At 57.6% G+C, this 67,803-nt stretch overlaps 5 protein-coding genes across 7 annotated transcripts in view; 1 reads left to right on the forward strand and 4 right to left on the reverse strand.

Annotated features, from left to right (window-relative positions):
- Positions 1–7,013, reverse strand: part of NKAIN1 (sodium/potassium transporting ATPase interacting 1) — a 30,195-nt gene extending 23,182 nt beyond the window's left edge. The window contains exon 1 of the mRNA XM_088178282.1: positions 6,870–7,013. Within this exon, the coding sequence (XP_088034408.1) occupies positions 6,870–6,923 (54 nt within the window). The 5' untranslated portion in view covers positions 6,924–7,013. The remainder of the gene's footprint in view (positions 1–6,869) is intronic.
- A 6,574-nt stretch (positions 7,014–13,587) lies between these two features.
- On the reverse strand, positions 13,588–25,694 carry SNRNP40 (small nuclear ribonucleoprotein U5 subunit 40). The gene is made up of 10 exons (XM_014887590.2): positions 25,473–25,694; positions 24,629–24,758; positions 24,027–24,120; positions 22,992–23,157; positions 22,323–22,445; positions 20,778–20,898; positions 19,898–19,980; positions 19,465–19,526; positions 16,094–16,197; positions 13,588–14,000 (listed from the first exon to the last, which is right to left on the reverse strand). Exons 1-10 carry the CDS (start codon positions 25,692–25,694, stop codon positions 13,951–13,953), a joined length of 1,155 nt encoding a protein of 384 aa, XP_014743076.1. The 3' UTR covers positions 13,588–13,950.
- A 224-nt stretch (positions 25,695–25,918) lies between these two features.
- Positions 25,919–38,491, forward strand: ZCCHC17 (zinc finger CCHC-type containing 17). 3 transcript variants are annotated; one of them, XM_014887595.2, is made up of 8 exons: positions 25,919–26,089; positions 26,208–26,316; positions 27,147–27,204; positions 28,458–28,558; positions 28,638–28,729; positions 29,052–29,152; positions 31,008–31,159; positions 37,768–38,491. In XM_014887595.2, exons 2-8 carry the CDS (start codon positions 26,242–26,244, stop codon positions 37,930–37,932), a joined length of 744 nt encoding a protein of 247 aa, XP_014743081.2. In that variant the 5' UTR covers positions 25,919–26,089; positions 26,208–26,241; the 3' UTR covers positions 37,933–38,491. The 3 variants fall into 3 exon arrangements, with proteins under 3 accessions (XP_014743081.2, XP_088034600.1, XP_088034599.1); XM_088178474.1 differs by lacking the exon at positions 37,768–38,491 and adding an exon at positions 34,000–34,135 and having other exon boundaries at positions 25,941–26,089; XM_088178473.1 differs by having other exon boundaries at positions 25,982–26,126.
- Positions 38,492–39,878: 1,387 nt separating this feature from the next.
- FABP3 (fatty acid binding protein 3) lies at positions 39,879–43,495 on the reverse strand. Its single transcript, XM_014887596.2, has 4 exons — positions 43,304–43,495; positions 42,446–42,618; positions 40,286–40,387; positions 39,879–40,172 (listed from the first exon to the last, which is right to left on the reverse strand). Exons 1-4 carry the CDS (start codon positions 43,374–43,376, stop codon positions 40,119–40,121), a joined length of 402 nt encoding a protein of 133 aa, XP_014743082.1. The 5' UTR covers positions 43,377–43,495; the 3' UTR covers positions 39,879–40,118.
- Positions 43,496–47,199: 3,704 nt separating this feature from the next.
- LOC106859990 (cAMP-dependent protein kinase inhibitor beta-like) lies at positions 47,200–58,523 on the reverse strand. The gene is made up of 5 exons (XM_088178367.1): positions 58,401–58,523; positions 50,032–50,175; positions 48,624–48,727; positions 48,224–48,375; positions 47,200–47,683 (listed from the first exon to the last, which is right to left on the reverse strand). Exons 4-5 carry the CDS (start codon positions 48,366–48,368, stop codon positions 47,601–47,603), a joined length of 228 nt encoding a protein of 75 aa, XP_088034493.1. The 5' UTR covers positions 48,369–48,375; positions 48,624–48,727; positions 50,032–50,175; positions 58,401–58,523; the 3' UTR covers positions 47,200–47,600.
- Between the last annotated feature and the right edge of the window lie 9,280 nt (positions 58,524–67,803).

The following is a 67,803-nucleotide window of genomic DNA, read 5'->3' on the forward strand; positions in this document are numbered from 1 at the left end:
GGGTCATTTCCCTCCCCCCAAATCTCCTTCTGCCACAGATGAGACCCAAAGGAAGGGGAAATTTCCCCCCAAGCACATGGGAGCTGTTATTAATCTTATTAAAAACCTCTTGGGGTTTAATGTCCTGTCTAAACACAGCCTGAGCTGCTCTCTGCCCACTTTGCCTTCCCAGTTTTCCAGCCCGGTACGCCCGTATTTTGGAAATTCAAATAAATAACTGCTTTCAAATGGGGGCAAGGAAAAAATCAGTGCCGAGGGGGCCATTCTGAGCTGTTCCCAGCATCCCTCAGGATTTGGGAAGAATGTTTTCTCCCCACTCAACCCCCAGCGCTTTCCAGCCAAACTGTCCCCAGGGGACATCCCAGGGAATTCCAGGAGCACGGGGGATGGGGACACAGCCTGGAGCGCCGGGGTGAGGGCTGGGAGGGTTCCCAGCCGCCGGCCCTCGGCTCATCCAGGCGCCGCAGTGATGGGTTCACATCCCACAGCAGCAGCTGGAGGGGCTTGAAAACACCCAGGGCGTGAGGGATTTGTGGGTTTTCCACTCCCGCCCCTTTCCCTAAGGATTGGGATATCCCCGGGCGATGGCTGCAGCATCCCGAGGGTCCCCGGCCGGCGGGGGAGGCGCTGCCAGCGGGATCGCGTTCCAGCGGTGATGGGCAGTGGGACACGAAGCCTTTCCCAGCCCTGGGGATGGGCACGAGGCTGGGAGGGTGTCCTGGCACTCCCCCAGCATCCTCCCAAACTCCCGACCCACCCCCGTGCCAACGCTGTGGGGCCGGGGCTGGGAGCTCCGAGTCGGGTCCGTATCCCAGACAGGGATGTGGGTTTCCCTTTGGGAATTCAATTCCTCCACTGTGAATTTTGAACTGGTTGAGCCCCAAACCCTCCCTGCTCAATTATTCAGCCCCTCCAGGCCTTCCCTGGGGTTTCTCTCTGGAGGAACTGAGCACCAAGAGGGAAAAAGCGGTGGGAGCCATCAGTGCCTCGGGCAGGGAGAGCATTCCCCGGGCTCGGAGCTGTGAATAAATAACACCATGAGGAATTCACGAGATGCTCGTGGATCCTCCAGCAGCGAATTCCCTGGCCAAACCCAACCTTTTGCTGGAATAATAACCCAGGGTGCTCAGCATCCCTCGACTGCTGCCACTGTGACCTGTGTGGGGATGTCCCTGTTGTCCTCAGCTTCCAAACATTGCCCCAAGCCTGGGGCAGGCGCTGGCCAAAGGCAGCAGGGGAAGGCCAGCACACCCAGAGTTAATCACCTGCAGGGCTGAAAAAACACTTTTCTCCCCAAAACCCACTCACTTTGCCTCCTTTCTCCTGCATTAAGGGCTGTTGGTACGGGGAATCTCTTCCACCTCCCCATCTTCAAGGGGGGATGGTTTGAAATGAAGAAAGGAGGTTTAGATGGGATCTTGGGAAGGAATTGTTCCCTGGCAGGGTGGGCAGGGGCTGCCATGGAATTGCCAGAGCAGCTGTGGCTGCCCCTGGATCCCTGGCAGTGCCCAAGGCCAGGCTGGACATTGGGGCTGGGAGCACCTGGGACAGTGGGAGGTGTCCCTGGGGTGGCACTGGATGGGATTTAAGGCCCCTTCCCATCCAAACCATTCCAGGGTTCTGTGATCTTCCCTCAGAGCAGCCACAGACCCCGAGCCTCTCCAGAGGCTGTTTTGCCACATCTCCCATCTTCAGGTTCCTCCTCCCAGCCTCCTCCCGATGGCTTGGTGATGGATTTTGGGATGGGACACGGGCTGGCTGGGATGGGATGGGCTGGGATGCACTTCCGTGCCAGGCTCTGCTCACCACCATCCCCTCATCCCACCCCTTTTCTCCAGCGATGATTTTATTCCTTCTCTTCTTCCTGCCTAGTCCTGAAATGAGCATCATTGATTTTTTATAGCGCTAATTTTTTTTCCCTAACAGAATTCACCTGGGATTAAATCAAATTCCTTATCAGCATCCAGACATTGCTGGGGCAGCTCAGCCCCTTCCCAGCCAGACCTGTGAGCTCAAGAAGAAACAAGAGCCAGGTTTGGCTGGGCAAGGCTCATTTTCCCAGCTCTCCATGAGCCCACCTGCTTTAGGCTTTTCTGCTCACATCAACCTTTCCCTCCCGGGTTCTGACGGCTCTGCTGTCGGGCCAGGCTGGTTTCAGCCTCATCCTCTTTATTTTCTCTACAACCCAGCCCTCTGAGACATTTATTTTCCAGTCCCCCTCGCTCCCAGCTCTGTTTAGAACCGCCATGAATGATTTAGGGAGTTCTTCAGGCAGCCTCGTTAATCCTCTTGGGTGCACATTAGCTGGTCCTGCAAATTTAGACGTACGGCACTTTAATCGCGGTTTTAATTGCGAGCTGTGAGGCCTTGCCTTCCCAAACTCACGTCAATAAACCTTTCCAGCCCTGCCTGGAGTGTGGCTGTGCTGGAGGATGCTCACCTCACCCACACGGAGCTCTGGGCTGGCTGATGCCTCTCCACGGCCACCGAGACCCTCGGACCCTCCGGGGCGATCACCGGGGAGGTGACGGGGTGGGGTGGGGTTTTTCAGGCTTTTGGGTTTTTCATGCTTTTAAAACACATTCCCACCTTGGGGCCGGCTCTGGATCCTCATCCCTGGAGGATCCTCATCCCTCCATGGCGGCACTGTGACCCCACAGAACCGCAGGGATCAGCACACCCATCACGCCCGGCCCACGGGGAGGGGATGTGGGGCAGCGAGGGGGCTCAGGGAAGTGAGGGGCTCCCCTCGCCATCCCCGCGCTCCTGCCAGCCCCCCATTTCCATGGCAACCATGCAAATGGGAAAGCTTTCCATAATCATTAGGGAGCGGAGCGGAGCAGTACAAACAGTGGCGGCAGTAGATTACAAGCCCATTATGAACAGTCGCACCTTCTGAGCGCTGGTAATTACACCTAATTGTGCATTTAATTGTGTAATTGAAAACCTCCATCCCGGGCTCAGCCCGGGCTCCTTTCCCCCTTTCCGGGGCGGGGGGGATGCGGTCGGGGGCGGCCCCGCGGTCCCCGGGCCATCCCCGGAGCCGGGCGAGGACAAAAGATGCCGGCAGATGTCGGAGGAGGGTGGTTCCCACCGCTGCTCCCGGTGGTGGCCAAATCCAGGGAAATCAGAGCACGAAGGGGGGACGGGAAGGCCACGGAGCCCGCAGGGGTGCACACGGGTCCCGCAGTCACACGGGGATGTCACACGGGGCTGGGGATGAAGGATCATCCTCTCCTTCCAGCTCTTCATCCATCCATCTCCTTCTCCAGACTCGGAGCCGGGGGTCACATTCCAGAGGCTCCCGGTGCCCTGCTCGAACCCCACGGCTCGGGGAGAGGATGGGATGGACCCGCGGCCCCTCTGCTGCGCCCCAAGCCCGCAGGGACGGGCATGGCAGTGCCGGCTTGGCATGGCACGGCATGGCACAGCATGGCACTGCATGGCACGGCATGGCACGGCATGGCACGGCATGGCACGGCATGGCATGGCCCCGCACCGCACCCCGCCAGCCTGGCAGGCTCCGGCAGGCGGGAGGTGCCAACCCAGCTCTGCTTTTCCAGCCAATTAAAGGAGAAGGAGAGAAACAAAGAAGGAAAGGAGACCCCGGTTGGAAGCGGCTCCCGGCTCTAGCAGGCGGAGGTGGGAGCGTGGAATGTCCCTGTCCCCACCCAGCTGCGGGGCTGAGCGGCCACAGGGAGGGGCCATGGGATGGCCGGTTTGGGATGGAGAAGGAGGCAGCTCCAGGAAAAGCATCCTGCACCAGCCTGAGCACGGCAGCGGGCACAGAGCGAGGCGGCCAAGGGACATGCGACAGCAGCTGGACAGATCCGGCCTGACAGGTGCCAGCAGGGCATGTCCTATGTCTCGATATCCCGATGTCCCAATATCCCTATATCCTGATATCCCGATGTCCTGATGTCATTATATCCCGATGTCCCGATACCCCGACCACTGTCACCAAGGCTGACGCAGCCCCGGGCAGCAGCACAGCTGTCCCAACACCACCAGGCTGCAGAGTTAACAAACGTTGTGTGGCTCCCACACGCCCGTGCCCGAGCAGGGCAGTGTCACCTCGGGTCCCTGCCCCATCCAACCCCCTCAGCCGCTCCAATTTCCCATAAAGAAAAGGTGAATCCCACAACAACGGGTCACAGGCACAAGTTTGTGTCTCCCAGGGGGTGGGAAAACCAGCAAAACCCTGGAGTTTTGCTTTTATCCCACCTCATCATCATGAATATCTGCTGGTGGCCCCTCCCCAGGGCAGGGCTGGTGGGTGTTTGGCAAGCGGATTCTTCCAGGGAAAAACCATTAATGGAGGCAAAATCTGGCGTGTGCTGCTTGTCCCCAAAGCAGGAGTCACCCAGCACTCACAGCATGGCCTCGCCCGGGGGAAGGGGCTTGGAGGCGTTTGAATGCTCCAAAGCAGCTCCCTGTGGTGTCATGGCCCAAAACCAGTTTCCCAAACCTGTTCAGGTGTGGGTTGGAGGGAGCAGGGCCCTGCAGGGCCCCTCTGCATCAGGGACCTTGTGCCCAGTGGGTGCCAGCTGCACCTGGGGGCCTGGAGCCTCCACAGCACCCCTGGGACCAGGGGGACAAGGGAGCAGCTCATGGATATTGGGAAACCAACTGGGATGTGAAAGGTGTCCAGGGGTGACAGTGGCACACAGGGAGCCATGGTAAAGTGTCCATGGGGTGACAGTGGCACATAGGGAGCCACACGAATGTGCCCATGAGGTGACAATGGCACACAGGAAGCCACGGGAAGGTGCCTGGGCTGGACAGGGAGGACCAACCAGAGATGGTGGCATCACCTCAGGGAGGGCTGGATGTCACCACGCTGCTGTCCAAGGGACACCGAGGCCCAGGCTGGCCGGGGGGGCTCAGCAAAGCCTGGGCAGCCCTGCCCATGGCACGAGCTGGTCCTGCAGCCACGGGGCACAGCCTGCCAGGCAGCCCCACACACACCAGTGCAACCCCAGCTGCCAACTGGGCACACTGGGAGCACAGCTGTCCCCACCCACAGAACAGAGCAGCCAGGACAGGTGTCAGGGCCACCTGGGTGGGGGGACATGAGCCCCCTGGTGCCATCCCCATGTCAGAGGTGAAGCAGAGGAGGGGAGCAGGGATGGGGTCGGGAATCATCCCCGTTCCCTGAGGCTCCATCCCAAACCTCAGCTCTGCCTGGTCCAGGTGCCTTGGTCACTTCAGGGGATGCCTGGGTGGCACTGCCACCTCCAGCCTCCTGGGGCTGGCTCAGCAGAGGGCCATGGGTGGGCACCCAGACCCCTCACCCCGGGATGAGGAGCTGAGGGTCAGGGTCATCTCCCCATGACTGGCAGGGTGGAAGCTGCTGCCTCCAAAACCAGGCAGGAGCTTTGGAGAGCATCCCAAAGGATGAGCTGCTCCAGGGTGAGCCTGGAGTGGAAAGGTCTCTGGTAAGGGACTGGAGCCTTTGGGGATGCCAACAGCACCAGGACACACGGGGTGAGGGTGGAAGGGACAGCCTGACCCCGACCAGCAGCAGAGCTCCTCCGGGTGTGAGCAGGAGCTGCTCTCCCAGCCCAGGAGATCGCACCAATTCAGCCTTGCCCTGAAATGAACAGATTAAAATCCCTCTGGTCTGGGATATCTCGGAGAATAATCACCAACAAACCTGGGAGCTGAGTGGTAAAAAAAGAATGTAAAAAAGCCAACAAACTCCTGCACACCTGGAAAAGCCCCGCTGGATTTTTCCTGAATCAGGTGAGCAAAACACCAAGCGAGACTTCACAGAGCAAAGCGAGGGGACAGCTGGGGACACGGAAGCCATTCCCGCTGGGAATGGGGGAACTCCACCCTGGGGATCATCCCACTGCTGCCCAGGGCTCAGCAATGGCTTCAAAGCTTCCCCATCCCCCCCAGCACCTCCCATCCAAAAGTGGGGACCCCTCCCCACCCGCTGCCTGCTGAAGGATGAAGAATGAACAAGAGCTGGGAAGAAAGTGCCTGTCAGCAGGATGCCACCCTCATCTCCAGAGGGCTCTGGAGCCCGTTTCCATCGGCGCCTCCATCCATCCATCACCCCGCGTCCCCGGGGACACCACGAGCTGACCCCACAGATTTCAGCAGTCCCTCCCTGCTCTCCTCGCCGTGACGAGCCCGGCACGGCCGCGGGGGCAAGTTGGAGGCTGCTGATTCTCCATTAACGCACCACCCTGCCGGGATAATTAATCGCAACCTCGCCAGCGCTGGTTTGAGCAGAAACCCCCCGGATCCCCCCCGCGCTCCCTTCGCCGGCTCCTCTGGCAGAGCCTGATGAAGATTGATTCGCGGGCGGCGGCAAGCGCGGCACCGAATTGTCACGAAACCCGACAACCGTGTTAAAATGAACCCTCTCCTTTCTCCCGGCTGCCACATCCCGGTGTCCCCCCACCGCCGGCAGCTGGGTCCCGCTCAGGAGCAGGAGAGTTTCCAAAGTGCTGGCAGCGGCTCCAAGTTTCCCTCTCGCCCCGACTCAGGGGATCAGCACCCCGAGACGCATCCGTGGAGTCACAGAATGGGAAACCGCGGGCGGGAGTGAACTCGGAGGGAAGAGATTGCAGTTGGGAACAAAGCTCACACCTGCTGGAGACGCAACCTCGGGCACTGGCAGCGCAGGGAAGGGGTCCCCATCCATCTCCCCGGCCAGCGCTGCCTTGAGGCAGGCGATGAGGGTGGCACTGCCTTATCTTTTAGATCAGCATTTTTCCTTTTCTGCGGGTGTTTTTTGGGAGATGGTGAGGCATCCCCGAGCTGGTCCCAACACAAGGTCACCGCCGAGGCGGCGTGGGGAGCGGTGACAGGCAGCATGTCGCACAAAGCACCCCCGGCATGCCGATGAGCCTTACCAGCTGCAGGCAGCAGAATCCCACCAGCGTGCATCGCCCGTTGCATCTCCCCATGGCTCCCCAGCCGGATCCTCGGGGCTCCCTCACCGTGGCCTCGCTCCGCCGCCGCGCTCCAGCTCCTCACCAGCCGCCCCTTGGCCACCCGGGGAGCGTCACGGGGGGCTCCAGCACCATGTCCCGCTCTGCAGCCTCCGGCCAGCCCCGCCGGCTCAGCACAGCGGCGAGCTGGGCTCGGCACGGGGCATCGCCCCCCCTTCTCCCTCCGCCCCCCGCCCCGCTACAGCCCGCTCGGGCGGCGCGGGGGCCGCGGGGCCGCGCAGCCCTGGCCGCCCATGCCCGGCCCGGCCCGGCGCGGAGCCGCCCGCTCCGCTATTGTCTCCCGCACAGCCGCGCTCCGCGCCCCGGGCGGGCGGGCGGGGGGCGCGGGCGGGGCCGGGCGGCGCGGCCGGAACAAGGCGGGACGCGGCAGCCGGCGGGGCGAGGCGGGCGGCGCGGCCGGGCGGGGCGGGGGGGAGGCCGGGCACGCAGCGCCGCGCCGAGCCCTTGGCGGCCTCCGGGGGTGCGGGCAGCGCGGCCCCTCCGCAGCACCGCGGCTGCCGCCTGACCTTATCCTTATCCTTAATCATCAGCGTTTGTCTTTTCAATCGCAGATTTTTATTATGATTCTTTTTTTTTTTTTTCCTCTCCGGAGCCAGGTGCGGCTGGGTGAGACCCTGGGGAAGGGCTGCGAGATGCTCCCCCCCGTATCCCCCCCCGCATCCCCCGGCCCTGCGGCCCTTGGGCGGCGCCTGGACCCGCAGCACAGGGACCCCGCCACCTCCCCTGGGGTGGCCATGCCAGCGCAGCAGCTGGGCTTGCGGGGAGGACAGATGGCCGAGCCCGGCGGGAGCGCCCCTCGTCCCCCCGCAGAGCCCCGCTCCGCAGAGCCCCGCTCGGCACACGCGGCTGGGGCCACGGGCGAGCGCTGGCCGGGGGGGGCCGGGTGCTCGGGCAGGGAGGTGAGTGCAGACAGGGCTGACACGGCCCCTCACCGCCACCCACCCTCTCGCCTTTGTTCTGTTTTCACAGCGCACCTTCCGGGACATCGCAGAGCGCGAGGAATCACCGGGATGCCGCTTTCCCAGCGCTTTAGAAACCTCTGGCTGAAATGCCGCCTGGCAGGAGCACTTGGAAACAGTTTGCTGCTTTTAATTTCCGTGATTTCTTAATCCTCAGCGCCGCTGTTCAGAAGGAAGTATCTCCTAAACCGGCCCCACACAGCCTTAGGTGTCAGAGCATCCACACGGCATCCGAGGGATGAGGCTGCGTTTGTGTGTGTGGTCCAAGCCCATCCAAGCTTGCCAGGGCTCGTCCCTGTGCGCTGCCGGGACCAGCCTGCAGCACCTTCCACACCTGGAGCTTCTCCTTCATCCTCCACGATGGGGATTTCTCTCCCCCTGGGGCTGTTCCGTGCTCCCAGGAGCATTTGGGGAGGCTCGTGCGTGGCTGAAGGACGGGGCTTTGCAGGAAACGCTTGGCTTTTGTGCATTCAGAGCCACTCAGTGAAAGATGCCGCGGGTTCCTCAAGGGATGCTCTGAACTGCGCTCCTGGGAGCAGGAGCAGACTGAGGCGTGGTGTTTGCAGCCACCTCTGTTTATTCCACCCTGGTTGAGTGACCTCCAGCAGCCCTGAGTATTCCCACACCTCGCTCTGCAGGCTGCCGAGGATCCCGGCTGTGGAGCTGGGACACCCCCACCATGGCTGTCCATCCCTCCCAGCTCTCCTGGCTCCAGGATCCCCAGGTTTCACCTGGGAGAGGTCCCATCAGCTTCACCCCATTGTGTCCCAGGCTCGTGAGGGTTTATCCAGGTACACACACAATTCCAGGATCCAGCTTTTGGGCTCCTCTGGGATTTAAGCACAGCAGAAACCTGGAGCAGAGGGATTGGGATCACCACACAGGTCAAAAATGATGAGGACCAAACCAGCCCACAGCATCTCCCTGGCCATGGCCTGGCAAATCTGCCCAGCTCAGCCCTCCTGCAGCCCCCCAAACACGAGGGGAAGGGAAAATGCTCTGCTGGAAAATCATAAATCCCCATCCAATGGCGCCGAGATCCCGCCTGGCTCCCGACCAGGTGGAGTTTTGCAAAGAATCAATTTTAGATTAAAAAAGGTCAATAAAGCCTGTCATGGAGCTTCCGTGCAAGGAGAGGAGACAACTTCATCCGAGAGAGGGTGAGAAATGAGCCCAGGGCTTTGTCCTTTGCTCTGCTCGGGACCTGCCACTCCACACCCCCCACCCTGGGGTTTATGTGCAATAAAAAGCTCCAATGACCAAAATTACAAAGAAAATATCGTGAGGAAATAAAAAAAAGGATCATGTAACTAATTGGGAGGATGGGAAATGGGAGGGAGCCATCAGGATCCAAACTTTGATCCCAACCAAGCCCTGTTGTGCCTCAGCTTCCCCAACATCCCTGGCGGGGTCAGAGCCTCATCCCAAATCTCCTGTGGGATGGAGAAGGGAGAGGAACACCCCCCATCAAGGCTGAGAGTCCACTTCTCTGCCACCCCACATCCCATGGAGAGGTGACAGGGATGTCCCCTGTCCCCCATGGCCACCTGGCTCTGGCAGGATCTGACCTGGATCCGACCCAGCCGAGCTCTGCATCCCCAGGGCAGGAGGAACCAGATGGGATCTCTTCCCCAGGTACACAAAATCCTCTCCTTCCACTAAACCCAGGCGTTTTAAGTCAAAAACCATCTGTATCTTTATGCCAGAGAGAGCTCTCCCTGCCAGGGGTATAAACAGAACACAGATAAATCAGGTTTTTTTCACTGAACTGATATTTTTACACCAAAAAGTCAGTTTTCTGTCTATTTGGGCAGAGCTGGAGCAGCCTGGGGACAGGGACAAGGCCAAGGATGCTCTGGCTTTGGGTCCAGGGATGGTCCAGCCCTGGGGTAAAGGATAGCTCAGCTTGGGGTCAGGAGTGCTCCAGCCCTGGGGGTCAGTGATGCTCCAGCCCTGACTTTAGGGATGTTCCAGACCCAGGGTCAGGTTAGGAGTGCTCCAGTCCTGGGGTCAAGGATGCTCCAGGCCTGGATCCAGGGGTGTCCCAGACCCAGGATCAGGAATGCTCCATCCCTGAGGTCAGAGGCCCTGGAATAAGGGATGCTCCATCCCCAGGATCATAGAGACCCTGGCTGTTGGGTCAAGGATGCTCCATCTCTGGGATCAGGGACAGTCTGGCACTGGGGTCAAGGATATTCCATCCCTGGGGTGAAGGCTGCTCCAGCCCTGACTCCAGGAATGTCCCAGACCCAGGATCAGGGCTGCCCCATCCCTGGCTTTAGGTCCAGCCCAGCCTGGGATAGTGGAATGTGTCTCTTCCCACAGCAGGGGTGGAATGGTTATGTCCCTACAACCAAACCACTCTGGGATTCTGTGACTTTCCCAGCCGCCTCCAGGAGGAAACACACATTTATTTAACCAACCTTTTCCCAATTTGAACATAATTAGCCCCCAGCTGCCAGTCACCATCAGCTCCATGGATCCCAGGTAATGGATCGAGCTCAGGCAGCTGTTGGAGAATCGATGGAGGAATTAAAATGAGTTCCCACCATTCCTTCTCTGTTGTCATCTTATCTCCGTGCTGGGGAGAAGGGCTGCACATCACAGGATCCATCATCATTTCGCCTTTGTAGCTCGCAAAATTCATAATTAACAAAAAATTTCTATTCACTTGCTCATGTAATTTAATTAGCTTTCCATTAAATGGAGACTAAACAGCATCTATTCCCCAACAGAGCAAATAATTGTTTTCCATTCTTTCAGAAATCATCACCCGCTCCTTGGAACTCTCTGAATTCATTAGGGAGCCTCGGAGCAGCAGGGGAAAAGGTGTGAAAGGAAGGGAAAAGCTGCAGGAAGGACAGGCAGGGATGAGAGGGGGAGGCAGGGCTGGAGCTGCCTTTGGCTGAGCTGGGATGTCCCGGGATGTCCCCACTGATCCCAGGATGGGGGTCCTGGATCCATCCCAGGAGCTCTGGGCGCTGCCTCCGCCTCCATCCGGGATCTCTTGCACGTGCTGGCACTGCCAAAGGGTCAAGGACCAGGATGGGGACAGGGATGGGGACACCCCCAGGGCCAGGTCAGGGTCACCTCCAGCCCCCCAGTGCCACTGGAGGCTGGGGATCAGCCCCCCCCAGCACAGCTCTGTGGAACTGGGGCTGTTTATCCAGATCCCAGGAAAGATTTAATTTCCAGTGGAAATCTCTCAAGCAAATACCTCCCTTGGAGGAATAAACCTGTTTGAGGAAACAATTTTCTCTGCTCTCAGATGAAGCCTTGAACGCTTTGCTGCTGCCATGGCCCAGGGCTGGCATGGATCCGGTGTGGGAGGGGAGCCAGGAGAGCCCTGGGGGCAGCTGGGACCAGTGGAACAGAGGGGACTGGCCCCAAATCGCCCTGGATGCTGCTGAGAACCAGTGGAAATGGAAAATTGGCCCCAAATCTCCTCAGATGCAGTGGGGAGCTACTGGCAACAGAGGGGAACTGGCCCCAAATCCCCTGGGTGCACCTGGGAGTGGAAACAGGGGGGTTTGGCTCCAAATTCCCCTGGGTGCAACTGGGAGTGGGAACAGAGGGCACTGTCCCCAAATTCCCTCAGATGCAGCTGGAAGCCAGTGGGAACAGGGAGGACTGGCCCCAAATCCCCTCAGATGCAACTGGGAACCAGCAGGAACAGAGGGGCTGGCCCCAAATTCCCCCTGGGTGCTGCTGGGAACCAGCAGGAACAGAGAGGGACTGGCCCCAAACCCCTCTGGGTTGTCTGCTGCCCAGCACAGGGCACTGTCCTGTCCACAAGGGGTGGTGGCAGTGCTGGCCCTGGCACCTCTGGGGTGGTCGGTGCCAGCCCTCCATGCTGGGTTCCAGCTTCTCCCAGAGCAGCTTCCCTCTCTCCCAGGGGCTGGGACCTGGACACACAGTCCAAGGGCTGGGCACTGCCCCAACTGCAATGAGCAGTGAAACCTCGAGCTGCCTCACCTGTGGTGCCTCCCTCCTCACTGCCCATCAGGAACAAAGGTTTATTTGATCCTGAAATTCCTTGGCACTGAGGAATGGGCACAGGGATGCTGGGCTGGGTGCTCACTGCTGTGGGGAGTTTGCCAGGGGCAGCTGGGCATGGACAGGGAGTGCCCACAGAGCTTCCCAGCCCTGGCTCTGTCCATCCAGGTCTGGTTCTGTCCATCTAGGGCCCAGCTCTGTCCATCCAGGTCTGGTTCTGTCCATCCAGGTCTGGTTCTGTCCATCTAGGGCCCAGCTCTGTCCATCCAGGTCTGGTTCTGTCCATCCAGACCCAGCTCTGTCCATCCAGGGCCCAGCTCTGTCCATCCAGCCCTGGCTCTGTCCATCCAGGTCCGGCTCTGTCCATTCCTCTGCTCCCTCAGCCCAGGGATTTATCCTTAATCCGGATCATTTCCCCGATCTGGGTCATGGCTCCATGTCCATCGTGCCCAGGCCATGGAGGGCTGTGCAGGGCACAGGGGGTGGCACCCAGGTACCCCAGGGTGGGATGTGGATCCATCCCACTGCAGTCCCCACTGCCCCATCCTGGGAGTTGCCCCTGCATGGCACCCCCAGGTTTCAGGAGCCCCAGGAGTGCCCAGAACTCAGGGCAGGGGAAGAATGATGCCCCTCCCTCACTTCCCTGCTGGTTCCTGGGGTGGGAATTAGGAAAAAAAACCTTTTTTGGTTCTTTTTAAGAAGCAGGACTCGGTAAAGCTCAGGATTGTTGTCACAGATCAGCCCCAAGGGTCTCTCTCCCCTCTGACACTTGGTATAGATCCAAATAAACCCATAAACCCTTGGGATTATAACAGGATCTAATTAAGCCCCGAGTCTGTGTGGCAGCCCCTCCCCAGCCAGGGGCAGGGGCTCATCCCTGGGCACCAGGCTCCCACTCTGGCATGCCCAGGATCCCCCCCTGGCACTCCCAGCCCCTCTGCCCGTGCCTTTCAGGCTTATTTAATACTCTGCAGTTAAAAATAAACCTCCCGTGCCTCCAGCCCTGCCTGCTCCTCTCCAGGGAGGGGTTTGTCTGCTCAGAGCTGCTCATCCATCACACCCAGAGATGGATCTGCCCAGCACCTCCTCAGGGCTCCTGTCACTCACCCACTGAGGGCAGGGACAATGGGACACCCCAGGGGACCAGGGACAAGTCCAGGGACAATCCCAGGGCTGCAGCAGCCATTCCCAAGGGATGCTGCCTGCCATTGCCACTGGGAGCCAGGGGAGTGACGGGAGGGGGAGAAGGGCAGGTGACAGAACCCAGGATTTGGGAGAGGGACTGGGGACAAGGCATGGAGGGACAGCACACAGGGAATGGCTTCCAGTGCCAGAGGGCAGGGCTGGATGGGATCTGGGGAAGGAATTGTTCCCTGGCAGGGTGGGCAGGGGCTGCCATGGAATTGCCAGAGCAGCTGTGGCTGCCCCTGGATCCCTGGCAGTGCCCAAGGCCAGGCTGGACATTGGGGCTGGGAGCACCTGGGACATGGGAGGTGTCCCTGCCATGGCAGGAGTGGCACTGGATGGGATTTAAAGTCCCTTTCCACCCAAATAATTCCATGAGTTCTACCTTGATGATCTCCCTGGTTATCTACAGGTGAGGACCTGGATTTAATACTGGAGAACAGAAAAGTAACCAGAGCAATAAACCCCAGGCACTGAGCTGTGTAAAAAGCCATTTATTGCAGTTTTAACTGTATCAAAAAACCCCAAAAGAAACAGGACAGGGAATATACAGGCCACGTGTGGAACTAAAACAAAAGTTCTCAATATCAAGGGATCTGGAAAAGGCTTTCATTGTCAGTGGCACAGCCAAAACAAAATTCCTTTCAATTCCAAGTCTTCCTGCCTCCCCAAAGAAAGGGGAGGTAGAAGAAGCTGCACAGTGAGATGTGGAGAGGGGACAGCCTGCACCAGGGTGGGCTGTCACACAGAGCTGCTGTCACCTTCTCCACTGGGAATGAATCCATCCAGCTCCTGCAAATCCAGGATCCTGAGGGCACAGATCCCACAGCTCCTTATGGGCCTCACTGGATCTCCCCCATGTACAGCCTTTTGTCACTGGATGCAGAGAGAACTGAGGGGGAAAGAAAAAAAAGGAATAATAAAATTAAAACAGAATATAAAAACGAAAATAGAATATAAAAATTAAAATAGAACATAAAAACTAAAATGGAATATAACAATTATCCCAGTGGTTTGAGACCTCCCTGAGGACACAGCACTGAACTCCTTTTTGCTGGAAGCCAAATTTCGGTTTGGCTATGGAATAGTGCTGTGACACTGATGCCAGGCTGTGCCATCCCCTGTCCCTGAGCTGCTGGGAACGGCTGAGCTGGGATGAGGAGGGAAAGATGGACAAACACCTCCGGAAGGCTCCCGAGGTGGGATTTCCATCCCGGGGATTGTTGAGGCTCTGCCAGCACCACTAGAGGGCACATCCGGCCAGGAAAGTGTCCCCAGGACAGCATTCCCTGGGAACAGGGAAAACCCAACCGGCTCCAGCTGCCCCTGAGCCACCCTGAGCCACAGCCACGGGAGCTTTGAGGCTGGGGAACATCCCCGAGATCACCAAACCCCACTGCCAGGGGAACATCCCCGAGATCACCAAACCCCACTGCCAGCCTGGCACCACCCCCAGGGTCACCCACAGCTCCTCTGAACACCTCCAGGGATGGGGAGCCCTTTCCACGGAGAAATGCTCCCAAAATCCAACCTAAACCTTCCTCTCCTCCTGTCCCTGTTCCCTGGAGCACAGCCCGACCCCCCCGGCTGTCCCCTCCTGTCAGGGAGTTGTGCAGAGCCACAAGGGCCCCCCTGAGCCTCCTTTTCTCCAGGCTGAGCCCCTTCCCAGCTCCCTCAGCCCCTCCTGGGGCTCCAGACCCTTCCCCTCTTCAGGAAATTCAAAGCACAAGAGGCACAAGAATGACCCAGAAGACACCAACAGGTTTAATCCCTGTCCAGGAGAGCTCTGGGGGTTTCTGCACCAATTCCCAGCTGGGTGTTTGTCACCCTGCACCAATTCCCAGCTGGTGTTTGTCACCCTGTCACAGCCTGGCTCCCCATGCAGGTGAGAATCCTGCAGTGATTTATGGGATTTACACTCCCAGGAGTCCCCAGCCATCAGCTGCACAACTCCATAGGTTTTTATCAATAGTTCTTTAATTTGTATTTGAAGCCCAGTGATTGGTGAGCCAAGAGGAGCTCAGCACAGGATCCCACACCCAGACAGGAGCTGGCTCTGCCCCTCCAGCACAGCCCCAGGCTCAGGCAGAGCTGTGGAACAAATCCAGAGCTCCTGGCCCCTGCCTTGGCTTTCGGATTGACTGCTGGTAATTTTTGGCTGCTGACCTGGCCAAGGTGAGCGTTTCCATGGAAACACAGCACCCTGCAGTCCTGCCCAGCCCCTGCTGGACCAGGAAATGGAGCCTGGTCCCAGCTCCTGCAGGGGGGTTCAAATGGCTCTGAAAAGCCACCACGAGCTTTGCATCATCCAGCTCTGATGTGTGAGACACCTCCAGGGCCTAAACCCACTGCACCAAGAGCTTCCTTTGGCTGGGATTTCGGGAAGGAATTGTTCCCTGACAGGGTGGGCAGGGGCTGCCATGGAATTGCCAGAGCAGCTGTGGCTGCCCCTGGATCCCTGGCAGTGCCCAAGGCCAGGCTGGACATTGGGGCTGGGAGCACCTGGGACAGTGGGAGGTGTCACTGCCATGGCAGGGGTGGCACTGGATGGGATTTAAGGTCCTTTCCAACCCAGACCATTCTGGGATTGTGATTTTGTGATGCTCTGATTTGCTTCCTATAGCTTTTAGGGAGGTTAGGACCTCCCAGGTGATCCATGTCCTCATGCAATCACCTAACATGGTTATATCCCTGCCATCCCAGCCATTCCAAACCCTTTCCTCATGGCCCCTGGGAAGGCTGGACAAGCCTTGGGCAGTGGCAGCCACCCAGGAACCACCCTGCTGCCCTCTGGGTGTCCCCACCCCAGTCCCAGTGTCCCTGTGCTCAGCCCAGGGTGCCCCCACCCAACTGGAGATGAGCCAACAAGGCTCTGCCACCCCTAAATCTGCTGATAATTGGACTCTGAGCCACTCTGCCAATTCTGGGGCTGCTTCCCAGAGGATCAGCAGCTCAGTGAGCCCTGGGGAGCTGGGGAGCACTTACTGATGGGTTCCTCAGGGTGGAAAGCCAGTTCATTGACAGAGCCAGCATGGCCAGGCAGTTTGTACAGGATCCTCCTGGAGGTGGTGTCCCACACGTACACAAACCTGCAACAGAGTCTTGGTCAGGGCAGGCATGGCACAAAGAAAACATCTGTGCCCCTGGTGGCTCTCCAGCTGGCTGGAATAATCTTTGTGTGGATAAACAGGAACTTGCCAGGTGAAAAATGCTGCTCTGACTGGCCCAGGAGAGCAGGGAGGAGTCAACAGGTCCAGTGGCAAAACCCTCCCTGCCAGCACTGCACATCACCCCTCAGGGCACAGAGATGGATTTGAAAGCTGGGAGGCCAAAGAAATCCTTGATAGTGCAGAGACTGGGAGAAAATCAGCACTGGGAATGGGGAGGAGGGGTCTCACCCTCACAAGCACCCCCCAAACACTCTGCACGTCCAGGGCTGGCAGTGAGGAGCCCAGAGCCCCCCAGCTCTGCAATCCCTCACAGCCAGCAGCTCTAAAGATGAGATTTCCTCCTGCTGGGCCACATGATCCACTTGCCAGCATTTGTTAGGGAGTGATGGGATCACACTGAGCCCTTTGATCACTCCCTGTCAGGCCTCACCCACTGCTGGGTCCTGCCTGAGCTGAGAATCCCCCAGGATCCTTCCCTGGGGGCACCAGGCACAGCTCAGCTTTCACACTTCTCTTAGAAATTATCTCAGAGTCAGGGAAACCGAGCCCAAAATCCCCGTGGCTGCTGTGGGAAGCTCTGCTGGGAAGCAGAGCCATGCCCTGACCCTGGTCATGGAGATTTGGATCCATCAGAACAGGATCAACATCCCCCAGGCCAGGGCAGGTGGCTGCACCTCACCTGCACAGGTATCCCACAGCCCTCCCTCCCTGCCCAGCACGAGGGAAGGGAATTTGGCACAAGGCTCACAGCTCTGCAAAACCAAACCAAAAATCAGGGGCTGGGGAGAGCTGATGCTCACCCTGATGTCTGGAAAGGCTGACCTGGAACACACTAAACAAATAAAATAGGAATTTATTGAAAGGATTCACCTTGGGCAGTGCAAGAACCTGGCTGGGGCTACATCCAAATCAAATCCAAGATGGATCCTGGTCACGAGTTTTACATTTTTATAAATTTTGGTTCGTCTACATCTTGGGGTCAACTGTCCAACCACAGCCCCAGGCTATGAAGTCTCAGTCCCCTGGCTTGTCCCTTGCCCCTTTTTGGATAATTGCTGTCCTTGATTCTCCAGCTAGAAAGGAATTGTTTTGTCCAACCACCCTGTGAAGAGAACTCACCAACCTAACATGAAGTTTCAGAGTTACACACCAAGCAGCAGAGAGTCTGGAAAATACAAAAGCTCAAACCCAAGGCATCAACCCTGCCCTGCCATCCCCTCCCTAGGGAGGTGGTTGAGAGTTCAGAGGAATTCCTGGGGCAGGAGAGGGGTTTGGTGGGAAGGGCAGCTCTGCTGTCACACCCCAGGCATCACTGGGCTCCCAGAGGCTGAGGGATGGGGACAGCCCAGGAACACGAGGACAATGGAACATTTTCCAGGAACACAGGGAAATGGATCCCTGCTCCAAGGGAAGGTCACTGTGCACCCCATGGCTCTCCTGCAGGGACTCAAACCCACTTGGCATGGGCAGCCCCTCCCTCAGCACCAAGGCTGGACCCTTCCAGGCTTATTTTGGGTTCCTCAGTTTCCCCCTTCCCTTCCATGTCAAGGCTTTGCAGACCAGACAAATAAGATTTGCTCATACAATCAGCCTGGATTTTCACTGAAATACTGCTTTTCACCCCCCAAAAAAGCCCTGAATGATTTATAACCCCTGCTGGCTGCCCAGAGAGGGCACGGGGTACCAGCACCACATACTCCTCCTCCTCCTTAGGAGCTTTGCAGGCCAGTGCTATTCTGTGATTTATTTTCTTGAGGGAAACCCTCAGGCCTGCAAAGTAAACCTTGAATCAGGAATATTTCAAGCTCAACTCTTATCTAGCAGACAGGAATTGTATCTGTTCCTTTCTCAAAGCTCTCTGCTGTTGTGGTTTTGAATTTGGTGTTGCAAAGGAGGCAAAGTGGCTGATTTTACTACAACACTTCTGAAAGGCTCAACAGCAAAAATAAAGTTTCAGGTAATTGTCCCTCCAACACAGACCCAGTACAGAAGGAGAGAGGAATCACTGAGGGAATGTTTTGTACTCAAAACAAGATGTTTGTTTAATCTTGCTTTGCTTTTCCTGCAGATACACCTAAAAAAAAAAAAAACCTCCCAAAAAAGAAGAATAAATGAGAAGCTCTGTGATAGCAGGAAGATTGGAGTGGCCTGGTGTGACCTGCCCCAGGAGCTGTCAGAGCCCTGAGCTCCACCAGCACCTGTAGAATGACAACACTGCCCCAAACTCCAGGCACAGCTGCCCAGAGCAGGGATCCAGGCAGGAACTGCTCACCCAGGCCAGGAACTGCTCTCTCCCATCAGGAACTGCTCACCCAGGCCAGGAACTGCTCACCCAGGCCAGGAACTGCTCTCACCCAGGCCAGGAACTGCTCTCACCCAGGCCAGGAACTCCCCCCATGTGCCCCCTCAGTGCCCAGCAGGGCTGGGGGCAGAGTCACAGCCCCAGCTCGTGCTGGGACAGCTGCCCCACTAAATCTGGCCAGGGAGGGCTCAAGTTCTGCCTGTCTGCTATCAGAACCTCATTAATCTGGTGATTGCTGCTGCTCCATGCCCTGGCTCCTGACCTGCAGGAATTCCTGTCTCCCTGGCACGGGATTTGGGCCTGGATTTGCTCCAGGGGACAGGGGTGTCCTTCACAGGGACCTTCAGACCCTGCTCTGCTTCTTCTTTCTGCCCTTTGCACTCCTCAGCTCACTTTACAAAATCTTTCATTTACAAGTCTCAGATGTGCCAATCGGTTTTTATTTCTCCTTAATTAAAGGAGAAGTCATGAATGATCTCTGGAATCCCAGCATGCAGGGATTTAACTGGGATTTGTGCTCCTCATCCTCCAACCCCACACACAGACCCTGCTCTCAAAGACCTTCCCAAGCTTCTGCCAGCACACCCAGGGGTCCAACCCAGTGGCAAAGATGTCCCTGTCACCTGCTGGGGAATCCTGTGGTGGGACAGGGCAGAGCCTCAGCCAGGTTTTGACAATAAAAACCAGATTTTACAACAGTCAGATGCTCCTGCACAGACACCAAAACAACAGAAACACATCCCTGTGGAAATCAGGAAAACTCCCTGAGGGCTGTTTGTGATTTCACACCTTTGCACAAAACCCTGAGCCTTGAGATTCTGATGCAGGAATGCTGCAAATCCATCATGGGTTGACGTGGACAGAGGAATGCAGTGACAACTCACCTGTCAGCAGAGCCTCCTGCAATTTTACTGCCATCTGGGGACCAGGAGCACCTCAGAAGGTTCTACAACAAAAGAACATGCACAGATCTATTTAGTTTCCCCCTCTCCTTGAGTTAAAAGCACCACATTAATGATCTCCCTTGGAAGATGAGATGGTAATTACAGATTTTATTTTTTTGCTGGAAACAGCCAGTGCCTTGTTATCTTACACAAAGTAAATGGTAAGTGTAGAAAATACTTAATTTACAGCTAATTACAGCTGAACTGAGCAAAGAAATCTTGTTCCTGAGGCTTTAATTGGAATCCTACTTGGAGTATTCATCTTTCTTTGAGTTCTTATTAAAGCCTTTCTGGCCTAAACTTGAAATGAAAAAAACAGTTTAGAGAAAAGTTAATAGCAGGGGGAATTGAACAAGCAATGGAGCAAACTCACCTTTTCAAAATTATGGACATTTCCCTGGAAAATCTTGACACATCTCTCCTTGGGGGCAAAAGGCCTCACGTCCCAGATCCGAACTGCAACAAAACCAAAATCAAAATCAGCAAGTGAGGGGGAAGGGAAAGGGCAGCCCTGGCAAAGCCCCTGTGCCCAGGACAGGCTCCCTGATCCCTCATTTCCCAAAGGGAACCAGCAGCTTTCCCTGCAGGAGGCAGGACAACAGCAGCAATGTGGAATTACAAAAAAAATCCCAACCTCCCATCCCATAATTGAGCCACGACCCTCCTTACAGGAGGCTTTTCTTCATCCTGCCACATCCCATGGGCACGGTCCTGATGGGCTCAGCCTCACTGAGGGACAGTGGGACAGGCAGGGTGGCAGCTGGGCTGTGACTCCTGCTGAGGGGACACAGCCAAGGCACCCTGACACGAGCCAGACCCAGGATAACCTGTGCCATGGCTCCTGTCCCCAGTGTCCTACAGGATAACCTGTGCCATGGCTCCTGTCCCCAATGTCCTACAGGATAACCTGTGCCATGGCTCCTGTCCCCAGTGTCCTACAGGATAACCTGTGCCATGGCTCCTGTCCCCAGGCCCTACAGGATAACCTGTGCCATGGCTCCTGTCCCCAGTGTCCTACAGGATAACCTGTGCCATGGCTCCTGTCCCCAGGCCCTACAGGATAACCTGTGCCATGGCTCCTGTCCCCAGGCCCTACAGGATCTGGGACAAACCCCCCTGAGGCTGCTCCCTCCACCAAGGACACGAATCCGTGGTTTTGCCCCGTAGCCAAACTCCCGCAGCCCAGCCCCCCTCAGTGCTGTTTCCCCAGGATGAAGGCCCACAGGTGTCCCTGGCAGGCTCAGCAGCTGTACCTGTGTTGTCCATGGCGTTGGAGAGCAGGTAGGAGCCCTCGGAGCTGAGGCTCAGGCCCGTCACCGAGTCGGCGTGGCCGCGCATGCTGTAGGTGAGCTTGTTCTGCCGCAGGTCCCACACCTGGCACAGCAAAGAGCCAGCAACGCTGGAGCTGCAGCTCCAGAGCATCCCACACAGCCTCTGAGCACTCACAGCTGCCAGCAGCTGTGCCTTCCAGCTAATGGGGTCTGGAGCTTGATGGGAGGTGTAGGAAAATGGGATTTGTGCTCTAGATTTGTAACTGGATGGGTTCAACCCCCAGGGAGTTACATGGCAGCAGAGCCACACTCGCAGGGAGTGGTTTCCCAGTGCCAGAGGGCAGGGCTGGATGGGATATTGGGGATAAATCCTTCCCTGGGAGGGGCTGGGATGGAATTCCCAGAGCAGCTGTGGCTGCCCCTGGATCCCTGGCAGTGTCCAAGGCCAGGCTGGACATTGGGGCTGGGAGCACCTGGGACAGTGGGAGGGGTCCCTGCCATGGCAGGAGTAGGATGGGATGATCTTTCAGATCCCTTCCCACTCAACCCATTCCATGATCCTATGAAAATACGAGGCTGGAAGTTGATGTGTGTTCTAGAAAGATAAAATTTGCCTTTCCCAACATTTCTAAGTGAATGTGTTCAACCTCCAAGGAGTTAAATGTCAGCAGCCCCATGCCTGCAGAATTCCTCTTGAACTGGTACAGACTCCCCAGATCCCCCAAATCCTCCTTCCTGATGGCACAGAGCAGGAGCTCCCCAGTTCCCAAAGAGGGACAGGGGGACAGCTCTGGTGGCAGTGTCACACCGAGCACTGACCGGGACAGGCTGGGGACAGCTCTGGTGGCAGTGCCACACTGAGCACTGGCTGGGACAGGCTGGGGACAGCTCTGGTGGCAGTGTCACACCGAGCACTGACTGGGACAGGCTGGGGACAGCTCTGGTGGCAGTGTCACACCGAGCACTGACTGGGACAGGCTGGGGACAGCTCTGGTGGCAGTGTCACACCGAGCACTGACCGGGACAGGCTGGGGACAGCTCTGGTGGCAGTGCCACACTGAGCACTGGCTGGGACAGGAGTGGAGGGCACAGGGACAACCTGAGCCCTGCAGCCACCAGGACAATCAGCTGAATGAAACGCTGAGCTCACTCTTACATAAGAACTTTCCACACCAGCAGGTGCCAGGGGGAGCTGCAAACTCGGGCAGAGGGCACACAGGGGACATGTCACCACATTTTCTTCCACTGACCTCACCCATGGCTCTGTCACAGCCTGCCAGCACAGCCAGCATTCCGTGCTGGCTCTGGCAGGTGACAGCAGTGCTGAGACACCAGGAATGCCAGGCTGTCACTGCCAGCCTGGAACAGCTCCCTGCCACTTTACTGGCCCTGCACCACCAGCAGGGATGGACACAGCATGCCCAGGGGGGCTGGGTTGTAAAATTCAGCAGGTGACCCCCATGGCTGTCCTTGAGCAACATAAGGTGTGACAGGACAGACAAGTGAAAAAGGGACACAGGGTCCTACCTTGATGTCATTGTCGATGCCTCCAGAGATGATCTGGTCACTGGTGTCATTGAAGGTGACAGCCAGGACCTGGTAGGTGTTCTGGAATGTCTGGACAGCAGCTTTTTTCCTGATGTCCCACAGCTGGAAAGAAACGTGGCACTTATAAGAGGTGAACACAGATATTTAACAACAAAATCACAGGGAGCTGCAGAGATATTGGCAGAGACTCAGACTGTTCTCCTGAAATCCCTTTGTAGGTCTCAGGAAATTATTATAAAAAACGTCCAATGTGGAAATCTTTATTAGAAACATTAAACCTGGGGTGTTTGGAGCAGAGGAATGAACGGAAGGAAGAAGGGGCCAGCACAGATTTCAGGAGAAGGAAAAAGAAGCCAGCACAGGAGATTTCAAGAAAGAGAAGAAAGGGCCAGCCCAGATTTCAGGAATAGTTTTCTCAAGATTTGCTATTCCAGGGCAGCAGAAAAAGCCCAGCTGAGCAGCTCAACCTTCCCAATCCCCCCGAGAAGTACAGAAAAAAAAGGAGCAGTGAAATCTGATGTCACATTTTTGACTCTGAACTCGGGAATGAGAAGATAACGAAATGAGTAACAAAAGGCTGAATTCAGCCCAGTTAAAGGGAAGATCCTAAAAGCTTCTGCCCCTCTTTTCCCCAGGGCACACCCTGACCTTGACAGTGCCATCATCGCTGCCAGTGCACACGAGCTGGGGTCCCCTCCGGGCCGGGTAGCAGGAGTTGACAAAGGACGTGTGGCCCTTGAGCCTCTTCACCCTCTCACCGGTCTCGCTGTCCCACACAGCCACCGTTTTGTCCGTGGATGCTGAGAAGAGCATGCTGCAGGCAACACCCACTGTGAGGGCTCAGCTCCCTTCCCATCCTCCTCTCAGGAATAACCAGTGGGAGAAGAACCCCCCCCCCCCTTTGGTGGAGCCTGACTGAGCCTGGAGTGGCTGCATGGACAAATTGCCTTTAATTCCTGCTATAAATTGTTTTTCTGCCACCTCAAGCAGCGTCTGGGATGAGCAGAGGCAGCAAGGCCCAGCAGCAATGGTGGAATAGCCTTTTAAATTATCCAGGGTCTCACTTGTTCTATCTCCACCTCCCCAGTGACTCCCAGACACCCAACACAAACTTCCCTGTGTTCCCAAAACTGCATCAATGGCACTGGTGGGTGCCAGGTGTCCCCAGATCCTTTGCCCACACTGGGAAAGCCACAATACAAGGACTTGGTGTCCATGGACTGAGCAAGGGCAAAAATTCCAGAATCATTTAGGCTGGAAAAGAGCTCTAAGATCATCGAGTCCAAGCTGTGCCTGATCCCCACCTTGTCCCCAGCTCAGGAATTCCTGGGACACTCCAGGGATGAGGACTCCAAACCCCCCTGGGCAGTTCCAATCCCTGCCCACCCTTTCCATGGGGAAATTCCTGCTGCTGTCCCCCCTGAGCCTGCCCTGGCCCAGCCTGAGGCCGTTCCCTCTCCTCCTGTCCCTGTTCCCTGGAGCACAGCCCGACCCCCCCGGCTGTCCCCTCCTGTCAGGGAGTTGTGCAGAGCCACAAGGGCCCCCCTGAGCCTCCTTTTCTCCAGGCTGAGCCCCTTCCCAGCTCCCTCAGCCTCTCCTGGGGCTCCAGACCTTCCCAGCCCCATTCCCTGAGGTTCAGGGAGTCCCTGGGGTCTCTGAGCAGCAGCAAGCCCCTGCCCACACCTGCCATCTGTGTTGTAGTGCAGCTCCATGACAGCCCCACTGTGTCCCTTGAGGGTGGCAAAGTTGTCACAGTCTCCATAGACGTTCCAGAGCACTGGGGGACAGCAAGGGAGAGGTGAGCACAGGAAAACCATGGGAACAGTCTGCTGTGAGCATGGAGCTGATCTTTGGCATTTCAGCCAAGTGAAGGATGGACCAGCCCCATTGCTGAGTTCCATACTGCTGTGGGATAATCCACAGCAGTAACAAAACATCGTGTGAGCCCCAGGGCAGAGGTGATTTAGGAGTTTTGTTTAAGGTCAATTTATTAAGAAAAATTATAATCCTTGCTTCAGTAACCCTAAGCATTAAAAACTGCATTTCTGCAGACCTCTGGAACCTGTGTGAGGGGCACACAGGGCTGTGGCCAGTAAGACACAATTCCAGCACCATCAGGATGGGGCCTGGAGAAGAACTGGGAAAAGCTTCCAGCATCCCCCTGGGGAGGCAATTCCCACTCAGGACCCAGCCAGGTGAGGGCTGAGCTAAAACCCCTCAGCAGCAGGGCCTGAGCCTCTGTGAGCCCAACCTCTGGGACAGCAGGGGACAGCAGTGACACTCACAGATGAGCCTGTCGAAGCCAGCCGAGGCCAGGGTGTTGCCATTGGGATGGAACTTGCAGCAATAAACCTCCCCCTCGTGTCCTGACAGCAGCATGATGGGGGCCTGCAGCGAGGAGCAGCGCGGGGGGCCCTGAGGGACACACGGACACCGTGAGGGGACAAGGGACAAGGCCAGGGTACAGCCAGCCTGCCACCCCTGCCAAACATCTTGACCTTCTCACAGCACATCCCACCAGAATCACAGGATACTGAGGTTGGAAAACAGCTCCAAGATCATCAAATCCAAGCTGTGCCCGATGCCCACCTTGTCCCCAGCCCAGAGCACTGAGGGCTAGAGTCCTTCCTTGGGCACCTCCAGGGATGGGGACTCCAAACCTCACTGGGTAGCCCCTGCCAAGGCCTGCCCACCCTTTCCATGGGGAAATTCCTGCTGCTGTCCCCCCTGAGCCTGCCCTGGCCCAGCCTGAGGCCGTTCCCTCTCCTCCTGTCCCTGTTCCCTGGAGCACAGCCCGACCCCCCCGGCTGTCCCCTCCTGTCAGGGAGTTGTGCAGAGCCACCAGGGCCCCCCTGAGCCTCCTTTTCTCCAGGCTGAGCCCCTTCCCAGCTCCCTCAGCCTCTCCTGGGGCTCCAGACCCTTCCCAGCTCCATGTCCCGGACACGTTCCAGCCCCTTCTGCACTGAGGGGCCCAGAACCGAACGCAGCACTGGAGGTGCCTCAGCAGTGCCCAGCCCCAACATGCTCGTGGCCTTTCCATGCTATTGCAACCGCCCCCGGCCTTCTTCCCTCACCTCTCCACCCCATCCCGGATCTCCTCCCACCCTCCCCTCACGTTGCCCCCCTTACCGACTGCAGCAGAGCTCCGGTCGGCGGCTGCCCGCCCGCACCGCCCGTGCCCGGCGCCGCCGGCAGGTCATGGCGAGGCCGCTTGGCGGGCACGGGGACGAGCGGGAGGTCGGGGCCGGGCGCGGGGGCGACGCCGGGGGCGGCGGGGGCCGGGGGGGGGCCGGGAACGGGGCCGGGGCCAGGCCCGGGGCCCGGGACCTTCCGCTTCTGCTGCTCGATCATGGCGGGCGCCAGGCCCCGCCCCCCGCGCTCCATTGGCTGCCAGCTCCGCTCCCGCAGCGCTGATTGGCGAAGCGCCCTGAATGTCCCGCCCCCCTCACACGCTACCGGCGCGCCGAGGATAGAGCGGGGAGTGCGGCACCTTCTGGCGCGCCTCGCTCTGATTGGTGGAGACTGGGCGCTGGGTAGCTTGGGTAACGTTGATTGGCTGCGAGTCGCCACCCGGTAACATTGCGCTCTGTGATTGGCGGGGTGCGCGGCCTCTTGGCTTGAGGGAAGAATGGCGGGGGTGGTTGAGGTGATGGCAGCGCGTTGGTGTTGCTGGCCCGGGCGCTAACGAGCTCCCACCGCCCCGCGGGCTCTGGGAAGAGCCGTCTTGTCCCACGGCGCCAGTCTGGGTCAGTCCTGAACCGCGGCACTGTGGGTTCCGCTCGGGTCCGTCCCTGATTTCCTCAAGCTTCTGAACCCTGAGGGCTCTAGGGTTTACAGGCGTCAATGAAATGTTTCTTTTCTCAGTATCCTGGAGAGAGGATGCGGTAGCGTGGGGTGAATGCAGCTGGCTGGCACGGGACCTGTGGAGGCGATGGAGCCGCTCCCCGAACTCTACTCCATCTTCCAGGGCGAGGTGCGGGCAGCGGGGGCACGGCCTGGGCCGTGCTCTGTGGGAATTGATTGTCTTGGTTCCGCCAGGGCTTAGCGCAGGGGAAGTTTGGGTGACGAACAGCTCTGTACCCGTACACACAGCTGTGGGCGTGGAGTTGTTGTTTATATATAGGTATGTGTGCAGCGATAGAGGGAAGGCAGCACGGGAGGGGGGATTCTGTCCCTCTGCCCCACTCAGGTGATTCCCTACCTGTAGAGCTCGAAATTCCAACATAAACATCACCTAGAGCTGCTGGAGAGAGTCCAGAGGAATCCATGGAGCTGCTGCAGGGCTGGAGCCCCTCTGGAGCCAGGCTGGGAGAGCTGGGGGTGCTCCCCTGGAGAGGAGAAGGCTCCAGGGAGAGCTCAGAGCCCCTGGCAGGGCCTGAAGGGGCTCCAGGAGAGCTGGAGAGGGACTGGGGACAAGGCATGGAGGGACAGCACACAGGGAATGGCTTCCAGTGCCAGAGGGCAGGACTGGATGGGATCTGGGGAAGGAATTGTTCCCTGGCAGGGTGGGCAGGGGCTGGCATGGAATTGCCAGAGCAGCTGTGGCTGCCCCTGGATCCCTGGCAGTGCCCAAGGCCAGGCTGGACATTGGGGCTGGGAGCACCTGGGACAGTGGGAGGGGTCCCTGCCATGGCACAGGGTGGCACTGGATGATATTTAAGGTCCCTTCCAACCCAAACCATCCCCTGATGCTCTGATAATCTCCATGTCAGGTGAACTGTGCAGGTTTGTTGGGCAGGTTCTCCCCTGTGGGCTGAGAACAGGAGTGGTTTCCTTCAGCTCTCATGTGGATTTTCTCCCCAGGTTGCTGCAGTGACAGATTATGGGGCATTTATCAAAATCCCAGGCTGCAGGAAACAAGGTTTGTGTCTCTGAAGTTGTTTTTAATGTCCAAGGCAAGCAGGCACCTCAGAATTAAAGGGTTTTAACAAAAGCTCAAAAAATTAGGTTTTCCTCAATTAGGAAGAAATTTGGAGTTCTTGGAAAACATTTAGAAGATGATGGACTTTTGCATGATTCCCAAGAAATACTCAGAGGGGTTTTTGGTAACTTCAGGATATCTTGGGGTGGAGTTTTGGTAATTCCAGGGTGTCTTGGAGTGGATTTTTGGTAACTTCTGGATATTTGGGGGTGGGTTTTTGGTAAATTCTGGATATTTTGGGTGGGTTTTTGTATCTTCAGAATATTGTAGTGAAGGTTTTGATAACTCCAGGATAATTTGGAGAATCATTTGAAGATAATGGCAGAACTATAGAAATCCTGCAGTTAGGTAGTTTGCCAAATTTCTTCCTTTTAATGGTCAGTGTAAATGAGTGGGGGAAAAAAAGACTAAAACAAAGCTGAAAGAAAAAGAGGTGGAAAATCAGATTTAAAGCTGTTTCTGTGATTGTAGGAAAGCTGCAACCCCCAAGGAACCTCTTGTCTGCTGCCCTGCTGAATTCCTGCTCCCTGCAGGATTTTGGCTGCTGGGGGAAGGCTCAGAGTGACCTTGGAATGTGAGCTGGAGCAGCAGAGTGTTCCCAGATTTCTCCTCCCCTGCAGAACTCTGCTGTCCACATGTCAATCACCCAAATTAAAATCTAATTTGGGGTGTTGTGACCTGTCTTAGGAGTTAAAAAATTGCAGCACTCTCCAAAATACATATATGTTTATTCACAAACATATTTATTAGCTATATTTGTTATTAACATTTACAGCTTTACTAAAGGTGTCTACATTATAAACAATAATAAAAAAATAGAAATTAAAATGAGTTAAAGATTAAATAGACTATTAATTTTTATGTTTTGTTAACTTATTTATTAACCTATTTGTTTATTAATTAATTACTTTATTAAAAACACATTCTCCCCACACCCCAAAGGATTATCAGCTCCAAGCCACTTTGGAAACTGCAAATTTGAGATTCAGTGGAGAATTGTCCCCATAGAACTGAAAAAAGGATGAGCTAAACAATACACACTATTAATTTTTAAATTCTGTTGATTAATGGTGTAAAAACACATTCTTCCCACACCTCAAGGGATTACCTGCATCCACTTTAGAGCTGCTGTCTTTTGCTGGAAGGCAAATCTGAGCATTGTTTGTGTCTCTTCTCTCCCACCCCCCGTGCAGGCCTTGTCCACAGGACTCACATGTCCTCCTGCCGTGTGGACAAACCCTCTGAGATTGTTGATGTTGGGGACAAAGTCTGGGTGAAGCTCATTGGGAAAGAGGTAAGCTCAATTACAATAAAGTATCCTGTGTGTTAATTAACACTGTGCTCATTTATCCTGCTAATTGCATGTTTTCTAGATAAAGGATGACAAGCTGAAGCTCTCCCTCTCCATGAAGGTTGTTCACCAAGGCACAGGGAAAGACCTGGACCCCAACAACGTTTCCCTTGAGTGGGTAAATCTGAGCAGAACAGAGCAGGCCAGGGGGGAATGGCTTCCATCAGACACAGGGAATGGCTTCCACTGCCAGATGGAGTTCCCTGGCAGGGTGGGCAGGGGCTGCCATGGAATTCCCAGAGCAGCTGTGGCTGCCCCTGGATCCCTGGCAGTGCCCAAGGCCAGGTCAGCTATCCTATTTTTTTTTTTTTTTTTTTTTTTTTTTTTTTTTTTTTTTTTTTTTTTTTAAGTGTTGAGAGTAACCTTTAAAAGCCTTGTGGTCGGGTATGTTTGTACCAAAATGAGGTTAAAAATGGAGCTGCTCTTGTCCCTCCAGTCAGGATGAGAGGAAGAAACGAACCTTCAGGGACTACACGAGCCAGAAGATCACCCTGGAGGCCGTCCTGAACACAGTGTGCAAGAAATGTGGCTGCAAAGGTGGGTCTGGGCTGCTTCCTTATGGCTTTGTCCCAGCAGGCAGTGACCCTTGGTGGGGTTGTATCAATGTCTGTCTCATGGTTAGAATCCCTAAATGGTCTGGGTTGGAAGGGACCTTAAATCCCACAAGGCTCCAATCCCCAGGGACACCTTCCACAATCCCAGGCTGCTCCCAGCCCCAATGTCCAGCCTGGCCTTGGACACTTTGGGGATGCAGGGGCAGCCACAGCTGCTCTGGGCACTCTGCTGACATGGTTACACGTGGTTGTAAGGACTCAATTTTGGTTCCATGTTTGTCTTTTGGAGGAGGCACTTTTTTATCACTTGCTACAAAACTAAAAGATTTAGTTCAAATCTTTTAAAAAAAAGTTTATTCCTTAATAACACACCCCTTTGGGCTACTGGTGAGAGGCCAGTGGAAGCCACAAAGATGATGAAGGACTGGAGCCATGAGCAGAGACTGAGGGAGATGGGCTTGGTTGTTGTGGAGAAGAAAATAGTGAGAGGGGATGCTGTCAATCCACAGAAATACCCCAGGGGGTGTCAGAGGATGGGGCCGGGCCCTGCTCAGGGCCAGGACAAGGAGTGATGGCCAGAAACTCAAACACAGTGAGTTCTACCTCACTGGGAGGAAAAGCTTCTGTCCACGGGGAATGCAGAGCTCTGGAACAGAGAGAGAGTGGAGTCTGTCTCTGTGGAGCCACCCCAGCCCTGGCTGTGTCCCTGTGTCACCTGCTCCAGGTGATCTCCAGAGCCCTTCAACCCTGGATGTGTCCCTGTGTCACCTGCTCCAGGTGATCTCCAGAGCCCTTCAGCCCCAACCATTCTGTGCCTCCTGCTGGCCACAGCTCAGGCCAGATCCCCTTCCTGCACTGTGATTCCTGTCTCATACCTGAGATCTTACTCTGATTTGGGTTTTTAAGAAGCAAACAAACCTTGCCCAGGTGATCCCACTGTGAACCATCAGTGGAAGCTCCAGCTCAGCTGCTGGGACACTGGAGCTGTGTCTCAGAGCTAAAACCAAGTTTATGACTTGCTGAAATGGTGTCCTGCCTGCTTCAGCAGTGTGAAGATGATTTTGTGGTACCCTTCAGTAGATTTATTCAAGTTGCTGAGGCACAAAGTATTTTTTTGTGCAGGAGTTTTTGCTGTGCCCTACTTGTGTTATTTAGAGGAAATGGTTAATAGGGCTCATGCTATTCTGGAGGAGGTTAATGATGAGTGTGGGCTGTGTAGTGGTGGAGAAATATCCTTAAAATACTGTTTTAAAGAATTACTACTATTTAAAGAACTATTATATATAAACCACTATTTTAAAGAACCCCAAAAAAGCCAGGATTATGCCTATTTCCAATCTTCTTTTAAATAAATGTGTCTCCTCCTGACAGCAGGTGCCAGCTCTCCAAATTTTCACTGCAGCTCTTAGTAGGTCAACTTTGATGTCTCCAGAGTAGAAAGGGTAGGACCAGAAGAGCTGAATTCCTCTCTCTTTGTGGCTTTAGCTCATTTTCCAGGTGCCAATCACACCAATTTTTCTCCCACTCTTCTGGGCTGATTAAGCTCCTGCAGAGACAAATTTTTTGCTTGTTGAGACAAGAATATTTTATTTTATGCCTAACTAATCCCTCCAGAATGACCTGGGTTATGTTTGTTCCCTGTCCTGTTTAATCAGGGCATGTTCAACCAGCTGAAATTTCAGAACAAAAAATGTCCAGTGTAGATTGACTCCCTGTGACTGATAATCAAAAGAGCCTTGGCAGCACTTCAGGTGTGTGAAATGCATTTGCTAAAAAAAGAACAAAAAAAAAAAAGGAGAAGGGGCTGGGTTGTTCCTTCAAACACCTTTTTTTTCCAGGTCACTTTGCCAAGGAGTGTTTCATGCAGCCTGGAGGAACCAAATACAGCCTCATTCCAGAGGAGGAGGAGGAAGAGGAGGGAGCAGCAGCAGGACCTGAAGGGGATAAAAGGATCAGCCAGGCTGAGGAGTCTTCAAAAAAGAGGAAAAAGGTATGAGGTGGCCTCTGGCTGGCCTGGAAAAGGAAATGGGGGTGGGGATTTGCTCTGTAGTTACACCTGAGTTACTCCAGCAACATGGGTGTGAGTAGCCAGGTGTGGGCTGAGAAGGTGCCTCAGTTCTGGGCAGATTCTGCAGAAAAACAGGAATTTCCTCTGCAGATTTCTTACTAATTCTTAGGTTTTCTCCTTTTCCTGTCAAACTTCCTTCAAGCTGGTTTTGTGTTACAACTCACAGCCCTCAAAAGATATTCTTAGAGTGAGGAAAGGAGGATTATTGCTTTTCCTGGTCTTTGTGAGGCTCTGTAGGCATTGCTTCAGTGTCCTGAATTCCTGTATTCCTGCCAGTGACCTGTTTTCCTCCCTTCTCCTGCCCTCACACCTTTCTTTCATGTGGACTCAGTGCTCTGCTGGCTCCAGGGGTATCCTGACCCTGCCAGAGCTGTGGGAATTGGGTTTATCTGCACACCCTGGGGGAAAATCCCTGGCTCTGTTTGCACAGGGAGCATTCCCAGGCTCCAGAGCAATTTTTGTCCCTGTGAAAATGGCACCAGATCAGAGACATTTTCCAGGCAGTGTTTGACCTCTGGCTCAGAGCAGGATGGGATAAAATAAAACACAGGTGAGGCTTGAACCCAAACCAGGAGCTTTTGGTGGTCAGGTTTATTCAGGGGTGAGTATTCACAGAATCCCAGAGTGGTTTGGATTGGAAGGGACCTTAAATCCCATCTCACCCCTGCCATGGGCAGGGACACTTCCACTGTCCCAGGTTGCTCCAAGCCCTGTCCAGCCTGGCCTGGGACACATCCAGGGGCAGCCACAATCCAGTTCAAGACTTCAATGAATAAACTCTCCCATCAGCCCCTTCACAGTCCCACTTTTAATTACTTTTCCAAAGCCCTTTCTCTATTTTTTCCCCTCTTTCCAGGTCTGTGGCCTCTCTGTATCCCTGGAGAGTGGCAGCAGGCAGAAAAGGCTCAAGTTGTTTAAATGTTTTGGGGAAAAATTACACAAAAAGTGCACTAAGAGCACGAATAACTTGTTATCCTGCCCCTGCCCATCCACCAGCATGGGGATTCCCTGTGGAGTCTTGCCCTGCTGACACTACAGGAAATGTGTGTCACTGTCCTGAATTTGTTCCTGATTTTTTTGGGGTTGGTGAATTAATAGCTTTCCTTGAAATCTCACTCGTTCCTTTGATCTCCCTCCCTTCTCAAGGGTGACATCAAAAGTTTTCAGATGTTTTCCAGAGCTGGAATAATAAAACTTTGAGCTTTTTTGGGGGCAGGATGTGGGATCCTGGAGATGAATGGTTCCCTTGTAGTCTGGAGTGCCTGCTGTGATCTTGTCTGGGAGCCACCATGTGCTTGCCTGGGGCTCTGGGGGTTTACAGCACGTGGAAATAGCTCTGTGGATTCAGGGACAATCTCCTTGCTGACCTGTCCCCTCCCATGTGTGTGACACCACAGTGGGGCTGCGGTTTTTAAATGACAGGAGGGAGCTGCCAGCTCCCAAGGGATTCCACTGAGTGTCAGAGCAATAAAATTAATCTTTGTGGTTGTTCAGGATCAGCATTTTGTGCTTTCCTGGATCTGATGTTTCCTTGCAGTTTCTGGGTGTTTTTTCCTCTTCCCAGAGATTCCTCTCTTGAGACACTGCAGGATCCTCACCCTTTTTTTCTCACCTTGCTTTCCCGATGTTCCCAGCTCTGGTTTTCCCTCCTGCCTGAGCCCCACAGCGTTCACAGGCTCTGTGTGGGAGTGGCACTGGTGTGACAGTGACACATCATTGGGTGGCAGCACTGGGCCCTGTCCTGTCTCCTGATCCCTGATGGAGGGAGAAGGGGAGAGGCTGGAGAATCCTGAGGGAGCTCCGAAGGGGCTCAGCCTGGACAAAAGGAGGCTCAGGGGGGACCTGGCTCTGCACAACTCCCTGACAGGAGGGGACAGCCAGGGGGGTGCTGCCAGGGAATGAGGGCTGGGATGAGAGGAAACAGCCTCAGGTTGTGCTGAGGGAGGTTTAGGTTGGATATTGGGGAAAAATCCTTCACAGAAAGGGTTGCTAAAACTGTCCTGGCAGTGGTGGAGTCCCCATCCCTCATAAACCACCTGGGATGGCACCTGGGGATGTGCTGGTGGTTCTGAGGCCGTGGTTGGACTGGCTGATCCTGGAGGGCTTTTCCAGCCTAAACAATTCCATGATCCCATGGTGCTGTGCCAGGGATGAGGCCTGGAGCCTGTCTGGGCCAGCTGGGCAGGCCCAGGCTCTGTGTCCCTGTTCCTCCTGGGGTCAGGGGGTGAAGGAGCTCCTGTGGGAACAGCAGTGTCCCTGCTGGGACTGTGTGGGAGGCAGGAGGCTGGGAATGGCTGAGCCCTGCTGATCCTGCTGCCTTTGTCTTCCAAGAAAAAACCTGCAGTGCTGACCGAGGGATAACCCCTTGGATTGAAATTCTCCAAGTCTATCCCATCTGCTGCTCACACCACCTCAAATTTGGGGGTTTAGATCCATTTCAAAATTCCTTATGAGCTTTATTCCACATGGAGCAGCTCATCCCTGAGGTGGCTTTGGATGACCTTTGGGATGGGGGCATTTTTATGACTTTGCTGCTCTTTTCCCCACCTCGAGGAAAATTTCCAGATTTCCCTACAGATCTTCATGCAAAAACCACACCTAAGTGTGTTTGCTCTGTGACCTGTGACTCATCCAGCCTTGGTCCATCCTCAGTTTTACTGGTTTTACTGGTTCTTCGATGGCATTAAGAGGGCACAGCCCTTTACACATTGTCTTAATCCAAATTTTTCTGAATCTGGCTGTCTTTTATTTCCTGGCTCTAGGCTGGGTTCTTCTCCTCAGCTTCATTCTGACTGCTCCTCCAACAAAGGATGCAAAACCAGCTTCAGATTGATATAATGAATCTTGTTTGGAATGAAATTGGATGGTGGAATGAGGATAAAAAATAAGAAGCCTAGAAGGATTCCTGGCACACCCCTGGGGATGCAGACAGACGTTAGAAATCCATTTGAGTTTTTCACAAAGTCTAGGAATAGGATCATAACTCCTCTAAAGGGTCTGGTAAGAAATATTTCAACTTCTTGGAGAGTTCTGGGCACTCCCCTCTTATCTCAACCCCAAATACCTTTAGGAGGAGTGAGCTGTTGTGACATTCTGAGAGCACAGCCTGGAGCAGTCTCCTCACAAAGGGCAGGAGGAAGCCTGGGGTGCAGAGAGGCCCCTCTTGGAGGAGTTTTTGGAGCAGGAATTCCATGAAAAGCAGCACTCAGGCTCCAGCCCAGCCTGCTGCTGTCCTGCTGGCAGCTCCAGCAGGGGCTTGGGGAGAGATTTTGGAGCCCTTCTGTTGGGTTCTGGTGTGATAATTGCATAGGTGGAGCAGGATGTGCAGGGAACTGTGAAGTGCAGCTCTTTGTGCTGTGAGCCCTCTGCACCGAGAGCTGCTTGGGCCAAATCCTCTCCAAACATTTCCCCAAAATGCAGTGTTTGGAGTGCTGGGTGTGCCCAGAGCTGAGCTGAGCCCCATCCAGCACCTGACAGCTCAGGGCTGTCCCTGCAGGCACAAACCTGGGCTTTGCTGGGCAGTCCCTGAGCTGGGAGCAGCCCCTGCTGTCCTGTGCAGGGCTGGGATGCTGGACTGAAGGAAGGCTGTGCTCTGCAGCAGGATGCTGCTTGTGCAGGAGGATTTTGCAGCAGCACTGCCTCCTGCTACTGAAAATCATAAAATCCTGGAATGGGTTGGGTTGGAAGGACCTGAAATCTCATCCAGTGCCACCCCTGCCATGGGCAGGGACACTTCCACTGTCCCAGGCTGCTCCAGGGCTGGAGCAGCCACATTTTTCCCTCTGGGAATGCTCAGCTCTCTGTGTTTCCTGCTGCACCTCCAGCCCAGGCTGTGCTGATTTGTGCTGCCTGCACTTCTGCACTGGAGCAACCAGAGAACCGTGGAATATCCAGGGTTGGAAAAGACACAGGAATCATTTAGTTCAGCTCCTGGCCCTGCACAGGACACCCCAAGAACCCCACTGTGTGCCAGAAAAGGAATTTGTCTCTCTTGGAGTGATCTTGGCTGTTAGAAGCCCCCAAAAAGGGGAGAGTGAGGGTTTGTTGATTTTTTTCCAGCCAGCACAATGCCCACGTGTGCTTTTATGTCCCCTGATCCATCCCCAGGAGTGTGTGTGACATCCTGTCCTGCCTTCAGCCCTCACATCCTGAGAAAGTTTCCCAAGCTCTGGAATGAAACTGTTGATTGTGAAGGTCTTGTCAAACTTTCTCACCATGTGCACGGGCTGGAAAAGCTTGAGAAAATTCTCCTTTCTGCATCCCCTTCTCTGGAGGATTTAACTCTTTCCTATCCTCTCAGGACTGGGAGGATTTGCTTCTGTCATTCTTCTGTGGGTCAGGGACTTTGTGGTGAGCCTGTTGTTACCCCACAGGGAAACAGACTGAGTTTTGGGTGACATTATTTGCTGTTATGGAGCTAAAATGTGCCAAGGGTCTGGTGGGTGTGGAGAGACTTGATCTTCTGCTCCCTTCCCTGGAATCCCAGAGGACTCTGCTGGATGCTCAGCTCTGAGTGTTGTCTTTGCTCTTTCAGCTCCCTAAAAGAGTTGTTCAGTTTGACTAAAATGAAGCTGCCACCTCCTTTCCTTTTTCCCCAGCTGACAGCCTGGGCCTGGTGTTTGGACACACAGTCCACTTTGGGCACAGCTGCTTAAAAGCTGGGTTAGTCAGAGCCCTAAGCTGAGTTTGCTGGGTCACATTCCTCACTGGAGCTGTCCAAGCCTGTCCCAGGGCTTTGGTCACCTCAGTGGCCATCTCTGTCCATGAAACCCTCCTTGGCTTCTTTCCTTGTGTTCTCAAGTAGGGCAAAGGTTCCTGTTCAGCCCCTCTGGAGCCAGGCTGGGAGAGCTGGGGGTGCTCCCCTGGAGAGGAGAAGGCTCCAGGGAGAGCTCAGAGCCCCTGGCAGGGCCTGAAGGGGCTCCAGGAGAGCTGGAGAGGGACTGGGGACAAGGCATGGAGGGACAGCACACAGGGAATGGCTTCCAGTGCCAGAGGGCAGGGCTGGATGGGATCTGGGGAAGGAATTGTTCCCTGGCAGGGTGGGCAGGGGCTGCCATGGAATTGCCAGAGCAGCTGTGGCTGCCCCTGGATCCCTGGCAGTGCCCAAGGCCAGGCTGGACATTGGGGCTGGGAGCACCTGGCACAGTGGGAGGTGTCCCTGCCATGGCAGAGGTGGCACTGGGTGCTTGTTCAGGTCCCTTCCAACCCAAACCATTCCTGACCCTCAGAGCCTTTTCCCAGGAAGGTCTCAGGCATTGATGTGGCCAGGGATGGAGTTGGTGGATCTTTATTGGAGCCTGCTGCTGCTGTGCTTGCACAGAAAGCTGCAGCTTTGCATGACCCATGTGCAAGGCACAGTTATTTGGGAGGCCCAGCCCATTCCCCTGCTTCCCTGGACTTCTCAGTGCCAAGGGAAGGGACACCTGGGTTTTTGCAGGATGGGGTTTGCCAGGCCCTTGGCAGCTGCTGGCAGCATTCCTGCTCCCTGCTGGAAGGGGATGCAGCAGCACAGGGTCAATCAGATCCTCTCCCCAGGCCTGTGTTCTGTTAAATATCCCCAAATTGCCATCCTGCATCATTAAACAGTGCAGATCTGTCTGGGGTGATCCCAGTGCCCCCCAGCCTGATCTCAGGGTAATCTCTGCCTGCTGCTTCATCTCGCCTCAAATTGGAGGGTTTAGATCCATTTCAAAGTTCCTTGCAGGCTTTATTCCAGACCAGCTGTTCTTGTGCTGCAGCCAAGGGTCAGATCTGGAGCTTTTGTTTCAGGGCTTTGCAAAACCACAGCATGAGGGGCTCTGAGGGGAGAGAGAGCAGGAGAGGGGGCAGGGGGAGTTGGGGAGCAGGAGAGGAGGGTGGAAGGGAAGTTTGGGAACAGGAGAGTGTGCAAGGAAAACTGGGGGGCAGAAGAGTGTATGGAAGAATTAGCAGGAAGGGGTGCAGTGGAAACTGAGGAGCAGGAAGGGGTGCAGTGGGAAGTTGGGGAGCAGGAAGGGGAACAGAGGAAGTTGGGAAATGGGAGGGGGTGGTGAAATCTTTAGGGAGGTTGTGTAAAGAACCACATCTTGCAGGAGGGCACTGACCTCACCCTGCTGCAGGAAGCTCCCCTGGGCTGTCCTGCCCAGAGCAGGGAGTGTTTGGATGCTCCAGTGCTCCTGTCCTGGCAGGCTGGGGGCTGGGGCTGTAGAGATGCTGCTCATGGCTGGCTTACAAACCCATTTTTTAGGCAAAAAAGCTTCATCTTTCCAGCTTGTATTAATAAAGAACCATGAAATAAAGGAGTGAAAGCAAGAACTCTCCTTCCATGAATTATCCAATGTTTTCTAGCCTTGGATTTCCCTGTTGCTGCCCTTGTGCTCTGATTTCATGCTCTGTGCCCTGCAGCTGAGGGTGGCAGTGGTGATGATGAACTCCTGCCTGCTGGGGCACGGTGCCCTTTCCATGTAGGAACAGCCCAGAAAGGCTCGTGCTGCCCTGCTGAGCACCAGGGGAGCATTTCCACATTGCCAGGCTTTGCTGTGTTTTCCTAGGAGAAGAAGAAAAAGAAGAAGCACAAGGCCAAGCAGTGCTCGGAGTCAGACTCAGACAGCTCAGCCTCGGACAGTGATGGAGCTCAGCCCTCCAGCAAGAGGCCCAAGCACTCAGGGAAAGCCAGCAGGGCTCCCAAAAAGAAGAAGAAGAAGCACAAGAAGTAGCCCTGGGATGAGCAGGGCAGGCTGGGCTGCTGCCCTGGCCATTCCCTGGTGCAGCCAGCAGGGATCAGCACCTGTCCTGTTCCAGGGACAAGGAATTTCCTTCTCCAAGAAACACAGGGTGTGGTGTTACAGGTGCTGACCTTGCCATGAGCTGTCCTTGTCACCTTGGGCACGGGCTGCCCCTTTGTCCCTCAGCTGCTGCCAGCACAGGCTCATGCCACCCTGCAGGGCACCCCTGCTGTCCCACACCTCGTGTCCTGCTGGAGCTGCTGCCAGCTCTTGTGACAGCTGGGGGACAGCAGTGGCCTGCAGAGCTTGGGGTGGCACAGGCAGGCCCACACCGTGCTGGGGACAGGGTTTGGTGTTGCTGGTGGGACCACAACCCCCTGGCACAGCTCTGGGCTGCAAACCTGCCCTGACTCCCTTGGTCTCTGCAAACACTGGGAGTGAAGGAGCAAGGAGCAAATGGGGGAGTGGAGATACTGGGAGTAAACACGAACTATGGAGTGTTTGCTGCCTTGGAAAGGGATGGAAAATAAATCTGCCCTGTCCAGCTGTACTTTGTACTGGCTCCTTTATTCTTACTCTCCACACTTCATCTTGGGTGGGGGAAGAACAGCACTGGCTGCATGGAGGAGATGGGAAAGGGTTTTTTTGGGAAGTTCTGGCTGCTTCCCGAGGTTCCCTGGGGTGGGAAGGGGGTGTGTGGTGAGGTGAGACATAGGAGAAGCTTCTGGAAGGAGCATAGATCTTGTAACTGGAGCTGAAGGTCAGGGAAGGGATGGCAGGGGGAGTGTGCCAGGAGCAGCTCGGCCCTGCTGGGACAGATGTGACTGGGGAAGGTGCTGCAATCCGGGGATCTGGGGGTGTTCCTGGTGCCATGACCTTCCTGGAGGGGTGTCCTGCAGGGAATGTCCCAAGGGGCACAGGCACATCCCTCAGCAGTGAGGGCCTTCAGCTCCAGTGAATTCATCTCTAGTGATTCCAGCTCTGGTGATTTCAGCTCCAGTGAATCCATCTCTGGTGATTTCAGCTCTAGTGATCTCCAGCTCTCCTGTGAAGTCACTGTCCAGTGACACGGAGATAAAGAACAGGAGCCTCATACAGCATTCCACAGAGAGCAAAGTCTTTATTATGGGAGGCCACTCTGAAGGTGCCAGGGATCAAACTGGGGAGAAACAGGGATTTCTATGGGGAAGGCAGGGGGTGGGGTAGAGCAACAGGACAAATAGTCTGAGGGCTCAGAACCAAAACCAGGGGAAGAGACCAAGGCGGTGCAGACTATAACCATGAAGAAACAGAGCACGGTGGGGGTGGCTTTCTTCTCACCGCCAGCTCTGAGGGGACTCGTTTGGGAGCTCTGTCTCTGGGAAGGGACTTGGATCCCTTCGGCCCTCAGGCCGCGCTCCTCCACGGGAGCACAGGGGGTTCCCGTGCTGAGGGCGAATTGTCCTCCTCAGGAAGGAGTCGCTGCTGTGGCCGCTGGCTCTGCAGGGAGCTGGGGGGGTTGGCAGCTGTTGGCGTCGCCGGCAGGAGGAGCTGGGATTGCTGATGCAGCCTCTCCTTATCCCTTTCCTTCCCTGTGCTTCCCGGCCCAGCTCCCCATGGCTGCATCCCCCTTTGGGGCCGTTTCCCTTCCCAAATCCCGACACCAAGAGCTCAGCTCTTTATTCCAGGTGAGCCTGCGGCTCTGGCTGAGGCTGTGGCGCTCCGTCCTGCCCTGGTGGATCCGCCTCGCTGGGCGGGGCATTCCTGGATCCTGATCTGCTACAGGAATTGAACATTGCCGCCAGGAGAGCACATTTCTGAGCAGAACTGATCCCCACCGCTTGGAGAAGAGGCTGAGATGAGCTACTGGGATCACTGGCCATTAACCCCATCCCTGCCATCCCTATGGCTGGGCACGTGCCCAAAGCACCTTTTCCCCAGTAAACCGAGCACAGAGCTGTAACAACACCTTTTTTATTTTTCCATGTGACTTTTCCCACTCTCAATTAAAAAAGAACCCAACAACAAAGCACGAAACCACCACCCAAGCCCCTCGAGCCCCTGCAGGCGCCGGGCGGGGGCAGGGGCGGCCCCGGCGGGGCAGCGGCTCCGAGCCCAGGGGAAGCCGTGCCTGGCACGGGGCCAGGCGGTGGGGACGATGTGGCACCGGGTGACAGGCAGGGGACCTGGGACAGCGCCTATGTCGCCTTCTCGTAGGTGCGGGTGGAGACGACGTTGCCCATGGTGAGAGTCTGGGGGCAGAGGGGTGTGGGGGTTAGTGCTGCCTTGCCCAGCCCCGAGCTGAGCTCTTCCCACTTCAAACCATTTCCGAGGTGGGGGCCTCAGAATAAAACCATTTCTTTACCAGAATTAATTTCCCATCTTTCAGCTCCCGGACCAGCGATGTCTCCTTTCCATCCCATTTCTGCACATGGACGAGTTTGCCTCCATCCAGTGTGACCACGGACTGCAGGGAGGGATTGAGACCCACAGTTACCTTCCTCCCCGGGCTTTCTGGGCTCTGGGGGGGTTTGTCGCTCAGAGGGGACCCTGGAACCCCGCAGGACTCGGGATCAGCCTGGGGGTGCCACTGTGGGGATGCCAACCTGGCACGTCCCCGCCTTGGCTTGGTCAGCCGCGCTAAGCCCAGCCTGGATCCTGCGCTGGGTCACGGCCTCGGCTGCCCCCCTGTGACCCCGGAGTGCCACCGGCACGGTCACCCTGCCCTCCGTGCCCCGGGGCCAGCACGGGGAGTCCCGCTCGGGGCCACGTCCCACTCCGGGGCCACCAAGACCTGTCCCGGCCGCGCTCCCAAGAGGGGACCAGAGAGGCGGGGCAGGGATCGGGGCTTGGAACCGGAGCTTCCCTGCCCTGCAGGGCCCGCCGAGGGTTTTTGGAGGGGCTGGTGCGGCAAACACGCCTCTGCTCGCCGCGCTGCTGTTTGCACAGCGCCGCTGCTGACTCAGCCCCGAGAGCCCGGCCTGTGCCAAGGTTACTGTGACAGCGCCGGCCACGGCACGCAGGACGGGGTTGTGCCAGGAAAAGCACTGACACCGCCCGCCTGTCCCCATCCTGCCCTGTGCCCCCCACCCAGCCCCCTCCAGAGCCGGGGGCTGCCCCTCGGGTGGTGCCCCCATGGCTTGGGTCTGTCCAGAGCTCAGGTGTGCCCCTGCCCCACAAGGGCCCCACAAAGCTCTGGGTGCTCCCTCAGATCCCAATTCTCCCCACAGCTGGGTCAACTGCTCCAAAAGTTTGGGTACCCGCAGGGTTCGAGTGCCCCACTGCCCTGGAACCCACAGCCAGAGGGCAGGGCTGTGCCTGGAATACTGGGGAGAAATTCCTCCCTGTGCGGGTGGGGAGTGCCCAGAGCAGCTGTGGCTGCCCCTGGATCCCTGGAATGTCCAAGGCAGGTTGGACACTGGGGCTTGGGACAATGGGAGGTGTCCTTGCCATGGCAGGGGGTTGGATTTAGATGATCTTTAAGGTCCCTTCCAACCCAAACCATTCCATACTATCCTGGGTGCCCCACAACACCCCATGGCTGACCCCCTCTGCCCCATCCTGTCCAGCCCCGTGCCTCGGGCAGCCGTCCTGGCCCCGCTGACCCATCATGTGCCCTCTGGCCCCCGGCCTGGGGGCACCCCAAGGGCACGTCCCGGGCTGTGGCAGCAGCTCCGGGCCGGTCACACGCTCCTGCTGCTTGAACGGCTTCCAGGAGCTGGGGCGGGAGGGAGCTCACACTCAGCCCCTTCCCCCAGCCTCACTCCGAGCCCAGCCCTTTGTGCTTCCTGCTCTGGGGCCAGGAAAGGGTTTTGTGCCCAAAGAGCCGCCAGGTCCCTCCTGAGGTGGCCCCCCGGGCTGGGTGTGGGGCACAGAGCTGCCAGCTGTTCCTGCATGGAGCGTTCAGTGGGGCATGGGCGCGGCAGCTGAAATCTAGGAAAAGTCAGGAGATGGGCCACTCCTTCAAGGGAAAATGTTCCTGCAGGGTGGGAGAGGCCACGAAAGTCGTTGATCTCTCTCAGGTGATTTTTGCCTTGCTGTTACAAGGAGGAGCAGCCTGGCCTGGGAAGTTTTGAGCTCCGCAGCCCTGGGATGAGCCCTTGGAGAGGCGCTGACCAGCTGGGATTGTCCCGGTGCTCCATCCCTGCAGCGCTGCCTGCTTGGGAGGGCAGGCCCAGAAGGGGCTCAAGAAAGGGGTGTGGTGCCTCTCTTCCCTCAGGGCAGGGACACTTCTCACCACCCCACCACGGCCTCCTCTTGAGCAAGCTGGCACTCGCCAGCCCGGCTCTTGCTCAACCTTCCCGGCAGCTCCGTCCTGCTCCCGGGGGAGCCCAGCCCCAAAACGGACCAGGGGGGCCTGTCTGGAGGGGACTGGGATTGAGCAGCGGCCCCGGAGGACACAGAGGTTTTCCCCTTGCACAGGGAGCCAGGATGGAGCCCTGGAGCCGCGGGCTGATGGAGAGATCCCCCGGAGCCCACAGAGCCTTTCGAGGGTGCCACGGGGTGGGGCAGGGTTGGGGCTCACCTTGACGTGCCTGTCATCTGCCGTGGTCTCGTCGAACTCCTCGCCCAGCTTGAAGGTGATCTCGGTGTTCTTGAAGGTGCTCTGGGTCTTCACGGTGATCTTGTCGCCATCCAGCTCGATGATGGTGGTGGGCTTGGTGAAGCCGGCCACCTGCCGCGTGGCGAAGCCCACGCCTGGGGGCCGAGGGGTGAGGGGGTGTGGAGGGGCACGATGCAGCCACCCACCCCTGGCATCACCCCCGAGCTCTTCCTCCCCGTGGTGGTGGAGGGTGAACCCCAAAATCCTGCCCGCTCCCGGTCCTGGGGGGCTCGGTGCGCTCCCGAGGCAGGAGCAGAGGAAGGGGGGACAGGGAATGCTGTCCTTGCTGAGGGATGGATCCGGGACCAGCACCCACCAGCCCCTGAGCGGGGTGAGGGGGAAACCGGTATCTGTGCCCCCTCCCCGCACTGCCCTGGGGTGGGGCACTCCCCTTGACCGTGCCGGGGCTGGCTGATGGTGGCTCGGGGGCTGGGGAAGGCTGCGGGGTCCTGAGCGGCCCCCAGCACCCAGGACGGGCATCCCATCCCTCTACCTTCTGCCAAAGGCTGCTCCCGAGGGGGGCACGGGAAGGACGAGACCCCTCACCTGGCCTGAGATCCCCCTCATCCAGCCCAACCCCACGTGCACAAAACCCCAGAGCGCCCCTAAACCACCCACGGAGGCAGCAGCGACCCCCCACCACCACCTGCAACCCCCCCAGCCAGACCCCCGTGCGGGGGCGGGGGTTCACCACGCAAATTGGGGAGGGGGGGCGTAGGAAAAAAAAAAAAAAAAAAAGGTGATGTGACTCCAAGCCCGCTCTCAGCCGCGCCCACTCACCCAAAGCTTTCATGTACTCATCGAAATTGGTGGTGTCCACCAACTTCCAGGTGCCCACGAAGGCGTCGACCATGGCGAGGGGGCGAGGGGGGGCTGCAGACGCGCGGGGGTCCGGCCGTGTGCGAGCGTGGCACCGCCTGCAGCTGCTCCGGCCCCGCAGCCGCCTTAAATAATGTCCTCATCACATGATTGGAAAGAGCACAACGCGCTCCAGAAATACTCCCCGGCAGCGCTGCCAGCGGCCACCCCGGCCCGGCCACCGCCCCCCGCCCCCGGGGCGACCCGCAGGGCTGGGCAGGGATGGGGACAGCGGAGACGGGCACTTGTGTCGTGAGCTGTGCCCGGGCTGTGCGGGGCAGGAGCGGAGGTGGGCACGGAGGGTGTGTGCCCAGCCCAGGTGGTCCCATGGGTGCGCGGGGAGGGGCAGGGGCTACCCCTGGGCACGTCGGGGCACGGGGACAGCGACAGTGGTGATGACAGATGGGACACGAGTGGCGGGGACAGGGGAGCTGGGGGAACTGAGGCACGGGGAGCAGGGACAACCGGGGGGAGTGTGGGAATACATGTGGGGACTCCAGGAGAGTGTGGGGACATGTGTGACACCCCCTCAATGCCAGGTGCCTGTGGGGACGCGTGACCCGGTCCCTGCTTGATGTGCCTGTGTGTGGGCACACGAGTGACCCTGTCCCCTCCCTGTGTGCGTGGGGACACGAGCGTGTGCCACCAGTGATGCTTTGGGTGCTGGGGACAAGGACAGGCACGGGGCTGTGGGACCCACAGCAGGTCCCCCCATCTCCCCCTGCTTTGGGCTCCCGTGGGACCAGCGCATCCCCGGCCCCTTCCCAGCGTGGGTGGGGTCACCCCGGCCGTGGGATTCGGTGTCCCCTGGACCCCAGGGGACGATGCCCACTCCTGTCCCCATCCCCGGGCCGTGGAGGGATCCACCTGGGGGCTCAGGGACGCCGGTGGCTGCAGCGTGTCGCCTTGTCTTGGGGACTTTGGGGTCAAAGGCACCAGGGCCGTGAGGGACTGGGGACACTTTCTCCCTTCTCTGTCCCCTGTGTGATATTGCCGACACCCAAAAATAGCCGGAGCTCGTGCTCAGCTTCCTCCTGCTGACACTGCCACCGAGCAGGACCCCTCACCTCGTGCCCTGGGGGCTACAGGACCCGTCCCCGTGGGATGGGTGTTCCTTTCCCTGCCCCTGCTCGCCAGAGTCACAAGGACAATTTATTCCCCAGGGAGACAGAGCCTCCGTGGCCAGGGGGGACACAGAGGGCAAGGACGGTCCTCTGTCCCCTCACCTGGGTGTCACTGTCCCAAAGCCGCACAGCCCTGTCCCCTTGAGTGCTCCCTCTACAACGGCACTGTGAGATGGGGGCATTGACAGGAACAGCTGCCCAGGCACAGGGACACCCCCCTGGCAGGGACACCCTGGCACAGGGACACCTCACTGACTGGGACACCCTGGCACAGGGACACCCCGGCACAGGGACACCTGGGCACAGGGACACCTCACTGTCAAGGACACCCCGGCATAGGGACGTCTGGGCACAGGGACACCCCACTGGCAGAGACACCCTGAAATATGGACACCCTGGCACAGGGACATCTGGGCACAGGGACATCCACAGACAGGGACACTCTAACACAGGGACACCCACTGACAGGGACACCCACTGACAGGGACACCAATGCACAGGCACAGCAATCTACAAGGACAGCAATCCATAGGGAGCACCCACGGGCAGGGTCACCCAGGCATGGTGACACCCACCCACAGGAGACAACCATGCACAGAGTCACCCACACAGAATGACACCCGGGCACAGGGACACCCGTGCACAAGGACACCCACTGACAGGGACACCCACTGACAGGGACACCCACACGGCTGCCTCTGCACACCCACCCACAGAAGCATGCATGAACACGGCCACCCACTCACCTGGGGCGTGCACGGACAGACACACACACACACACACACACACGGATACACACACACGGATACACACACACACGCACACACGGATACACACACACACACACACACACATGGATACACACACACACACACGGATACACACACACACACGGATACACACACACACACGGATACACACACACACACACACACACATGGATACACACACACACACACGGATACACACACACACACGGATACACACACACACACGGATACACACACACACACACACACACATGGATACACACACACACACACGGATACACACACACACACACACACAGATACACACACACACAGGGACACAAACACGCACACACGGATACACACGCACACACGGATACACACACACACACACACACACACACACGGATACACACACACGGATACACACACACACACGCACACACGGATACACACACACACACACACACACACACACATGGATACACACACACACACACATGGATACACACACGCACACACGGATGCACACACACACACACATGGATACACACACACACATATGGATGCACACACACACACATGGATACACACACACACACACACGGATGCACACACACACATATGGATACACACACACACACACACGGATACACACACACGGATACACACACACGGATACACACACACGGATACACACACACACGCACACACACGGATACACACACACACAGGGACACAAACACACACACACACACACGGATACACACACACACACATGGATACACACACACACATATGGATGCACACACACACACATGGATACACACACACACACACACGGATGCACACACACACATATGGATACACACACACACACACATGGATGTACGTGCACTCAGGACTCTGTGCCCATGAATTCCGATTTAAATGAGTGCCCGTGACCTCACAGATGCCCACACACAGCGAATCCAGGCTGTGCAGGTGCCCATGACATGGCTGTACACACACAGGAGATCCCATGACAATGAACGCCCATGTAAGTGTGTGCCCACGCACAGGGATGCCCATGCACACGTGTCCCCGTGTGCACAAATGCGTGTAAGTGTGTGCCCATGCCCACACGTGCCCCCACACACAGATACCCACGGACACAGATGACCCTGAAGCCGTCCCCTCACACCCAACCCTCCCATCCAGGACTGGCCTCCACGCCAAGGGACAGACACAGGGCCCGGGAGCCCGATGGTGGCCGGGACACCATGGGGGGCTGGGGACGGGGACTGCTGGACACGGTGGCCCTGCCTGTGGCCCTGCATGTCTCTCCAGTGGCCATGGGGGACCTGGGCTGCGGGATTCCTCTGCTGGTGCCACAGAGACAGCTAGAGCTGACCATCCGGGACGGGATGGATGGAGGGATAGGGTGGGTCCAGCTCTAGGTACAGCCATCCTGCCTGGCTCCAGTCAGCGGCCAGCGACCCCAGAGCCGGCAGACGAGTCCTCCCTCAGCCCGTCCATGGGGACAGAGGGTCCCATCCCGCCCTCTGGAGAAGTAGAGGATGTGGGGAGCACAGCCACAGCCTGGGAAAGCCTCAGCCCACGTCTCCCGCATCCCCAAACGCCGCAGGATCCGCCTGGCCCCGCCCGGGGCTGCGGGGGAGGATCCGGCGTGGGGACAATGGGTGACCTGGCTCAGGGGGCTGGGTGTGCTCCAAATAGCATCGCCCTGCTCCCCACACCCCAAACGCACCAGCACCCCCATCCCCAGGAGCGGGGACCACGCTGGGGTGCTCTGCTCCTCAGTGGGATCCCTCAGAGACCTGCTGGCAACCCGGGGGCTTTGCTTAAGGGCTGGGGGGCTCTCGAGTTGTGTTTCCCCATCTCACCCCCAGAAAAACCTGGGAATGGCTCCTGAGTCACCCAGAAGAAAGGCCAGGAGACGAGGTGGTACCCAAAAACATCACAGTGAACACCACACTCAGCAAGAAACACCCGCGGCTGCTCCTGCGGCCAGGAGGGCCCCCCCGGGACCCCCCCGGGCTCGGCTCTGCCAAATGCCCCAGAAGAAAAATATTCCTCCCCCCGGGGAGGCAAAAACATCCCCCCCCTCGAGTCCCGGCCCAGGGCGTGGGTGGGAATCACCCCTTGGTCACAGCAGGTCCCCTCCATGTCCCCGCCACGTCCCCGCCACGCGCTGCTCCCCCATGGCCGGGGGGACGCTCCAGGGTCTCGCTGCGGCAGCACCGAGGAAATCCCAGCGGACTCCGGCTGTGCCAGGAAAGCTGGGCTGCTGCTCCACAGCCTCCTCCTTCCTCCGCCGGTCACAAATGTCCCCCCCGGGCGGGGTTAGGACGTGTCCTTCAGCTCGGGGCTGGGGGGCTGCGGAGGAGGCACCTCCGCTGAGGGCGACTGCATGTCCTGGGCACTGCCTGCCAGGAGAGACCAGGGGAGAGGTCATGGAATGGGATCAGAGCACGGAATCATGGAATCACCGAGGCTGGGAAAGAGCTCCAAGAGCATCGAGTCCAACCTGTGCCCGATGCCCACCTTGTCCCCAGCCCAGTGACCAGGCATTCCTTGGACACCTCCAGGGATGGGCACTACAAACCTCCCTGAGCAGTTCCAGTGCCTGACCCCCCTTTCCATGGAGAAATTTTCCCCAATATCCAACCTGGACCTCCCATGGCCACTCCCTCTCCTCCTGTCCCTGTTCCCTGGAGCACAGCCCGACCCCCCCGGCTGTCCCCTCCTGTCAGGGAGTTGTGCAGAGCCACAAGGGCCCCCCTGAGCCTCATTTTCTCCAGGCTGAGCCCCTTCCCAGCTCCCTCAGCCTCTCCTGGGGCTCCAGACCCTTCCCAGCTCTGTTCCCTTCCCTGGACACGCTCCAGCCCCTCAGTGTCCTGATCCCTAAGCACGGGATGAACCCCCTGTCCCTGCTCCCCCCCTTCCTCCTGCAGGAGGTCACCCACCTGCGCTCAGGGACATCTCGGCCAGTTTGAGGGGCAGGTCCGCGGGGCTGACGCCGGCGGGCGAGCCCAGGATGTCGGGCAGGGCATTGCGCCGGCCCGTCCTGCTGGAGGATGCGAAGTCCAGCACGGGTTCCACCTCGGTCATGCTAACCCTGCGGACAGATGTCCCCTCTGTCACCCCCGAGCTAAAGGGACCCGGCTCTGCTCCGGGCTGGCTGCTCTGGTGCCCTCTGCTCCCCCCTGCACCCCCTCTGCCCTCCCAAGGAGCAAAGGCAGGCCCACTCAGCCCTGGGACTCGCCACCACCACCCTGGCACCTTTGGGTGCTCTGATCTCCACTGCAGTGTGCAGGGAGGGGTTCCCGGGGGTCCCACCAGCAACCCCACCCCAGGCAGCCTTACCGGGCACCCTCCAGCCTGGCCTGGCACCGCTCCTGCCCTGTGCCCAGTGAGGGACACCACGGGGGACAGGGATCAGTCCTGGCTGGGTCCCCTCTGGCTCCGACCTGCAGCAGGCAGAGCAGGGGGTCACCAATGGGGCCGGGGGCAAGGGGGGTGAAAAGGGAGCAGGGAGTGAGTATGGGGTGGGGGATAACAGGGAGCTCCCCATGGGAACACCCACAGCACCCCCCACCCTGGGGACTGCTCTGAGCCTCGTCCATAGTGGGATGAGGGATGATGGATGATGGATGGATGATGGATGATGGATGATGGATGATGGATGGATGGATGGATGGATGGATGGATGGATGGATGATGGATGGATGGATGGATGATGGATGATGGATGGATGGATGATGGATGATGGATGGATGATGGATGGGTGGATGGATGGATGGATGGATGATGGATGGATGATGGATGGATGGATGGATGAGGGATGATGGATGGATGGATGATGGATGATGGATGGATGGATGGATGGATGGATGGATGGATGGGTGGATGGATGGATGATGGATGATGGATGGATGGATGATGGATGGATGGATGATGGATGGATGGATGGATGATGGATGATGGATGGATGGATGATGGATGATGGATGATGGATGGATGATGGATGGGTGGATGGATGGATGGGTGGATGGATGGATGATGGATGATGGCTGATGGATGGATGATGGATGATGGATGATGGATGATGGATGGATGATGGATGGATCAATGGATGGATGGATGGATGGATGGATCAATGAATGATGGATGATGGATGGATGATGGATGGATGATGTATGGGTGGATGGATGGATGATGGATGATGGATGATGGATGGGTGGATGGATGATGGGTGGATGGATGATGGACGGGGGTAGAGAGCAGGGATGGGGATGCAGAGGTGACAGGGAGGGAGGCTGAGCCAGCACCGCCAGTGCTATATGGAGTCCCCAGCTTGGAGACACCACCGTGTCCCTTGGAGAGTGGCTCTTGCTCAGCCGGGCAGGCAGCAGCAATGCTGGGGTGCCCTGGGTGGGTGGGGACTCTCCTGGGAAGCCGCTGGAATCGGGAAAATCCGACTGGCATGGAGCCATCCATGCTTGTGCTGCTGGGACCTTCTTGAGGTGTTTGCTCAGCTCCAGGTGAGGGACTCCAGGAAACACTTTGGGCTTTTGCCATGGAAGGTGGGAATGGCACAGGGGTGGCACAGGGGTGGCACAGGACCTGGCAGAGACAAGGTGCTGTCCACCCCCCACAGAGCACAGGGACCCCAAACCACCACCCCAGCAGCCCCGTCCCCTCCAGGCCAGATGTTGGTGGCATTGCTGGGACTGCTGTCCCCAAGCTGGTGGCAGTGGGGGTGTGAACTCACCGGTGTCCTGCTGGGAATCCCTGCTGGGAATCCCTGCTGGGAATCACTGGGAATCACTGGGAATTCCTGCTTGGAATCACTGCAGGGAGGACGAGCCGAGGTCCTTGGGCGCAGGCGCTGTGTGCACGGCAGGGGTGACCACGGCTGCAGGAAGGGGAGAAATAAATGATTAACCCGGGAGGTGATTAGTGATTAGTTAATTAGTGATCAGTGCTGGGGTGGCTGTGCCATGAGGGGCAGGACTCGGGTGCTGCTCCGGGGGGGAAACTGAGGCACAGGGCCGGGCTGGGGGTGACAAAGGCAGGGGTGGTGACAAAGGTTCCCCGTACACCTGCACGGCCATTGACCTCTGGAGCCACTCTCACTGCTCCTGCACAGGTGTGTGTATTGTCACATGAGTGTGTGAATTGTCACATGTGTGTGTGGTGTCACTTGTGTGTGTAGTGTGACACGTGTGTGCGAATTGTCGTGTGTGAATTGTCACATGTGTGTGCATTGTCACATGCGTGTGTGCATTGTCACACGTGTGTGACACAGCCTCTGGCTGGGCTGTTTCATGTGACTGTACAAGTGTGTGTATGTGTGACATTCCCTGTCACATGTGTGCCTGTGTGGCACTCGCTGACACTGTGTGCAGGTGTGACACTCCCTGTCACACGTCTGTGCATGTGTGGCGTTCCCTGTCACACGTGTGTGCCTGTGTGACACTGCCTGTCACTGTGTCTGCACTTGTGGCACTTCCTGGTTCCCAGTGCTGCAGCCGTGTCACCTCCTTGTCCCAGATTTTGTCCTCACCCCCGTCCTGCTCAAGGTCACATCCCTCCCCTGGCACCACCTGTGCCACAGCAGCACCTGGGGGAGCCCTGAGCCTGGCACAGGGACACGTGTGACATCCTGGGGGTGTCCCCCCCTTGTCCCCTGGCACTGTTTGGAAACACACACCGCTGTGTGACGGTGTGAGCACATGAGCAACACATTCCAGGGGTTCCATGGATTTTAGGGAGGAATCCTGCATGGAAAGGGCTCTCCAGGCCACCGAGTCACCAGTCCTGGGGGATTTAACAGCCAAGCCGTGGGGATGTGGCACCTGGGGACAGGGGCTGGTGGCTGAGGGAATGGTTGGGTTCTGATCTCAGTGGGTTCTTCCAGGCTAAAGGATTTTGTGATTCCCTGTGGATCCCTGATCCCATGTTCACACACACTCACACACAGATCCTCTGCACACCCAGCACAGCCAGAGCCCTGCAGGCCCGATCAAAGCTCCTTCCCAACAGCCCCAGAGGCTCCTGCTGCCTCCAGCGCTGGACAATGTGGAATTATCAACCTCCAGGACCTGCTGGTCACCCTGCTCTGGAAAGGCACACCGGGGATCAGGACCCTGCTGCTGGCTGGGGACCCAAACCCGGGGGTTGTCACAACCCTGAGCACTCCTGGGATGCAGCATCGCTGTCCCAGGAGCCCAGGGCTGTCCCTGCACCCCTGGGGACAATGTCCAAGCCACCAACACCTGCCCCACGCCACGACCTCCAGGTCCCACAGGCAGATCCAGCCCCAACAGGGCAAATCCCACTGGATAAACCTGGTGAGCAAGGATTTCCCCCTCTAAGCAGGAACAGTTTCTGTGGCTTAACGTGGACTCAGCCTAAAAAAGCTCCTGGAGTCACATGGAAGGTCCTTGGGGCCACTGGCTCCTGTTCTAATGCCCCTAATGGGATAGAGGAGGGAAGGGCAGAAATAAACCTTAATCCCTGCTGGAGATGGGCGGCAGGGAAGGTGCTGGGAGAGGTAGAAGGAGGAGATGGACAGGGATGTGTTCCTTGGGCAGGTTCCCTGGGATAGCAGAGCCCTGGAGGAAGGTGCTGAACAGGCAGAGAAAGGTGTGACCCACCTGGGGATGGAGCAAAGAAACCCAGGTCAGGGTCAAACACATCCATGGGCACATCCATGGATCCCCTCAGCATTGGCATGTGTGGTTATGTCTCCTCTAACAGCTTTGTGGGGTTACTGGGCATGGCAGGGACCCCAAGCTGCACGTGGAGCCCGAGCAGGGACCCCAAAATGCACCTGGAGTTGTTGGGGGTGGCAAGGATCCCAAACTGCACCTGGAGCCTGGGGACCACCACAGACACACCACAGCTTTGCCAAACACTTCCTCCCACCAGAGACAACAAACCAGGAATGCTCCAGGAATTTGGGACATGGGAGATGTTACAGGGATCTTGAGGATTCATTTAACCACAAGGATTTGCTTCTTCAGCTTCTGAGTTGTTAGTGGGTCATGAGCTCCTCTGGAAGGGGGTTTGGGGCATTTAATGCTCTTGGCTTTCTCTGTTTGGGGGATTCTTCCTGTTTAATTCAACATTTTATGGGATCTGTGCTGGGAATGCTGCAGCCTGGAACAAACTCTCCAAAATCCACCAGCAACGACTCAATGCTGATGAACACGATGAAAAATGGGAAGGGTTTAGCAAGATGAAACCGTAAAATTGAGTGAAATGGGAAGGTGAGACCTGCCCCAGGTCAGAGGGAACAGGAGCATCATCCAGAAAAATAAGCCAGGAGTCCACACGGGAGGGAAATCCAACAGGGCTGGGTTAACCAGAGCCTGACAGCCACCAGACAGCCCGAGCAGCCCCTGGAGCTGGGAACAGCAGATGGCAATAATTAAACACAGGATAAAATCTGGAGAGCCGGGAGCTCTCCCGGGGACGCAGCAGGTTCAGTGCCGTGGGTTCCTCTCCAGGGAAGTGGCTGCAGGCTGCTGGACCCCGGGGATGCTGAGCCAGGCTGTGTCACCTGCCCAGGGACAGCTCCAGGGGGATAAATATTGTCCTGAACTCCCCTCCTGGGAAAGGAGGAAAAGGCTGCAGGGATGTGGGCTGCTGCAGGAATATTGGATGTGGAGGTGCAGAACGACTTTTGGAACAGGTTTTGCTCCACATGAGGAAGTGTCTGCAGAGGATGATCCCTCCTGGCAGGGATGCAGCTTCCAGGACCCATTCCCGTGGGATGCTGGCACCTCCCTGCCTGCCCTTGGCAGCAGAACCTCTCCAACCATGGCGTGGCACTTTCATCCCTAAATCCCCAGGATTCCAGGGGGGCCAGGCAGGAATTCGGGCCAGCTCGGATCTTTCACCATTGGAGTGATGGTCTGGAGTGAAGCAGTGCAGGGATCCAAGTGAATCTGCATCCTGCTTGGAGCTCAGCAGGGTCTCTCACTGGATTTTCCCCAGTTTTCCTCTGGCTCTTTCCCAAAGCTCTGAGGAATTGTTCCAGTGGGATTTCTAAGCACAGGTGACACTGGCAGCTCCCCAAAGCTCTGGCCCAGCCTGAGAAGCTCCAGCACACCCCAGTGTTCCAAAGGCATTGGACAAGTGGCTCCCACTCCTTCCCCCTCCGTGGGGCAGCAGATCCCCCTCGTTGGGACAATGAACTTCCAGAGGAATTCCCATCAGCTTCTAAGCCCCTTCCTGCCTTGAGCGCTGACCTTCCTCCTACTCTTGCACACTCATCCTCACATCCAGACTGGTTTTCCCTCTTCTCCACCACTTGTGCTTGGATTGTCTCAGCCATGGCTTTGGGAAATGATGAAATGTCTCTTTGTCCCCTCCATCATCCTCACATCCCTTTCCCCTGCTCCCTGCCCGGTCCCCATCACTGCCCTGCAGATGGGCAGGACCAGCCTTAGGCTCAGTCCCACCCCTGCTCACACCCAAATCCTGAATTATTCCACCAAGACCTTTCCCTGGATCCCAGGGATCCTTTTAAAGATCAGCCTTCATCCTCTGCTTCCTTTTGCACAATTTAGGGTCTCAGTGCCCAGAGAAGCTGCCCCTGGATCCCTGGCAGTGCCCAAGGCCAGGCTGGACTTTGGGGCTGGGAGCACCTGGGACAGTGGGAGGTGCGGCAGGGGTGGCACTGGGTGGGATTTAAGGTCCTTTCCAACCAGGGATTCTATGACTTATTCTTTTAGTTGTGGTTTGATTTTTTTTTTTCCTCCAGCTGTAGGACTTGGAATTTTTATTTCCACACAAAACCTGAGCTGTGTCCCAGCTAATTCCGGCCTAGGCTGAGCATAAACCCTTCCCTTCATGGGCTAAACTGGGCCTGTGGGATACTGGGACCTAAATTCCTGTTCAAGGCAAGGAGAAGGAAGGGCTCTGAAATGGGACACTGGTAATCTCCATTCCCTGTAATTCCCGGCTTCCAGCAGGGAGATGTGCACGGGAGGTGGGGTTTGCTGCTGACATCCACAGAATGGAGCTGCCGGCAGAAGCAGAGGCTCTGTTATTTCTCAGTCAGTCAGGGGGATGATGGCAGAGTTCAGCTGTGCTTAATATCCCACAAAACCTAGGAAAAATCCTAAAATCCAACCCAAATCTGTCCAGAAAGGATTTCAGGCTGTTTGTATAAACTGTCCCTTCGGTTTTTAAACGTTTGAAATACAAACCAGAGCAAGTCCTGCTCCCGTGTGGGAGTGGATCTGTCTCTTGTGCTCCTGAAATCCCAATCCTAAGTTTCCCTGAGCAAACCCAAATTCTGTCAACCCAAACCCAGGTGCTTCCAGACCTGGGGGTGCTCACACCACGTCCCACATCAGGGCTTGGCATCCCCCAGGGCAGTGACCCCAGAGAAAATCCCCTCTGGATCCCTCAGCCCTGGATTGGGCCAGGGAAAAAGAGCTCCAGAGGACTCAGCAGTTTAATCCTGGCACAACCCTGCTGAGCTCAGCATCTCCTACAAGTCCACACCAGGATAAAATCGAGGCGTTTTTCCTCTGGGAGCAGCGCTCGGGGCATCCTGGAGAGATGCTGAAAGCACCGGGCAAACCTGGATGTGTGATTCCCTCTGGGCCACCTGGATTCCAGCCCTGGACAAGCCTGAGTTACTCTAATTAGAAAACAAAGCACCAAATGCTTAGTGAGGATGTGGGCTGACACTGCAGGGCTTCATCCTGCATCCCAAACCTCCAGGAGAGTGCATGGAAAACCTGGAGAGCCTCAGCTGTGCTGCCCACGGTGCCCAGAGAGGGAATGGCCAAATCCCAGCTCCTTTTCCCCATCCTCTGAGGCTCCCAGCCCAGTACACATCACTGCTTCCCACCCCTCCTGCTCTCCCCTGGGATCCCAGCTCTCCCCTGGGGGATGTTTTCATCACTTTGTGCTCATAACGAGGATTTCTGGCTTTTCCCATCGCACGGAGCAGGGTTTCCGGAGGCTGGGAGGGGCGAGGTCCCTCTGCCAGGAGGCACTCAGGGCTCTGGGAATGCTGCTGCTGGCAGGGATGGAGCTGTTTGGCAGGAGGGCATCCCTGAGGAAGGGATCAGCTCCCTGGCCAGGCTCTGATCCGTGTGCTGGGTAAAGCACGGGACTGGAGCAGCTCGGGGACAGCAGGAAGGTCCCCTCTGCAGCACCAGGGATATGAAAAGCACCCACGAACCACCAGCAGCACTCCAGCCACGGCTATTCCCTGTGGGAACGTGGCAAATCCCAAGGGCTGGCAGTGCCTTCATTCCCAGTGCCAGGGGGCAGCTCAGGGATCCAACTTGGCACCAGCAGGGAGAGACCCTCACCCCACATTGGTTTGGGTGGGGATGGGGATCATTCCCGCAGGAGCAGCTCCCTGGATCCCACCCATTCCCTGCCAAGCAGGAAGGATTCCACCCCATCCCAAGGAGGAATGGAAGCTGCTCCAGCCACTCCCAGGTGCCCACCAGCCTGTAGGCTGTGACCTATTCCAGAGCTATTCCTATTCCATCCTCCACCCCCATCAGTTAATTCCCTTTAATTAACTGATTAAAGGTAATCAGCTGGAGTGCTGGGAGGAGCACAGGAATTCCTCCTGGGGAGTTTGGCTGCCCCTTAGGGACCTACAAAGGGTGAGCCTCCCTTCCCCACATCCCTCAGTCCCATCGGCTGCATCCGGGTCCTTTTTGAGTCCAAGGGGGAAACACAGCGGCCCCTTTGGCATAAGAGGGACGAGAGCCACCCCCAGCCCCATGGAGATGGACCTGGCACCTGGATAACCCAGCCCCACTCTGGGGAAAGGAGTGCCACATCTCCGTGGGGAAGGAAGGGATCTAATGAGGATAATTAGGGTGATTGAGCCCTGGGTAATGGAGCTCCCAGCAGAACCCTCAGTTCCCTGCTCTGACACACCACAAACTGTAATTTTGCATAATAAAACCAGGTAATTTTGCATAATAAACGTGTCACCCACATCCACGGCAGTTCCATTCCTCACCGGGTTCAGGTTCTCTCCTTCCCAAATGGTTTTCAACCTCTGCTCCAGCCTGAGCATCCCGGGTGGAGTTGACGGACACGATCTGGGATGGGGATGGGGACACCCTCGGTTTGGGGACACCCTCGGTTTGGGGACAGCGTTGTTTCTCCCGGCTGTGGAGCTGTGGATGGCACAGGGATTGGTGCCAGGGGAACCCCAGGGAGCTGTGCTGAGGGCTGTGGGCTGTCACAGGGTGCCAGCTGGGTGCCACCAAGCACATCCCAGGCTGTGCCATGGGCTGGGTGACATCGGAGCTCGTGCACCACGGGAGCCTCATGTCCCTACACGAGCTCCTTCTCCTTCATCTGCCACTGGTGGCACCTGGAGAGGACCCTGATCCAGGAGGAGCTCCCAGCCCTGCCAGAGCACCGGGATAAGTGCAGGCACCCAGAATTCCGGGAGCAGAGGCAGCTGAACCTTCCCGGGAAGCTCTGGCTCCCTGGGGAGCCCTGGGCATGTGCTTCCCCCAGGCCCTGGATGCCGGTGGATCCTCTCCTTCCCACTGCAGCTCAGCCAAGGGGGGAGGTGGAAAACTTCCAGGATAAATCCAGCTTTGAGGCAGCAACCCCCACCCAGTGGTGAGGCTTTGCACGAAGGTGATCCAGATGTTTCCCTGCCTTCCCTGCACCGAGGATGGGAGCACTGTCAGGATTCTCCAGCTGTCACCACCACCCTGTGACAAAAGCCCCAGCCCCTGGGAAGCTGGCAGGGAAGGGACCAAAAGCCAAGGAGGGAAGAAATCCATGCAGGCGCTCTGGGATCAGAGGCAGAGCTGGAAATCCGTGATGGAGCAGAGCCGGATCCAACACCCAGGGCTGAGGCAGGAGCTGGAATCGCCTGTTCCAGGAGCCAAGGGCAGAGCAGGGCCATGGTCCCCATCCTGCTCATGGTGCCAGGACCCCCAGGGTCTGGAGTACTCAGCCAGAGCTCCTCCAGCTGCCCCAGGAGCTGAGCCCCAAGGTCTCCTCCTACAACCAAACCCCCAGAGCCTCCCCCAGAGCACCCCCACTCTGCCTCCCAGTGTCCCAGTCCCGGGAGAAATGTTGGGATTCCCTTAATTTAAAGAAGTGAGAAACTGGCTGTGCCACCACCTCCCTCCTTCCCAACCGCCTGCTTTTTGGGGAAGATGGTGCTGAGCAGGGGAAGGGTGGGGACAGGGGGAGAGTGGCAGGGCTGTGTCCGTTTGTGACAGCAAGGACTGAGGTGTCCCTTGGTGGACACCCCAAGGTCATGGGCTGGGAGCATTTGGGGTGAGCACAGGACATGCTGCCTCTGTCACCTCCTCAGTGGCACTGCCATCCAGCCAGGGGACAGCAGCCAGCTCCGGGGACCAAAGGGACCCGATCCAAGCATCTGCAGGGGCAATCTGCCAAAATGATGCCCCGAAGGCAGGGAGGAGGGGCAGTCCCTGGGGAAAGCCCTTTCCTCCCGGGAGGAAGCACCACAGGAGAGTGTCCCCAGCATGGTGGGGGTGCTCAGCCCTGGAGGGACTCTCTGTGCCTGGGGACCCCCGCAGCTCCCCGGGCCCAAATCGGCTGGGAAGCTCCAATCAGGGAAGCTGAAGGCTGGAGCTGGGGGTGGGGATAGAAGAGCCGTGATAGCTGAGGAGGACAGGGCAGGGGGAAAGGTGGAGGGGGCAGCGGTGACCCAGGACAAGCAGGGCGTGGGTGCCAGGGTGTGAAAGAGGTGCCGCCGTGGGGGGTGATCTGAAGTGCCCACCCTGAGACAGACGAGCCTTGCTCGGTGCCTCAGCACTGCTCCCCCAAATTCTCCCCGGAGCCCCCTGGCCCCGGGGCGGTGGGCACGGATGCCCCAAGCCTTCGAGAGACACCCCACCGCAGCTGCTGCAAACTTCCATCCCCCCCAAAACCCATCTGTCCCCGAGGCCACCACCATCCTCTGCCCCTCCGGCCTCTCCACCTTCCCAGGGAGGTGCCCAGGGTGGGCATCTCCTTCCCGGGGTGGGCACCCAGCCCCCGGGGTGGGCGCCTGGTCCTTCGCCCCGATGAGCCCAGGGCACCCTCCGCGGTGGCCCAGGGCCTCGGTGCCACCACGTCACCTGCACCCAGCAGCCACCAGCCGCTCACCTGGTGCCAGCGGCGATCCCGGTGCCGGTGCCGAGGCCGGCGGCGATGGTGACACCGAAGGTGATGCTGCTGCCGGGGCTGATGCTGCTGCCGGTGCTGCTGCCGGTGCCGGCGGTGATGGGGATGTCGGTGCCGGTGTTGATGCCGATTCCTGTGTCAGTGCCGGTGCCGATGGTGATGCCCGTGCCCGTGCCAGCCCGTGCCAGCTGCCGGTGGAAGGATGCTCCGCGCTCGGCAGGAGCCGCGGGGAAGCCTCCGGCTCCAGGCGGCCCTGGGGCACCCGGGGCCGAGCCGCCGCCGCCGCCGCCCGCCCAGCGCTGCCGCTCCCGCCCGGCCCGGCCCCCGCTCGGCGCGGGGGGGACCCAGCGCCGGCCCCGCCCGCCGCCCCCCCCTCCCCCCGCCGCCGGGGCCGCCCCTCGGCTCCCCCCGGGCTGCTGTGTCCCCGCGTCCCCCCGCGCTGGCACAAGGGGAGGGCTGTGACATCCCCCCGGGTCCCATCTCCCCCCAAGCTCCGTGTGACTCTGCCCCGCTGGGACCCCCCCCAGCCCGGGCGGGGGGCTCACAGCCCGCCGTGGCCACCAGCCCTGCTCAGGGAAATGGGTGATTTTCCCTCACATCTCCTCTTGATTCGGCTCCCCGGCTGCAGAGTCCCACGGCCCCCACCTTGGGGTGGGGGGGATTGAGGGGGTCCGCTCGCCCACCAGGACAATTTGACCCCAACCCACACAGCTCCATTTAGTGCAGCCAAAATCAATGACAGGCTCCGAATCTTTGGGGGAGAAAAAAAGAATTACAAAATCTGTGGCTGCACCCGTGTGGCATGTGGTGGATGGGGGAGGGGGCGGGGGGCTGGGAGACCCTGAATGCGGCTGGTGGCAAATCCAGCGGATCACGGCGCAGCCCCGCGCTGTGCCCTGCTCGGGGACTGTCCCCGCTGGAGAGACCATGGGCACAGCCTGGGCGCGGAGCAGATGCCACCAGCTGCTCCTGGCCTGACACGGGTGTCACCTTGAGGGGAGGGACACGGCCAATGCCGAGGGTGTGAGATGGGGGCTCTCACCCCCACCCCTGAACTGGTGAGGGCAGCGACTTGGGGGAGGCAGAGCGGGAATTTAAATCGACCGGAATTGCACCCAGGAGCAGTTACCACCTCCCAACGCTTCCATCGGCATCCCTGCAACTGGGAAACCGTGTGGGGTTGGTGGGCTTGGTGGGCGGCTCCAAAATGCCCATCCTGGCCCTGAAGGTGGCTGTCCCCAGGGCTGGGGGAGCGGGGTGTGCTTTGGGAGGGACCCCGAGGGTGACGGGGCCGCTGCTCCCAGCAGGAGCGGGGCTGGGGGCGCGTTCCCAAATTCCGGGCTCTGGCCAAGCTCCTCTCCCCACTGACGGCGAGGGGCGATGCTCAGCACCTGCAGCGAGGTGTCCCTCCCGTCCCTTCCCCTGCAACCCGTGGGCCACGGGGACACCCCGGTGCTGCTGACCCGGCACGGGCGACGCTTTCCCTGAACCCGGCGGCCACCAACAAGACAGTCCCGGCTGCGCCAGGGGACAGGGCCACGGGCCAGCGGCGACACCAGGACACGGGCGGTGCTCGTGTCCGGTACCCCCGTAGCCCAAAGCCCCGGGAGCCGGGGGAGGGCCGCGGGGCCGCTGCTCGTGGTGACGGGCGAGCGGCAGCTCCTGCGCGGCCGGCGGGGAGCGGAGCCTTCGCCAGCCGCTATTTTTAGCTGCTCACGCTCCGCTTTCTCCTTGACTGTCTCCTCTCGCCACAGCAGTCTCGGGCCGAGCAGCGGCGATGTTTATCCTGCCTGGCACCCGATCGGATGTGACACTGCTGTCGCGGGCCGAGGGGACGGCTGGGAGCGAGGGAGGGGATGCTGTGGGCATGGCAAGGGACAGGAGGAGAGCCCGCTGTGATTCGGAGCACCTTGGAGAGTTCTCCCTTTCTGCAGCTCCCGAGTGGCCCCGGGGGATGCTCTGCCCTGGGACAGCTGAAGGGCGGCCACACCACATCCCCATTTCCCATTTCCCACATCCCTATTTCCTCCAAGGCTGAACAATTCCCAGTGTGATCCTTTGGGAATGGCTGCGCTGGGGGAGCTGGGGAAACTGAGGCACACCAGAGGTGTGTGAGTCCCTCCATATCCTGCCAGTGCAGTGCTGACACGGAATAACCTCTCCCAGCCCGCCTGCATCCAGGGCATGCTGAGCATCAGCAGCCCAGAGCTCCCACACTCTCAGGTACAAACCCCACGGATTCAGGACAGCAGCTGGGAAGGGGAAAATTATTCCAAAATTATTCCTTGCTCAGGCAGCTCCCGCTGGGAGCTGGTCCAGGTAGGGCCGTGGTGCCTGGTGCTGCACCCGCGTGGGGGCAAAGGCTGCTCTGCTCCTCCTCTGCTCTTTCACCAGCTCCTCTGGGGCTTTGCAGATCTTGGTATCCTTTTCCCAGGATACTCCCAGCAGGACAAGCTTCCCTGCTGATGGGGTGGGGGGGGGGTGGGGGGGTGTCTAAAATACATCGCTTGTGCCCTCCCGAGCTTCGGGAGAGTCCCTGATTGATCCATCAGGGATGTGAAGCCAGCGAGGATGGGCTCAGACTGCTCCCAGCTCTGCCACCTGGCTCTAAATCCTGTTTTCCCCTAGAAACCCAGGGTCCAGAACTGGGAGAAGATGGGTCTGGAGGAGTCTGTTCTCCTGCTGTTCTATCCCCCTGGGCAGGAGGGTCAATGAACCCCAGTGACCCTCGGGCTGCTGCAGGTGCAGGGCAGCTCCCGGCGTGGAGGCAGCAGAGAGGGAGCAGAGCTGTTTTCCACCGCCCTGCCCAGCACTGCGGGCTCTTATCTGGGCTAAAAGTCACTGCTGGGGGAGAGCAACCCTTTGCTGTTCCTCTTTTAGACACATCTTCCCGATTTCCAGCCCGGCTAAGCCCCTGCTCGCCCGCTGGGGACACAGGTGACGCTCAGGGAAGGTTATTCCTGAGCCCAGGGGCTGCGTCAGTCCCTCGGTTAAGGCGCTATTTCGGGACATGGGTCACAGGGTTTGGGGACCTGCAGGTTGCTCCCTGGCTGGAGGCTGGGACTTTCCATGAGCTCCAGCAGGACACGGCCTCGAGGCCGCCCCTGGAGTGATGGAGGTGTCTCCTGAGCGATGGATGTGCAGGAAACGCGCTCAGCCCTCGGGGAAAACCTCCCTGCCTGTGAGATTTCAGGGGCCAAAGGCAGCGAGAGCATTTGCTTGCCTGGAGGATTTCAAAGCAGAGGGAAAATGCCAGCAAAGAGCTCCCAGGGAGAAGATTTGTCACCAGGCAGGCTGGAGCGTCACACTGAGCCGAGAGTCTGGACATGTCGGTGCTGCAGCAGTGCCCTTCCCAGGCACCCTCCGTGCTCCAGGACTCTGCCATCTGGATCCCAGTGTGCTGCTCCGCCCTGCCCTTCGCAGGCCACAAGGATTCTGCAGCTCCATCTGCCCCCAGGACATCGGGGAGCTTTTGGAGATCTTCCCCCCGCGGCGTGTGCACAGCCCAGAGCATCCTGCCCCGGTGGGGGACAGCACACAAGCTGCTTTTCCTGTTCCTATTCCCTAATTTAAGCCGTCAGGGCAGCTGGAATATCTGCAGTGAGTTGCACAGGTCTTTGCAACTCGTCTGCAGCCTCGCTGTCCCCGGCAGAATGGAAAATTTCAACCAAAAGAATGATTTGTGGCTGTTTTTGCAGCAGCAGAAGCTCCTTCCTGACCCAAAGGTGAGGCGGATCCTGCAGCCAGATGCAATCCCAGCCAGAGGCTCATCCTGCTGCCAGTTCATCACAGGAGCTGGGGAAAAAAAGGGGACTGAATGACTCAAAGTGCCTCTCTCGGGGCTCAGCCGCCAAAATATTCATCCCCTGCCCCAGTGGACCAGCAGAACACGCAAATTATTTCTGTGAATTAGTTCAGGAAACCACCTTGCCTGTACATGGGCTCTGATATTGGCTGAAATCCCACATTTCTGGGCAGCAGCCTGGGTTGTACAGGCAGGAGTGAGCCCAGGCAAGGTCAGGACAGCTCAGAGCAGCACAGGAGGGCTTGGGAAGAGCTGGAATGGGGTGGGAAGAACTGGGATGTGGCAGGATTTGCCCAGTTCTTGCTTTAAGGGGCCAGATCAGGGCAGCGAGGGGAGCGCTGGGAGGAAAGGTGTGCTGGAGTTAACCGAGCAGAAAGGCAGCATCCCAAAAAAATGTGTTCATGGGCAAAAAAAGAAGCGCTCAAATCTATTCTTCATGCTCCAGTAACTTCCTGGATGGGGATGTGGAGCCTCACAAACACCTCCCAGTTCAGGAGAGAGCCTTGTCCCTCCTGCCTGCCACTGTCCCCTGTGCACAGAGGGGGACACCCGCCCCAAAACTCGGGGATTTCACCAAACCCACCAGATTCCAACCCCTCACTGCCCAGCTGAGCGCAGAGATGCCCCAAACCAGCCCGAAAATTGGGAAAGCTGCAGGTGGGTGGACAGGGAGTGGCCAGGGCCCGGTGGCACCAGAGATGCGGGCACCGCCTGCAGCCCTGCCCGCCCGCACCTCCCGCAGCCACGGGGATTTGTGCAAAGCTCCCAGCGCCCGGGCTGGGCTTTTTTTATCCCTGGCTGCTCTTACGTTGACATTCTTAGCTGTGCCACTGGCTCCAGCGCTGCTCGCTAACCCCTTTTACAGGCGGCTAAATATAGCCCAGGCAGCCAAGCAAAATCTGCTCGGCACGGCCACGTGGGGCTCGGCAGCGCCGCCGCAGCCACGCCGGCCCGGGGGGGCTGCCAGCACCGGGGGGACACCGCCAGCTCCCGCTGGTGGCATCTGTCACCCCGCCGTGCCACCAGCGCTGCCGCTGCTGCTCCCGGCGGGTCCCAATCCTGGCCTTGGAGCGCCGGTTCTGCTCCCACCCCGAGGTTTTCTGGGGTTCGGCCACCCATCTGGAACATCTGGAGTGTGTTAGGATCCCCGATCCTGGAAACACGCGCTGGAAAAGCCCGGCTGGCTGCTGTGCCTGACAAAGAACAGCCGAGCGGCTGCGGGAGCCCATGGGTGCAGGCAGCAAAGCCAAAATCCGTGCAGGGCTCCTCTGCACCCCACAGAGGCTCTGCAAAGTGGGGACGGGACTCGGGGATGGGCTGGGCTCGGCTCCTGCCTCTCCTGTCAGACGGAGATTTCTGCTAGATCCATGAACTCATTAAACAGACACTGATCTAATTGTCTCCATGCCACCACTTGTGTTTTATTTATTTATTTTTTCTCTTTTTGGTTTTAACTGGCAAGAACGAGGTGAAAGGCCGACCAGGGAAGTCTAATTGGATCTCCATAGCTCATTAGCCGTTCTTCAAGAGGGAGAATCGTTAAAGCTGCAAATGAAGAGGCTCGAAAGCCTCACGCAGTGCCTTGGGCAGCTCTCTCAAATTTGCCTTGCCCGGGGCATTGCCCCTGGCTCCTGTGCATCCAACTGGCACTGGAGATGTCCTGACAACCAGGGCACATGGGGAGTGCCTGGGGGGGCTCAGGGGGACTCGTGAGGGAGTTTGGAGGAAGGCTCCAAACTTTGTGTTGACTTTGGGTGTCCTTGGGTGGCTTTGGGTGGCATTGAGTGGCTTTGGGTGACATTGGGTGGCTTTGGGTGGCGTTGGGTGATGTTGGGTGGCTTTGGACACCTGGAAAAAAAATTGTGGGGCTCAGGTCTTGAGGATCCAAGCGGGATCAGGCAGAAGAGAAGGGAAGAACCAGCTCCTCCTGCCAAGGTGGGCCAAGGACACCTTCAGAGCTCACCCTGCTGCTTCCTCCTGCAGGCTCCCTACCCCACCACCTCAGGAACTCAGATCCTTGGGGAAGAAATTCAGCTCACGGTGGAGTAACTCCCCAAATTTTCCACCCCATGAGAGACCCAGTGGCTGTGACAGCACAGAATCTCTGCTGTGACACCGCCATCCATCACCAGGCAGGTGTCTGGGCACCACCAGGAGAAAGACAAACAGCATCTGTCCAAGCTCAACAGGGAAACACTGCAGGTTTCCCAGCCTGTCCCTGTGTCTGGGAGCCCAAACCAGGATTCAAGGACAGAATTTCCAGCCCTTCATCCTCCTGGATAGGAGAAGCTGTGGGGAGGAGGCCCCAGTACGATGACAAGGGACAGGTTTAGTGATGGCCCCTCAGCCTCTGTGTCACCCCAGTGGCCTTAAGACATCTTAAACTGGCAAAAGATTCTTGAAGAGGGTCCCAGTTTCTCAGTGAGTTTCTCAGAAGCAATGCCAGAGGGTGGGAAGGCTGTCAGGAAGCTCAGAGAGTTTTCTGGGGCTCCATCAGGCTCCTGGGCTGGGCAGCTCTCAGGAACGATGCCCCAGGGAATGGGCACGGCCCCGAGGCTGCCAGAGCTCCAGGAGCGTTTGGACAGCGCTCCAGGGATGGACAGGGGGGATTGTTGGGGGGTCTGGGCAGGGCCAGGGATTGGGATTGATGATCCTCGTGGGTCAGGATAATCGGTTATCCATGATTCTGGGATTTGAGATGTTCTGGGCTGGAAAGACAGGATGGTCCTTATGAATGAAAGGGAAAGTAAAGGAGCTCAGGCACAGAAGGCTCTGCAGATTCCTGCAATGTTCCCCCTGAAAATCATCCCTCTCATTTCCCCTGGCTCTGAATCCTGGCTCCTGTGACCCTGAACACCCTGACTGGCTGTAATTAAAGGCCAAGCAATTGACTGTTGCTCCTGTGTCTGTGTTTATTACAGAGGAGCTTAGTGAAAACTAATTCCCCACGTGCCTCAGAGGCATCCTCAGACCAGGGGTGCTTCCATCCCAGCCCTTCTGCACTCATCCTTCCCACCCCAGCCTGGCTCTGCTCCTGTCCCCATTCTCATCTGGGGGCTTCAGACCCCGAGGGAGGCAGCAGAGCTGAGCAAAGACACTTTGGTGGCTCCATCCCTGCCCCTCCATTGCAGCACAGGGTGGGTTGGGGACCCCCAACCCCCAATGCTGGATGTGCCTGATTGCAGCTGGGGGCTGAGGGGAAGGGTCCTGTGTGCCCTAAATCCTAATCCAGGAGCCCCCAGGATGCCAAGGTGGGACAACCCCAGAGACCAGGGCTTTGTCAACCCCAAACTCATCCCCCCAAAATTGTTCCTTGTGCCACGGCTGCATTCCCCTGTCTCAACAATGCTCTGGAGAGCACTGCTGGCTTTAGCTGCTTTTCCAAATGCAGACCCAATTATTAATTATTATTAATTACTCTAATGTAGGTTTATCCATGACTAGCAGGGCTCGGGAGCAGCAGGATTCCTGCTGGCTGCACCCACAGCTAAGCTGGTATTGTCCCAGATACAGTCACATGAGAGCGTTTGTTTTCCTGGGCATCCCTGGCACGCTGCTCCTGGCTCTGCTCCTCCCAGCCCTATAATCCCCCCACGGGGGCAGAAATGGGGCCCTGAGCCCTAAGGAACCATAGTTGAGGTTTTGGGTGCCTTGAGCCCTAATGAATCACACCAGGATAAAGATGCTTGGGTGTGGACACACACATTTAGAGAGCTAGGGAACTACAGCTTGGAAATTCTTTTCAGGTTTGGATTTCTTTTGACTTTCAGCTCCATTCCCAGGCTGACAAGCTGACTGCAGCTTCAGTTAGGGAGGAGTCTCCCAGGGTGACAACATGGTGACAAACAGAGTGGAATTCATCACCAACATTAACCCCTGGTGTCTTTCCCGTGGGACACATCCTGAGGTGCTGTCCCAAGGATGTTTTTCCCAATTGTCCAATGAGCTCCTGTCCTGTCCTGGCTGCACTAACACACTTTAAATCTGGGCTGTCTGTACAATAAATTGTCCTTTTTTCCCCAAGAGCTCCGTGTGTGTTGCTGTCCTTTCTCTCTCTTTGCACTGCAGTGACCACACCTGTGGGGATGCAGGAGAAGAAGCAGAGGGGAGGCAGAGGGAAAAAAAAACCCATAAAAACAAAGTGTTTTCTTGGGATACAGGGATGGTCCCAGCAGTGGGACACGGGCTGGCATGGCTGGAGGCAGCCCCGTGTCCCTGAGCTCTGGTGACATCGCGTCCCCTGTGTGCAGGGTGAGGTGAAACCGGCCTGTCCGGGGCCTGCAGGGCTCTGTCACTTGTGACACCGCTGTCACAAGGCTGGCACAGCGCTGGGTCCCGCCCGGCCCGGGACAGCCCTCGCTGCCCGCAGCCCCTCCCGGGGGCTGATGCTGGCGGTGGTGGCAGTAGGGTGGGGACCCTCTCCCTGCTGGCAGCCGTGATGTCCCCTGGCTCCCCGGGAGCGGCAGGGACGGAGCCCGGTGTCCGTCCCCGATGTCCGGCGGCGCTTCACTCCGCCACTGCCATCTGGTGGCATCGACAAAGGGACCAGGGGACAGTGACGGGGGCGGGACTGGTCCCTCCAGGGTGCATGGAAGCATTCCTGCTCCTGCCGTGCCATGTGCTTGCGAGGACAGCAGGAGCGAGGGGACAAACACCTGCCCGGCCGGTTTGTCCTTCCCGAGACGACAGGGACTGAAGGACATTCCCAGGGCTCTGACACCCAGCCAGGAGGGGACGGGAGCTGCCAGACCCCCCGGCCCCTCCCGGGGGCTGTGTCAGAGCCAGCCCATCGTGTCCCGGGGCCGCGGGGCGCTGCCAGACCCGTGCCCGGGCCAGGATGTCCCCGCACACGCCCCAGCGCCTCCGGAAAGGAGAAACCTGAGACCAGCTGAGATCAGAGCGCAGTTTTTGGGTGCTGACCTCTCCTGCTGCAGGGCCCTGCCAGCAGATTTTGGGAGCCCACAGAGGCTCAGACAAACCTCTATTAATTTGTACCAACTGCTGATCAGGGGCCAAATCCAGGAGCTTTACCTCTGGAGCCAGAAGTGTGACACCCTCATCTTCCTCAAGGACACAGGGGACACGTGGCCCCAGCCCTGTGCCCCCAAGTCTGCTGCTGACACATAGTCATGTACTTTCTCGTCTGTCTAAATTTAGGGTCTGGAAGTGGGCTGGCACCTCCCGGTTTATCCCAGCCCTGAATTATGCATGGCAGAGCACTCACTGCCCTGGGAGGTCATGCCAGGCTCTGTCGGGCAGGAAGAGCAGGAAAAGCAGGAAAAGCCAGCTCTGTGTCACCCTCAGCCCCCTGAGCCGGGGTCTGGCCCTGCAGGGGAGTGGATTCAGGACCCTGGTGGGTCTGCTGGGAGGGTTGGGAATGTTGGAGCTGGAAGGTGTGATGTCAAATCCAGCAATAAGGGCTCCTGCAGGAGAAAAAGGCAAGATTAGGTAAAACCCGGGTCCATTGCTCAGTGAGGTGCCACGGGAAATGGGTGAGGCAGAGAAAAGGAATTCCAGAGAATCCAGAGATCCCGTGGGGAAAGGCTGCACCAAGGAAGACAAATCCTCGATGGGAGAGGA

This window comes from Sturnus vulgaris, chromosome 24 (assembly GCF_052056855.1).
Source record: "Sturnus vulgaris isolate bStuVul1 chromosome 24, bStuVul1.hap1, whole genome shotgun sequence".
Lineage (NCBI taxonomy): Eukaryota > Metazoa > Chordata > Aves > Passeriformes > Sturnidae > Sturnus > Sturnus vulgaris.

Coding starts and splice junctions, on each gene's coding strand:
- SNRNP40 (XM_014887590.2), bottom strand. CDS start 25,694: ATGATCGAGCAGCAGAAGCGGAAGGTCCCGGGCCCCGGGCCTGGCCCC. Junction 23,158..24,026: donor CACTACAACACAGATGGCAG/GTGTGGGCAGGG, acceptor TGTTGCCTGCAG/CATGCTCTTCTCAGCATCCA. Junction 22,446..22,991: donor GCGATGATGGCACTGTCAAG/GTCAGGGTGTGC, acceptor GTTTCTTTCCAG/CTGTGGGACATCAGGAAAAA.
- ZCCHC17 (XM_014887595.2), top strand. CDS start 26,242: ATGCAGCTGGCTGGCACGGGACCTGTGGAGGCGATGGAGCCGCTCCCC. Junction 26,317..27,146: donor ACTCCATCTTCCAGGGCGAG/GTGCGGGCAGCG, acceptor TTTTCTCCCCAG/GTTGCTGCAGTGACAGATTA. Junction 31,160..37,767: donor CTTCAAAAAAGAGGAAAAAG/GTATGAGGTGGC, acceptor GTGTTTTCCTAG/GAGAAGAAGAAAAAGAAGAA.
- FABP3 (XM_014887596.2), bottom strand. CDS start 43,376: ATGGTCGACGCCTTCGTGGGCACCTGGAAGTTGGTGGACACCACCAAT. Junction 42,619..43,303: donor TGAGTACATGAAAGCTTTGG/GTGAGTGGGCGC, acceptor CTCGGCCCCCAG/GCGTGGGCTTCGCCACGCGG. Junction 40,173..40,285: donor AAGATGGGAAATTAATTCTG/GTAAAGAAATGG, acceptor CTCTGCCCCCAG/ACTCTCACCATGGGCAACGT.
- LOC106859990 (XM_088178367.1), bottom strand. CDS start 48,368: ATGACCGAGGTGGAACCCGTGCTGGACTTCGCATCCTCCAGCAGGACG. Junction 47,684..48,223: donor CGAGATGTCCCTGAGCGCAG/GTGGGTGACCTC, acceptor CTCTCCTGGCAG/GCAGTGCCCAGGACATGCAG.